This window comes from Hyaena hyaena, unplaced genomic scaffold, assembly GCF_003009895.1.
Source record: "Hyaena hyaena isolate Hyena2069 unplaced genomic scaffold, ASM300989v1 scaffold_157, whole genome shotgun sequence".
In the NCBI taxonomy this organism is placed as follows: domain Eukaryota; kingdom Metazoa; phylum Chordata; class Mammalia; order Carnivora; family Hyaenidae; genus Hyaena; species Hyaena hyaena.
This window is the reverse complement of record NW_024080789.1, coordinates 145115-216547: the sequence shown is the minus strand read 5'-3', so window position 1 is coordinate 216547 and position 71433 is coordinate 145115. Positions and strand designations below refer to the sequence as shown.

The 71433-nt window shown below is 42.8% G+C and overlaps 2 protein-coding genes across 4 annotated transcripts; one reads left to right on the top strand and one right to left on the bottom strand.

Annotated features, from left to right (window-relative positions):
• Window positions 1-10991: 10991 nt before the first annotated feature.
• ATOX1 (antioxidant 1 copper chaperone) lies at window positions 10992-23131 on the bottom strand. The gene is made up of 5 exons (XM_039239491.1): window positions 23101-23131; window positions 22741-22856; window positions 16578-16653; window positions 13471-13639; window positions 10992-11130 (listed from the first exon to the last, which is right to left on the bottom strand). Exons 1-4 carry the CDS (start codon window positions 23114-23116, stop codon window positions 13515-13517), a joined length of 333 nt encoding a protein of 110 aa, XP_039095422.1. The 5' UTR covers window positions 23117-23131; the 3' UTR covers window positions 10992-11130; window positions 13471-13514.
• A 13513-nt stretch (window positions 23132-36644) lies between these two features.
• G3BP1 (G3BP stress granule assembly factor 1) lies at window positions 36645-70996 on the top strand. 3 transcript variants are annotated; one of them, XM_039239501.1, is made up of 13 exons: window positions 36645-36775; window positions 37345-37418; window positions 48274-48386; window positions 52833-52914; window positions 53375-53548; window positions 55340-55430; window positions 56828-56921; window positions 57834-58035; window positions 61745-61846; window positions 62315-62426; window positions 62625-62753; window positions 63204-63313; window positions 66824-70996. In XM_039239501.1, the coding sequence occupies exons 3-13, from the start codon at window positions 48292-48294 to the stop codon at window positions 67028-67030; spliced, it is 1398 nt and encodes a 465-aa protein (XP_039095432.1). In that variant the 5' UTR covers window positions 36645-36775; window positions 37345-37418; window positions 48274-48291; the 3' UTR covers window positions 67031-70996. The 3 variants fall into 3 exon arrangements, with proteins under 3 accessions (XP_039095432.1, XP_039095433.1, XP_039095431.1); XM_039239502.1 differs by having other exon boundaries at window positions 37279-37418; XM_039239500.1 differs by lacking the exon at window positions 37345-37418 and having other exon boundaries at window positions 36647-36775.
• Window positions 70997-71433: the final 437 nt, after the last annotated feature.

Genomic DNA, 71433 nt, shown 5'->3' with positions numbered 1-71433 from the left:
CTTCTGCTGTCTTCCCTCAATTGTTCTGACCAGCATGGGGCTGCCCCTACCTCAATTCCGGGGGGATTTGTCACGCTCCTGAAAGCCAATCACTGTATGTTGTGAAAGATGCCCATCACACTTTTGGGTTGGACATGGCAGCATCTGCTAGCTCTCATCAGCCACATTCCACAGCCCTCTCTGTCTTATATTCTTGGATGGTTTACAGGTAGGCCTATTGGCTTCTGCCTTTTCCGATGGATTAGAATTAGCAGACGCCATTTAGCAAAGATGTTATTCTGTGTTCCCCGGGGTGGGGGGTGGGGGGCAGGGGATGTTCCAGGGACTCAACATTTGGAAAACAATGTATACTTTATCTCCTTTTTGAAGGGTCAGGAAGTACAGTGTTAGCATATTGAAGGCTCTGAGAATTCCCACAGTGAGGAATTCTGCTTGATTTTGACCGACTTTTCCAGAACTTTTTTGACTTTTGGATCTGGTGTTTCACTCACAGCTTTCTGCACAGAACAGTTGGGCGAGTGATGCTACAGCCCCTTTGAAGGATAAAGGATCCGTTAGTACACACGTATCACACATAACACATGGGGAGAAGAATCACCTTTCTGGCCCACATAGCCCGTCTCTCTGGAAAAGTACTGAATTATCCCATGCTCCATAAAGCTCCATTCCTGATAGCCCCAAGAAGCACTTGCGGGACTGCCCTAACCCTGCGCAGTCAGGGGTGGGGTCCCGGGGGACCGCTGGCTGGGCCCCACCACCTGGCACCACGCTTGTTGTACCAAGAGCCCTGGCCAGCCGGCAGCCACCCAGTGTGTGTCTGGGCTAGTTTTCCCTTCCTCTCCCTGCTCTTTTTGGAACACAGCTGAAAGGCTCCAGTCTCTCAACCCTACTCCCGGCCAACACTGGACCCCTCGAAGTCTGGCCAACTCCTCTCCCACTGGCCTTGATAAACACCCCCTCCAAGCTGGGAAGCACAGCACTGGGCTGTTTTTCTCCCTCACGCACCCCAGGAGCCTCTCCTGTGCCTGGGCTTCCTTCCCAGACCTTGGCTGCCAACCCATTTTAAACTCATCCTTAGCCCAGTCAGTCACCTGAAGAAAAAGAGACTCACACAAGGCCCAAGATGAAAGAGTCTTTAATCTTGTGGCGTGATGAGTTTTGTTTTTAGGAGGAAAGCCTTATTTTCAAAACAAATTTCTTGTGCGGAATTTACCAGTTTATAGAACAAATAAGTAAGGACGTTTATGGAAGACTTGTTTATTCCAGCAAAATACTAGAAAGAAACAAAATGTCCGTTAGCAGGAAGCAGGCTTAATAAAATTATAGTGAAGTCATATCCTGAAATACTACACAGCCACCTAAAAGTGGGAGGCAACCCCCAACTCTAGCAAAAGCCCTAGGAAAATCCTTATCCTGTATGGACAATATTTGGTTAACAATTTCATTTTAGGGGGCACCTCGGTGGCTTAGTCGATTAAGCATCCAACTTTTGATTTCAGCTCAGGTCATAATCTCACAGTTCGTGAGTTCGAGCCCCCAAGTCGGGCTCCATGCTGACAGAGGGGATCCTCTCTCCCTCTCTCTCGGCCCCTCCCCTATTTATTCACTCTCTCTCTCTCTCTCTCTCACTCAAAATAAATATAAAATAGGGGCACCTGGATGGCTCGGTCAGTTAAGTGCCCGACTTCAGCTCAGGTCATGATCTCACAGTTCATGGTTTCGAGTCTGGCATCAGGCTCTGTGCTGATAGCTGAGAGCCTGGAGCCTGCTTCAGATTCTTGTGCTGTTACCTCCTATTCAAATTTGTCTACGGTTCCACATGGTACTTCAGCATGGTGACCAAACATTTCACTTTGCCCAGAACTCCAGGACACAGGACTTTAAGTGATAAAACAGAAAACCCCAAGCAAAAAGATGTGTTGGTCACCTTACACTTAACAGAAATTAAGACTTTATTTTAGAAAGAAAAGATTATGAATTTAGTCCCCAGTACATTCACAAATGAAACTGAACTAGTATTTATACTATAAACACAAAGGCAAAACTGTGTGGCCTGATAGGAAACACAAACCCATCTCCAATATAGTGATAAGTAGGTTAAAAAAAAAAAAAAAAAAGGCAGGGTACGGACAGTGTGTCAAATGTGTTCTCATTTTGTAAATTCTCTCTCTCTCTCTCTCTCTCCCCCTAAAAGTCAGAGCAGGGGATTTGTTCACGTGATAAAGGGAAGTTTGTGATCTCTTGTCTATTTATGTACCGTGTCATAAGAAAATGGCTGGACGGATTTTCACCAAATTTTAAGGACACGTTTGGGATGACCTGACTTAAAATATGGGTTGTTTGGCATATGAAAATTTCATTCTAGGGAACCTGAGGAGGATGCTTCAAAGAGATAAGCAGTCATTCTCCAGAGAAGCTGACCCTAGTTAATAAGAGAGACCCATGTTAATCACCAATTGGAAAAGGCACACAAGATGGGTTCAGGTCCACTGACAGAGAAAACAAAGAATGGTTTCGAGTGAGTGTCCAGAATCAAGGGGCACAAGGTAGACTTTCCAAATGGAAGGCTTCAGTGTGCAGGTCTGCTTCCCACGTGGGTGAATAAGATCAGACATCTAGGTGTGTAAGGATGTAGGCGTGTGCGTGTGTATGCTTCCAAGGAGAACAGCTCTTTCAGATGCTAAAGTGTGCATTTGCAGGCTGCTCCGGAAAGATGCACATGAAACTGATAACAGTCAGTCTTTCTGAGGAGGATCACAGATCTGAAATGGACAGGTATTTAGTTCTCCGTTGTACAGCCTTTTGAACTGTTGGCAATATTTTCCACGGTTACACATCAAGTCCTTTTTCTTTTAATTTATGAAATATGTCAAGCATACAAAGAAAATACACAGAATAATAAAGTTAATATCTTTTTATCTACGTGCTAGCTTTGACAAACCTTAACACTTTGCCATAGATGGTTGTACTGGACAGCCAACCAGTTCCCTTCCTGTGTTTTTCTCCTCTGCTTTCACACAGAACACTTTGAACACTTCTGTTCATCAGATGTGTGTGTGTGTGTGTGTGTGTGTGTGTGTGTCTCCCCACAACAAGCAATTCTGTGACACCAGCTGAGTGTCCTCCAATGTAACTCAATTCTGACATTATCCGGAGACAGTATCAGATCCCATAGGTCTAGGACCCAGTCCTACAAGCCACCCCCCCCCCAACTCAAGTGCCAGTCCCCAGGAACAGATCCGTGTCGACTCCCAGGTTTGCCCACAACTTTCATCTGACTTGGCTACAAATTGGGAGGTTGTCGTTACTCCCTCCTCTCCGGATGTGATGATTTATTCACAGCAATAGCTCAACGATCTCAGAGAAACACGTTTTCACGTTTTCCAGTTTATTAAAGGAAATGATAAAGGATGCATTTGCAGAGCCAGATGTAGAGAGACACAGGATGAGAGCTGGGAGCGTCCCAGGTGCAGGGGCTTCTGTCTCTGGGGAGCTGGGGTGCCCGCCTTCCGGGTACCTGGATGTGTTCCCCAACCTGGAGTTCTCTGAACCCCAACTCTTTTGGATTTTCTTTGTTTAATGTTTTTTTTAATTATTATTTATTTTGGGAGAGAGAAGAGAGAGAGAGCAGCCAGGGAAGGGGCAGAGAGAGAAGGATTCAGAGAATCCCAAGCTGGCTCCCCGCCATCAGCTTAGAGCTCCACACAGGGCTCGAACTCACAAACAATGAGATCGTGACCTGAGGTGAAATCAAAGAGTCAGACGCTGAACTGACTGAACCACCCAGGTGCCCCTGTGTACCTTTCATTTCCTTTCCTTGTCTTATAGTATAATCAAGAACTTTCTGTAGAGTGTGGGAAAGCAGTGGTGAGAGGGGACCCCCTTATCCCGTAACTGATCTTAGTGGGAAAGCTTCAAGTTTCTCGCTATTGATTTGCTCTAGGTTTTTTGTGGATATTATTTATCAGGTGAGGTGTTCCCCTCTATTCTAGTTTATTGACAGTTTCTGTGGTCATAAGAAATATTGGTCTAGAATTTTCTTTCCTGGTAATGTCTGTCTGGTTTTGGTGATAGGGTATTGCTAGCTTCAGAGTATGAATTAGAGTATTCCTTCTGTTTTCATCCTCTAAGAGAAATTGTAGAGAAGTGGCATAATTTCTTCCTTAAGTGTTTGGTAAAAAAAAAAAAAAAAACAACTAGTTAATTTTAACAAATAAGGGATTAGTCTCTGTAGAAAGATGCCCCACCATCTGCCACTCCCATTTTCTGGAGGTACCTGCATGGAACCTTAGATATCCATAGAGGACAGCTTGAGTTCAGTGATCTACATCATGAATCAACACATTTTTCTGGAAAGGGCAAGACAGTGAACATTTTAGGCTTTGTGGGTCATACGCTCATTGTTGCAACTCTTCAGCTTGGCCAATACAGTGCAGAAGCAGTCCCAGATAACAGACATTGGAGATGAAGGTGTGGCCGTGACTCTTTAGTGAAAGCACGTCATAAAACATCACTACTAATAAGATGGTTAATGCTTGTTGCATGCTTTCTACACACCAGCCACTGGGGGAAATGATGTACACGCACTATCTTGTTTCATCCTCAGAGCCACCCTGTGATGTAAATGCAACGATCTCTAATTTACTGATGGGGAAACCATTTATTTTTCCTTACATAGACAGTTGACCTGTGAACAGCGTGGGGGCTGGGACACCAACCCCCTGCACAGTTGAAAATCTTCATATAATGGGGCGCCTGGGTGGCTTAGTCGGTTAAGCGTCCGACTTTCGCTTCGGTCATGATCTCGCGGTTCGTGGGTTCGAGCCCCACGTCGGGCTCTGTGCTGACTGCCAGCTCAGGGCCTGGAGCCAATTTCAGAGTCTGTATCTCCCTCTGTCTCTGACCCTCCCCTGCTCACGCTCTCTCTCTCCTAGAAATAAATAAAAAACATACATATTAAAAAAAAAAAAGAAAATCTTCATGTAACTTTTGACCCTCCCAAAACTTTACTAATAGCCCAGCTGTTGACCGGAAGGCTTCACCTCTCCCTCTAGCTCTTCTTACCATCTCAATGGCTTTTCTGGCCTCTCTAATTACCAAGAACATAAAGGAAACCACAGCTTCTGTTTAGAGCAAAAAAGGAGTTAGAGACCCACAAACGACTGCCTGGGTTAAGGCTATTTCCAAATTAGAGCCTGGGAAGGGCAGTGATCCGGCAGAGCTGGGGCCAGGTCTGCTGCTGGGTGACTGGACTGGGCAGGCCCAGCCCTTTTACAGAGTGGTAGGATTCAGGGACACGTCCTCAAAAATGTGAATTTTGAGATGCAGTGGTTGAGGGTCTACCGTGCGCTGGGCACTTTGTGCACACTACCTACGACGTGGGTGCCATCCGGGCCACGTCTCCCAGAGGAGGGGAGACTGAGTAACTTGTCCAGATTCCCTCTATCAGAGGAACGCATGCTCGCCCCTCAGTCCAGCTCTTCCCACGCTGAGCTGGGAGCCAAGCGGGCTGCCATTGGGTCGGCGGGGTCCAGAGCTGTTTGGCCTTTTTCATGTTTCCTCAGCTTCCACTGAGAAAAAGGAAGGCCTCAATGAAGAGGTTAGTGATCGGGTGGTCCGATAACTCCAGCTCTGTCGCTTAGAAGAGGCTGAGGAGGGAATGTGGGAACCTGCTCCTGAAGAAGGACAGGGAAGAGTGGCAGGGATCAGAAAGGAAAAGCATGTTCTGTCTCTGAGGAGCCACCACAGGGGACAGATAGACTGATGTCCCACACGGCAGGACTAACCAAGCTCCAGTCATGAGAAGTGCCAGGGACATAAGGGTGGGTTCAACACCAAAACCTTCCCTCGCAGAGCTGTCCAGAGCCGAGCAAGTGGCTGCTGGTGCTCCCCCACAGGGCTGGTATGAAGGCTTCGGCTCGGGGCCACTCCTCAGAGGGAAGGGATGTGGACTTTGGGTTAGATGATCAACCAGGTCTTCTCCTTCCCTAAGATCCTGCGACGATAACCACAGGCAAGCTGAGCAGCTTTGGGTGTGTGCATTACCTCACTTTAAGAACAAAGGTATTGGGGCTCCTGGGTGGTTCAGTCAGTTAAGCACCTGACTTCGGCTCAGGTCATGATCTCATGGTTCATGAGTTTGAGCCCTGCATCGGGCTCTGTGCTGACTGCCAGCTCAGAGTCTGGAACTTGCTTCAGATTCTGTATCTCCCTCTCTCTCTAGCCCTCCCCTGCTCATGCTGTTTCTCTCTCTCTCTCTCTCAGAAGTAAATAAAAACATTAAAAAAAATTTTTAAATGAAAGAACAAAGGTATTATTGGGGCGCCTGTGTGGCTAAGTCAGCTGAGCATCTGACTTTGGCTCAGGTCATAATCTTGCAGTTCATGAGTTCGAGCCCCGCATCAGGTTCTGTGATGACAGCTCAGAGCCTAGAATCTGCTTCAGATTCTGTGTCTCTCCCTCTCTCTGCTTCTCCACTGCTTGTGCTATCTCTCAAAAATAAAAACATTGAAAAGAAAAAGGTATTGTTATTATTATTCCCGTTTTACAGATGAGAAAACTGAAATCCTGGACAGTTAAGCAGCTTGCCCCAGTTCGCATAGCTAGTAAACAGTCAGGCTGGGACTGAACCTGTTGTCTATAAAGCTTGTGTTCTTATCCAAGTCTGTGGACCATCATTCTAAAAGAATTAGGATGCTGGGAATCCAAGATAAGCAGACCAATGAGATGATAGATCCTTATTTCCAGAGACTTTGAAATCTTATTTCAAGGCAGTCAGATTTGCAGACCCTCCCATCTTAGGTAGCAGATTAGGAAACTCCAGCCACTTAAGCTAAGTAGCCACAGCCCCTAAGGACATGGAAATCTACAATCATCTCTGAAAGACACTCCCCAGAAATTGCAGACTTGAGGTTTTTAAGAGACTGGCACTAATTAAAGAACACAAGAGAGGAAGGACCTTGATCCAAACCAGCCGCGCGTGCACACACAGTGCAATGCTGAGATTTTGTTTTTGCTTTGCGTAATCTGCCATGGTCAAATTTCTGACATTTTTCAAATTTCAGTTTTTAAACTTCCAATTGTATAGTGGTGAAACTTTTTGTTCAAACAAAAAGCTTCATCTGTGGAATGCTGTCGTCAAGCATTTGGTATGTGATAATCTTACTTGAGGCTCACAATAGCCACGTGGGTTAAACACTATTATGGTTTCCATTTTACAGATGAGGAAACAGTTGCACCAAAGAATCAGTAGCTTTCCCAATGTTACATGGTTATTGGGTGGTGGAGGGAGAATTTGAATCCAGATTTGCTGAAGTCCAGAGGATGTAGGAGGAAGTCAAGTTGATAAAACCGTGACTTGGGCTGCCTTGATTTGGGTCTGGGTGTTTTGGGTTGGAAGAGTCCAGCCCACTGAGGCTCTTCCTTGTGCATTATAGAGCCCTTGGGGAACCTTGCCAGCACAAGAGAGCAGTTTAAAAAAATTGGAAACAAGCCAAATGCCCATCAACAGGTGAATGAATAGCCATTCATGGCTTGTGGTACAGCCCTACAATGGAATGCTTACTACTTGGTGATAAAGAGAAATGAGCTATTGATGCCCATAATAACACAGATGAATTTCAAAATAATCATGTTGAGTGGAAGGAGCCAGACAAAAATGAGTATATACCATATGATTGCATTTATATAAAAGTCTAGAAATTTTAAACTACAGTAATTGTGACAGAAAGGAGAATGGTAATTGCTTGGGGTGGGGAGAGGGGTGGGAGGGATCACCAAGGGACCTGAGGGAAACTTCTGAGGTGATACAGTCTCTATCTTGGTTGTGGTGATGGTTTCATGAGTGTGTGAAAAAATCATACACGTAAGGGGCTCCTGGGTAGCTTAGTTAAGCATCCAACTTGAGCATCATAAAAGAAAAGAAAAAAGAAGAAAAGGAAAGGAGAGAGAGAGAGAGAGAGAGAAACCAAGAAACAGATTCTCAACCATAGCGAACAAACTGATGGTTACCAGAGGGGTGGTGGGTTGGGGGGACGGGTGACATAGGGGATGGGAATTAAAGAGTACACTTCCTGTGATGAAATGAAACGAAATGAAATGAAATGTGGAAGAAAAAAAAAAAAAAACAGAGAGAACATCCAAATCTTGATTTGGGCCCAGGTCATGATCTCACGGTTCATGAGATTGAGCCCTGCATTGGTCTCTGCCCTGATAGCACGGAGCTTGCTTGGGATTCTCTCTCCCTCTCTCTGTCCATCCCCCACTCTCTAAATAAATAAATACACTTTTAAAAAAAATCATACACTTAAAATGTGTGCCAATTTATTGAATGGAATTATACCTCAATAAAGCTGTTTTTTCAAAAAACACTCAAAAGTAAATATCTTGTGTTTAACAGGAGGCAGAGACAGGTGACTTGCTTGAGCTCCCTCAGCACATGGAGGGGCTCCCTCCATGGCCCACACCTCCATGGGGGATGCCTCACTCAGGCCCAGCCCCCTGTCTGCCTCCAGCACCTGAGGGGCAGATGGCTTCTCTGTAGCTGTGGGCTCTGTCAGCACTGGACACACCAAGGCTTTGGCCACGGGATGGGCACGTTGACCATGGAGTTGCTGGGAGCTTTACCCCGTTGATACCAGATACAGTGACAATGACGGTCACTGGGAACTCCCAGAGGTCACACTAGCCTGCTGTACTCACAACCTGGGTCCTTGACCAAAATGCAAACCTGCTGAAAAGGACTAGACCAGGCAATCCTCTCCTCTGAAAGATTAACTCAGCATCTCCTACACGCCTAGTGTAGTGCAGGGTCTGAACTAGTCCCCTGTCTCATGTGGATCAGAGAGGACAGAATGACATTAATGTGAGCGCATGGCACACAATAAATATTCCCCCAAGGGCACCTATTCCACAGCCATCAAATATCCCCTGGGTGCCTTTTCTGCACTTGGCCTGATCCTTGAGCGCAGGAAAGACACGTGGACAAAAAGCTTTGTCAAAACACTGAAGCTGGTGGGATAAATGCTGTGAAGGCCAAGAGAAGAAATAAATTACTTCCAGTTGTGGAGAGGTTTTGTGGAGGCTGTGGTATGTAAGGGAGGGAAAGGAATTTGTACATGGAGACAGGGTGGGGGTGAGGCAGCACTGACGCAAGCTGGACCCCTAGGGGACACAGGAGTGTGGTCCAGCTGCACCGAGGGCTGTGGGGGCAGGCGCTGAAGGAAGCGCCCCAGCAGCATGTAGACACATCGGCTCCCCACCCCCATCCCTGCAGAGGCCCGCACCCTGCTGTGTGATCTTACTTGCTCCATGGACGCCAGCTGGGCTGCTGGCGGGCGTGGCCGCTTCCCCAGCTCCTCTGGGGCCTCAGGAACCCGAGGGCCTCAGCTGGAGATTGGGGTGGGGAAGAACTCCCCCAGGGGCCACTCGTCCGGAGCAGCAGTGGTGACTCAATCCTGGGGTGTTCCCAATGGGCCAGCCAGCCTGAACCTGGTCTCCCGGGAGACTGGGAAATGAAAAAACCCTCAGGTTAATCCCCCTAGAACCCACAGGATGGGTATTAAACTTCTGAAGGGCAAACCCAAATAGCACTGCCATCTGGTGGTCAAAGAGCCAGATACCATGAGGGTTGGCAGAGGCCCTGGGCTGAGGGCCACAAAGGCAGAAATGGTGGAGACTTGTTTAATAACTTCATAATGGGACCAACATTTTGCAATCACACAGTCTAGAGTTGCAACAAAGTCTTCTCTCCGGCTACCAAGATCCCTGAGGCATCATGAGTGTGCAGAGGAGGAAACTGCCTCCGAGGAGATCAGGTAACTGATCTAAGGTCACAGCTGGGTCTCATCCAGGAGTGCTCCATGAATGGCTAAAGCCATCCCCAACATGTGTTACCCAAGACGCTTTCCAGAGGTAAAGGGGGAGGGATGCCCTCTTCTCTTTCACTTACAATCATACAGTGAAATTTTCCAGAACCTGAATGAAGTGCAATGGCTTCATCTCATCCCATCCCAAAGGCTAACAGGAGGTGGGCTTTTGTTCTCTTGCATTTCACAAATTTGTTCTAATTTCTAATATTGCACAAACTGCATAGCCAAAAGCTCTTCGAGATACTCAGTAATGCTTAAGAGTTTGAGACATGTACAGAAATGTATTTTTTTAATAAAATCTGCACACACTAAAACATTCCCTCGTTTTGATATAATGGAACGAATTCTGTCAGACACTAATTTTTAGGCTGACTGGAATTCTAACTGCCATTTCTACAGATCTGTGATTAATGAAATATACACAAATGAGTGAATAAAAAAATGTTCACTATTGGGGCACTGGTGTGGCTCCATCGATTAGGCGTCAGACTCTTGATTTTGGCTAAGGTCATGATCCCAGGGTTGTGGGATCGAGTCCCATAACAGGCTCTGCACTGACAGTGCGGAGCCTGCTTGGGATTCTTGCTCTCTCCTCTGTCCTTCCCTTGCTTGTTCTCTCTCTCAAAACAAACAGTTTACTGTCTAACTGGTGAGCGCTACTTGAGGTGATGTACACCTGTCACCCCTTTTAATCCACACACCCACCATTTGTAGCAGATTATTACACTTTATGCCAGAAGTTTAAGTAGTCCAGCTGAGAGGTACTGGAGCTTGGACTCTATCCCAGGCAGTTTGTCTTCGAGCCTCTACCCACTATTCTAACTACTGGTTAATACTTAACATCCCTGAAATGCAATGCACTTGAGGAGAGACACAAGTCTTTCAAAATATTGAAAACAAAGGGTATCACCAAACTGGTCCAACATCTTCATTTTATAGATGAGGAAAAGTGAAGCCCAGAGAGGGGAAGTGACTTGCCAAAGATCACAGAGCAAAGAATCAGCATCTGCCAGGCCTCTTGCTCTCTGTGGGAGTTCTTAGGACTCCAACCCAAGTAAGTACTGTCATTACCTTTTCACAGCACGTGAGGAAGCAACATGCAGACATTGCAAGAAACAACACTTCCAACCAATGCGGCTCGATTTTATTGCAGGGAAGCTAGGGAGGAGCAGGGCAGGTGAGGGTCTCTGTGGGAACTCCCATTGCTGAGAAGGACTGCCAGGCCCCTGGTCTGTCCGCAAGGCAGGAGAGGATCAGACGCCTGGAAGAGATGAGAAATTTGGTGGAGCAAGAGTGCCATCTGCTGTGCATATGGTGGCATTGCAAAAGCAGTAGAGGTTCGCTAAGAGGCAGCTATGGGAGGGGCACACCACGCCCACCAAGCCTGTTATTCCCGGTTGGCTGGAACCCATTAATCTGACTCAGCCAATCACCACCGAGGCCTTCTTCTGGGGAACTTCCCGGGCTGCTGGGATGGACTCTCTGTCCTTTTTCGGTTCACATTGAGAAGGCAATGAACAAAATCACAAGCAAACAAATCTGCCAAAGAACAGATAGTCAAGGTGACTTCATAACCAAAAAATGCTGGGGCGCCTGGGTGACTCTGTCGGTTGAGCATCCAATTTTAGCTCAAGTCATGATCTCACGGTTTGTGGGTTCGACCCCTGCATCTTACTCTGTGCTGACAGCTCAGAGCCTGGAGCCTGCTTCAGATTCTTTCTCTTTCTCGCTCTCTCTGCCCCTCCCCCTACTCTCTCTCTCTCTCAAAAATAAACAGAACAAATTGTTTAAGAAATGCTCTCTCTGATTCCCAAACCTGGCTTCAAATCCCTCACTGGAAAGCCTCTTAAAACGGACAGAGGCAAATGCTGACGGGATGTGTGGGGTAAAGCTCACTTGATGGGTGATTCTCACCAACTGACGTGCATCTGAGTCTGCAGGAGCCTTTCCAAATTACATGTGCTTCCTGATATATGCCCCGATAAAATTAGCCGCTATCTAGAATTTGCTCCAAAGTGGGGGGTGGGGAGGAGAGCATAGATGAGACAATGACTGTAATGACTTATAGTTGGTTCTGGGTGATGGGTACATAGGGATTTATTTTCCTACTCATACATTTAAAACTTCCATAATAAAGCAAGCAAAGATAAATAAATTAATTTAAAACTATGAGAATTATTCAATTATTCAGCCATAGAAAGGAATAAAGTACTGATACATGCTACAGCTCAAATGAATCCTGACAATATTACACTAATTGAAATTCTGATTCCCTTTTATTTTTTTTTTTTAAGTTTATTTATTTATTTTGAGAGAGTGTGCAAACCAGAGGGGCAGGGAAAGGAGAGGATCCCAGGCAGGCTCTGCACTCCCAGTACAGAGCCTGGTGGTGGGCTCGAACTCACCATCCACAAGATCATGATCTGGGGCCGAAACCAAATGACAAACAAACACCCAACTGACTGAGCCACCCAGGCACCCTTCATATTCTATTCCGAATAGGCAAATCCACAGATGCAGAATGCAGATTTGGGGTTCCCAGGGGCTGGGAGAGGGACCATGTAGAGTGACAACTTAATGAGTTTGGGGGGTTTTTCTGGGGTGATAAAGCTTTGAAACCAGAGACTTGCAAACATCCCGAACGCAGTGGATGCCACTAAATGGCACACTTTAGCAGCACCTGGGTGGCTCAGTCCCACTGCACATTTGACTCTTGGTTTCAGCTCAGGTCATGATCTCACAGCTCATGAATTTGAGCCACTCATCATTGGGCTCTGTCCTGAAAGGTGGAGCCTGCTTAAGATTCTCTCTGTCTCTCTCTCTTTCTCTCTGCCCCCAGCCCTGTGCGCTCACATGCTCTCTCGCTCTCTCTCTCTTTCAAATAAAACATAACTTCTATTAAAAAATAACTTCTCTGATTTGGCATGCCTCTCATCCTGCCTCTGCTACTCGCCTGTGTGTGGCTGTGATCACGTCACGTCCCCTCTCCAGGCCTTACGTTTCTCAGTGGCACTGAGAGCACTGACCCACATCAGGGACGTGGCAATCACTGTGACTGAAACATCAAAGGCGCTGCACCTGGGCAGTGACAGCTAGGGAGGGCTGCGCTGCAGAGGATTCTGAGGCCATGGCTGGGCACAAGGAAGCAGCGTCGGCCCATAAGTAAGGTCCGTTTCCTGGTTCCACAGTGAACGGTTCTGGCACAGTGCCACTTACGTGCCCCTCTGGATTGTGTAAAATTAAAGGGGACATCCAGCTTTGACCTGAGGATTGTTTTTGCACTCAGCCAGGCAGAGGGCATGCTCAGGAAGCTGATAGCGGTTCCGAGTGGGAAGAGAAACCACGTTGCATTAACTTACCTGGTCAGCGCACAGGAGCACAAGTGTCCTCTCGGATGGGACAGTTTATCAAAGCATTACTCAGGATATGCCCTCTACTTAAACTCTACCGGTCACGAGATGCACTTCCCAAGTCCTAAAAGGGACCCTGGGAGACACACATAACCCAGTGCTCCGTGTGCTCTAGGGAGGCTGTTAAGGATTCCCAGAACTTATGATTTGCATTAGATAATGAAGTATTTTGTACAAGGGACCTCACCCACCTGCCCCCTTTGGTCCATCTTGGGCCCAGGGGTCCAGGCCCTCACTACTTGGGGCCGAGGTAGGAAACAGCTTTTCCTGTTTTTTGCAAGGTCTCCAGCAGAAGGTCCACAGTGTGCTCAGAGTTGATGCAAACCTTCTTGTTGGGTAGGTCAATGTCAAACTCAACTCCTGCAGGAAGAGGGAATTTGGGTTGTGGGGAGGAAGCAGAGACCATCCCAGTCAGAGCAAGAAAGAGTTCAGGCTACAAAATTCTTATTCACAATCACTGTCGCCTTTCCTCCATAGCAGATGTCGGCAGACTCTTCCGATAAAGGGCCAGAGCACATGTTTTAGGCATTTGGGGGCCACGTAGACTCGGCTGCATATTCTTCTCTGTGTTTACTGCTTTTACAATCCCTTAAAAATGTAAAAGCCAGGGCACATGGGTGGCTCAGTCGGTTAAGTGTCCAACTCTTGATTTTGGCTCAGGTCATAATCTCACGGATCATGAGACCGAGCCCTGTTTCGGGCTCTGAGCTGGCAGAGCAGAACCTGCTTGGGATTCTCGCACCCTCTCTCTCTGCCCCTCCTCACCCTCTCAAAATAAATAAAAATAATAATAATAATAATGCAGATACACCATTTAAAAAAAGGCAAACGTTCCTGAATAAAACTAGAGTGTGAGGCTCCTCACTATCTCCTACCTCTGGAAGTTACTACAGACAGCATGGCATCTACCCAGGCTTTCCTGCAGACAAAGGAAAAAAAGTTCCCCCAAAGGGCATCGTACTGCATAAAGAGGTCTCGCTATATTTCACTTTCCGACGTCTGGTATATCTTGCCCTCTTAGTATATACAGACTGACCTCATTTTTTAACAGCTGCACTGCATTCCATAGTGACGAGGGGCCACACACCCACTCGATCCCCTGCTGAGGGACACTGCCGTTACTGCTTTCAGTTTCCCACTATTATCACTCAATGGCTGCAGTTACAAAGCTTGTCAAAATATTTCTATACCATGAATTTACAGACTGGAATTTACAGTCTGGGGCAACAGACTGGCGCATGTTAAATGTTGGTATCGTAAAACCACCCTCCAAAAGGGCGATGCCAATTTCAAGCCACGCCCCCTCGTCCGCAGAGCACTACACGGGAGGAGGGCCTATAATGTGTTTTGTTGAGACAACACAGTGCAGAGGGAAAGCCCTTGGTAGGTTCTAGGCCTGGCGTCGTTATTGACTTGAATGACCACAGGCAGGTCCTGCCCATCATAGGCCTCAGTCTCCCCATCTGTACATGAAGGAATTGGGGGTGGCCAGCCCCTATGGTCTCTTCAGTTCACATATGCCATTACCCTGTGAATCCTCAGGCCTAGCACTATTCACCTGAGGCCCCAATTCAGAAAAACCCTTCTCACCCGCCTCAGGAGGCCACCCAGGAGGGGACAGTAGTGAAAAATGAGGAGAAACCTGTCCCAGTTCAAAGGGAGATGCTCAGAGAGCCTTAAAAAGCCCATGGCCCTGGATTTTTTTTTTAATGCTTATTTATTTTCGATAGAAAGAGAGAGACAGAGCGTGAGCAGGGGAGGGGCAGAGAGAGAGGGAAACACAGAAACTGAAGCAGGCTCAGGCTCTGAGCTGTCAGCACACAGCCCAATGCGGGGCTCAAACCCACAAACTGTAAGACCATGACCTGAGCCGAGGTTGGGAGCTTAACCAACAGAGCCAACCAGGCACAGGATTTTATCATAATGTCTGCATTTGTAAGTAATGGATACCAAGGGAGGGAAAAAAATTCAATGTGTCCTTGCTACACACTGGATTTTTGTCTTTTGATTCACAAGTGTGTCTCTCCTCCTTGGAATAAATATTTTGATGGGCTCGTAGAGCTAGAAGAATCTCTGTATTCCCCTGCAGCCCAGATTCCAGATCGGGTCTCAAGAGTGAAATGGACCTGCCCTCACTTCATCCAGAGTGGGCCGCCTGGTATCAGAGGGGCTTCCGAGCACAGCTGCATTCTTACAATATCCACGGCGAAAGCTGACACAGACTGGCATGCCCACACCACAGCGAGGGAAACTCAGGGCCCCCGGGGAGAAGAGGCCACAGTCACATGGCAAGTCAGCAGCCAGGTTCCACCACTGCTTCAGACTCATAGATACCAGTTTACGGGACTAGAAACCAGCCACTGACTCACTTTGGGCAAGTTGCTTCCCCTCCTGGGCACTGGTATCCACATCCCCATTCCACAGATGGAAAGGACAGCTCAGAAGAAACGCTCCAAGTGCTCGTGAGAGCACATCCATGTGGAAGCCTTCTGAAAACTGGGCTTTGAAAATGCAAATCTTATATAAAAAAAAAAATTCATTGCCTCATGGGCCTCTCTGGGCCTCAGTTGAGAACTGAGGAGGCTGGATGAGAATAACCATTTTTTTTAATGTTTACTTATTTTTTGAGAGACAGAGCATGAGCAGGGGAAGGGCAGAGAGAGAGACAGGGAGACACAGAATCCGAAGCAGGCTCCAGGCTCTGAGCTCTCAACACAGAGCCTGATGTGGGGCTTGAACTCATGAACCATGAGATCATGACCTGAGCCAGTTGGATGCTTAACTGACTGAGCCACCTAGGCACCCTGAAAATAATCGTTTTCTAAATATGTCCAAAAGGGGTGCTTTAGGAGTTCTGCTCACAATTTGAGTCAAAGTTTATTTTTTTAAATATAACGATTTAAAAAATGTTCATAGAAAATGACACTCAAATGTATCACATCAAAAGTTATCACACTGAAGTTCTGCCAGGACTCTAAGCTAGATTGCGTGGCCAAATCCCAGCCCTGACACTTACTGTGTGATCTCAGGCACATTGCCTAACCTCTCTGAACTTCTGTTCCTCCTATTTATAACGGAGATAGTCCAAGAAGCTAAATGGTTGTGGTGAGGAATAGATGACTCGATTCACAGAAGCCACTAAGCAGAATATTTGACACATGCTAAGTACTTACTCCATTTAGTTTTACTGTTACTATCAGCTTAAACTCAAGCTTCTGCTCCAGGCCTGCATGCACCTGAAAATGATATACATGCATCAGTCCCCCACCTCACTCCTAACAGAGGGCCACTCACTCACCTCCTAGCTTGTTGAGCACCCGACTGACTGCATTGGAGCAGCCTTCACAGGTCATGTCCACAGAGAACTCGTGTTTCTAAAACAAACAAAGGAGACCATGAGCCAAGTCGTGCAGAGTGACCCAGATACCCCAGCAGCACGCAGGCCCACTCAGAGACCAAGACAAAGGGCAGAGAGGGCAAGATCTGGCTGTCATCAGACTCCCCGGTAGCCTGTTTCTGAGCCCCACTCTAGTAAACTGTAAAGTGGAGTAAGGAAGGGTTTCTCCATCTTACAAGTTGTTGTATTAAATGAGATAATCCTTTAGAAGTGTCTAGCACACGATGAGTAGAATCACCTGAGAACCTAGGTTAAAATGCTGGCTTCTAGTCTTTCCTTCAAAATCTTGATTCTTGAGCTATGGGGTCGTTTCAAGGCATCGATAACTCTGATATCGGACCCTGATATGGGTCCACATGCTTGGAGCAGTGCTGATCTGGTGGTCTTATTTATGCATCAGAAGATCACCTACTGCATTAGAATCCCCTGGGAACTAGCAAAGACTACTAGTTCTGTTCAACCAGTTCTGGGCTGGGGCATCTATTATGGTTAATAAGCATCCCTGCTGTTCTGACACTGAGAGATCACTGTTCTCATACACGTGCCTCACTGTCAGAGATGGCGCCTGAGTCCTGGGAAGGGAAGGAATTTGCCTGGGTTCCCAGTGAGTTGGAGGCCAGGCCAGGAAGGGAACCCAGACTCCTGGACTCTTCACATGGGCACAACATCCTATAGTCCCCAGGATATCTAACAAACTAAGTGCATGAAAGCAAGCTTTGTTCAGTTTACTGCGAATCCAATACTTGAAGAGTTCCTGGCACAGAGGAGGTCTTGAGCTGAGTGAATGGATGATTGACACGGTTAGTTGAGGGTCTCTGGGTCCTTCCTTTGCTTCTAGGCAAGGATTACTTATACCAATACATTCTTTATTTTTAAATCTCTGGAAATAAGACAAGTTTTAGTTCTCAGGTCTGGCACTTACAAGCTATATGACTAAGTTACTTAACTCCTCTTGCCTTGGTTTCTACATCTGCAAAATGGGGATAAAAGTCCCTCTCCAGGTTAGCGAATGGGATGAACATTTTAAGTGTTCTGGCCAGCATCCAAGATGGCCCCAGTGATCTCCACGTCCTGAGTATTTATGCCCTTGAGAAGTCCCATTCTACAATGTCTCAGGGTTGGTCTGTGCGTCCAGTAGGATATGGCTGAAGTGATGATATGTGACTTCTGAGGCTAGGTCATAAAAGACATTGTGGCTTCTTCCTTGCGCTCTCTCTGGGATCACTCGCTCTGGAGGAAGATGGCTGTGATATCTTTTTTTTTTTTTTTTTAATTTTGGGTGGGGTGTGTGTGTGTATGTGAAGAGACAGAGAGAAAGAGGGAGAGAGAATCCCAAGCAGGCTCCACACACAGCGCAGAGCCCAACATGGGGTTCAATCTCATTACCTTGAAACCATGAGCTGAGCTAAAATCAAGAGTTGGGAGGCTTACCTCAGGTGCCTCTGGCTGCAAAATCTTAAAGACCCTCAAGCTACCCTATGGAGAGGTGCTCACGCTGAGGAACTGAGTCTCCAGTCAGCAGCCATGTGAGGGAGCCATCTTGGAAGCAGATGCTCCTTCAGACGAGTACAGCCTGGGCTGACATCTTCACTACAGCTTCACCAGAGCCCCTGAGCCAGGAACACCCTACCAAGCTGCTCCCAGTTTCCTGACTCTCAGAAACTATGAATTAACAAACGTTTATTGTTTTAAACTGCCCAGGCTTGAGGTAATTACTCAGGAACAACATATAACTAAAACATGAAGTAAAGAGGTTAGACCCTACTAGTAGTTTCCACTGGGTGAAAAATTAGCCGTTGGATTATTATTATTATTAGTTTGTTCCATGTCTCTCTCTTTTTTTACTTAAAAAAAAAATAATGGCTACATTTTTTATAGAGCATTTAAAAATATTTCGAATTTGTTATCTCAGTTAGAATCCTGGACATAACAGTGTTTCTTGCTGGAAGACCTCAGGCAAAAATCCCTGTGCCTTACTGGTATATAATGCCTTATTTATACCAACAAGGTATTAGCCAACTCAAGTTCTCTCAACCTCTGTGCACACAGGAATCACTTGGAGACTTGAGGACATGCAGCTCTGCAGGCAGCTGCCTCAGTCAGCTCGGAGGCTCTGAGGTGGGCCCTGGGGCTCTCCATTTTTAACCCACTGGGGAGACACCGGGAGGCAAGATCACACCCCTGCAAAAAAAATTAGACTAACGGGGGTGCCTGGGTGGCTCAGTCGGTTGAGTCGCCAACTTCAGTTCAGGTCATGATCTCGTGGTTCATGGGTTTGAGCCCTGTGTTGGGCTCTGTGCTGACAGCTCAGAGCCTGGAGCCTGCTTCAGATTCTGTGTCTCCCTCTCTCTCTCTGTCCCTCGCCTGCTTGTGCTCTCTCTCTCTCTCAAAAATAAATAAATTTTTAAAAATTGGACTAAGGCTTCTCAAGCTCTTTCCAAGTCTCAGAACATCTTTGGGTCTGGCTTATCACCATGGGGTCCAGGGAAAACTAAGACCAAGAGTTAGGAGTTGGATTTTCAACTATTTTATTGAGACCAAATCTGCGAAGTCTGCCTTAAAGAAAATGGTTAGTTTTTCTTTTCTTCTAGTTAAACCCCTCTCATTCCTTCAGCCTGTTGTAGGACTGACTATTCAACAACAACGACAACAAATTCTGGAAATAAAAATTTGAAGCAAGTGTTCCAAAACCATTTCTTTAATGTGTGGTCCTCAGACCAACACTATCAGCACGACCTGGGAGCTTGCAAAGTGCAGGATCTTAGGTCTCACCGCAGGCCTCCTGAATCAGAATCCTCATTTTAACAAGACATCCAGGGGGGCGCCTGGCTGGCTCAGTCGGTAGAGTATGTGACTCTTGATCTCGGGGTGGCGAGTTTGAGCCCCACGTTGGGTTTTACTTAAAAACTAAAAATAAATAAAAATTAAAAAGACACCCAGTTTATTTCTACCCACATCCCAGTTTGAGGTGCTGTTCTGGAATGTGAACTGATGAACTACAGCCTGCCTGTGACCTGGTCTTGGGAAGTTTACTGAAACACAGATAAGCTCATTGGTTCGCTTTCACACTGGAATGGTAGTTATAATGGACCACATGGTTCATGAAGCCTAAAGCACTTGACGTATTTACCTGGCCCTTTAAGAAAATGTGTGCTGACTCCTGCTCTAGAATGACCAACAGACAATCGATTTATCAATTGGGTATTTATCAATACCCATCCAAAGCCTTAAAACGTTTGCAAGACCAACATAATACCTAAATCTATCGAGTGCCCATATGTGCCAAATGCTCTTTATACGGTATCTTAAGTTAGTCCTCACTCAGCTTGGAGAGGAAACTGAAGTTCCCAGGGGTTCACCGAGCTGCCCACGGTGATGGGGCTGAGTCTGCGCTGAGGCTGGGATGTGAACCCATGCCTTCCTGGCTCCAGGAACGTTTTATCTGTGGAGCAGCCAACACACTGCCAGCTGCCACTCCGTGAACATGATTCTCAGCGGGAGCTCTGGGAGTGGGACACCCTGTGAAAAAGCACAAGTTTATGCTGCCCAAGAACCTAAAGTCAACAAACACAGGCAGTTTTCTGCTGCTGACTACAGAGAGGTCCCCTTTCAGCCTCCACAGTACAGAGGTCAGAAGCCAGGAGGCAGCTTCTGCGCGGCAAATGCTACGGATCAGTCAGTGCTCTTCTCCTCTAGTCTGAGTTGCAAAAGTCATTTTGGGGGTGGGAGAAAAATCTACTTGATGAGCAGAATAATCTGCTCTTTACAGAGAAGTCCAAGGCCAGCCACCACCCCCATCCCCCCAACCCCCATTGCCTAAGCCCCTCAGAGCCTCTCTATCACCTCTAAGATGGGTCCTTGAAATCAATGAAAAAGTCTAGTAAACTGTACAACTTCTTAATAGAATCTCAGAACTGGAACGGCAGGAATGCAGTGGGGTCACATTGTCCAGCCCTCCCAGAGAAGGAATTCTTTCTCGAATATCCAGGATATTCAGTCTTTGAGTACAGTGTCGATAAGGAGTTTACTAACATTAATATTTGAGTGCAAACTACATGTCAGGCATTACCTGAAACCCTCTGCGTACATTACCGTGTTAAATCACAACAATGTTCTCAGGAGATGGCCATTATTATCCCTTCTTGACAGAAGAGGGAGCTTAAGTTCAGACATGAGGTCACTCACTCAGATGACACAGCTAGTGAGTAGCAGGGCCTAGACTGAAAACATCCCTCCAAAGCCTAAACTCTCAGCCATGTGGCCCTTGTTAAAATGGGGTTAACACTTGCCTGCCTATAGGTTCTACCTTACTTGTCTGACGTCTACATGAGAGCTATCGTTTCTTGGTAACTAGCTATGTCAGTGGCTATGCTACATATTTTGTAATTTACCTGGTATTTTTCCAGGTAATACTAACTATGGTCCTTTGAGATCACAGTTTTTAATTCCCATTTTACAGATGTGGAAATCAAGGCACAGAAGGTAAAGCAGCTTGCCTGAGGTCACCCAGTTGACAGATGAGGGCACAGATTTTTCAGAGGCTTCTGAGATTCCAAGCTTTTGTTGGAGAAACCTTTCCTGTGATGCACTCTGCCCTTCCCAGTTTTGACCACGATCTCTGGACTAGACCCCTGGACTAATACTGCCTTCCTTCAGCTGCTCATCTCGTGATTCGGTGCCAAGTGCCCTCTTCATTCTGATCATCCGCCCTGGAGGGTCTTTTGCTTGTCAAAATCCCCAGAAGTGAACACAGAATAGAGTGGTTCCCAGGCTGGCCTTTCCTTCACTGCCACTTCCTACAAAAACCAGGACTATCTCAGTTCCAGGGGGATTAATCCTGTGGTCTTGACATTGCCACAGGCAGATCTGCTCAAGTAGAAGGGCTGGATTCTGTCAGGTTCTTTGCTCATACTTTGTGTTGTTTGAGGATTTGTCTCAAGGCACCGGACAAAACCCCAGGGAAGTGACACCTGAGATGTTTGCGACTTGGCCCAGGGAGCTTCTGGCTCACCTGTCAGCTCCCCAAAGCTAGGCTGCTAAGACACAGGGCATCTGTGGGACACCTCTTCGTATTCACTTAAAGCAGAGCCATTAACTAGGCACCCTGGGGGAAACTGCCAAACGTCACATGACCCCAACCAGGATCTACAGGATGTAATTGACATCACAGTTTACTCTCAATCCGGTGTGACCACTTTTGTCTGGCACTTCCCAAGTGATCAGGCCAGGAGAGACAGGAAGACTAAAGATAAGGGGCTTAATCCTGGCTCCACCCAACGCCTCCGAGACCCGACTAAGTTACCCGGCTTTTTCTTTTTTATCTGTGAAAGTCCATAATTTCTTATCTATAAAATGAGGCCTTGAGCAACCACGTATGTGCTTTAAGACTGAGTGAACTTCAAAGGCGGCTAAGACCGGCTCATTCCTTCCCAAACTCTGTCATTGTGCAACTGGCAACTTCGAGCAGGTCTCTTAACCTCTCTGGCGTATAGGGGTTCAGGTTCAGAAAGTGACCCGTGAAAAAGGTTAAAAGCACGGTCTCCACTCAGCGCTGAACTGAAAATCGGCCAGAGTGGGCAGCGGAAGGGGAGAAAACCGCGGACCTCTGAAAACCTGCCCCGTCCCGGAGGCCACAGCTACTTTACCCCTCCTCCCACTATCTTTCTCCCTCCCCCATCCCCCCTTTCAGGCCAGCTCCGAAGACAGGGACAAACAGGGTGAAGACGCAGGGACTTGACGTCCCAGTTCCAGCTCGCCACCCGCTCAGCGACTGTGCCCTTCCCTGGGCCTCAGCTTTCCCATTCATGCAAGGAAGGCTTGTAACCCGTGGAGGCCCTCCTGAAGCTCCGATGTCCTGAAGCCTGACTCCTACAGAAAACCCCTTTCGGATCGGATTTTCTGGAGGGTCGCAGAAGCTGGGAGTAGATAAGAGAGTGAGAAGGGAGACAATAGCTCCGGCTGCGGCCTGAGCCCTTGAAGAGCGACGTGTGGCCGTTCGGCGGTGCAACGGAGGCGCAAGCCGGGGGCCCGGGTCTGCGCGGGGCGGGAGCGAGCAGGAACTTACCGGCATGACGGCGGAGGCGGTGGCAACGACGCCTCCGGCTGGCTCCGAGCTACTGTGCCGCTGTGCTTCCGGGGCTGGGTGCCGAGAAGCACCGCCCCTCACGAGAAGCCACGCCCCTAGCCACGGACGACAGTTAGGCCCCGCCCCCCGGCCGCGCGGACCGGGAGCCCCCGGACGGCCCTTGGCCGCCCCTTCTCTTTTTCGCGGGCGGAGCCCGGGGACTTCGCGTTCGCCTGCCGCCCTCCGGGCCAACCTGCAACGCCTATAGGGCGCGTTTAGACCACCTGCTCAGTGTCAGGCCCGTATTAGGGGCTGGGAATAAAAGGACCCAGCAGTGAACGCGACAAACCCCACACCTACCTAAAAGGACAAACATTTCTTGACTCGGTATTGAGTTGAGTCCCATCCATGAGCCAGCCCTGTGCTAGGTATCCCAGATGCAGTAGTGAAAGAGACGGCCTCATAGGGAGCCAAGGAAGCAGGCGATGAAAACGCAGTATTAAAGGGACAGTATCGTGGGAGCAGAGAAAGGACCTCAGACTGGAGTGCGTTTGGGGCGCGGGAGAGGGGTTCTGGCTCACAGTAGGTTTCAGGGGGAAGTAACCTGAATCAAGGGTGGAGAGAACACGTTCATCTGACGAAGGAAGACGAGCTATTTGGAAAGGAGGGAGGCAGAGAGAACAGCAAGTACAAAAGTTGGAAGACAAGAGTGGGCATGGCTTGAGAGGTAGTTATTCAGACTGAGAGGCAGGCACGAAGAGAGGTGGAGAAATGAAGCCACAAGGATATGAGACCCAGAGCCATGGGGGAAGACAGACGGAGGCAGAGATGCTCTAACACACCAACAGAAAAACAGGCAGGGCAAGACTTGGAACTTCAGTCACATACACCCCTCTGCACACAAGCATCAGGGAGGCCCTCTTCTTGGAATATCCAAGGAATCTGCCAGAAGAGCCCAGTCTGCGTTACTAGTTTCAGTGTTTATTTTGAGAGAGAGAGAGAGAGAGAGAGATCGAGGGCACACAGGTGTATGCAAGCAGAGGAGACGCAGAGATAGAGGGACAGAGAGAATCCCAAGCAGGCTCCATGCTATCAGTGCAGAGCCCAACCCCGGCTCAATCCCCATGAGATCATGACTTGAGCTGAAATCAAGAGCCCCGTGCTTAACCTACTGAGCCGCCCGGCCTCCCCCCAAGTGAGTAGTTTCAAAGCTGTCTCATCAACAGAACTGCTTGTACAGCCTACTAATAACCCAGATTTCTAGGCTTCATCCTAGATTCACTGCCCCTTAATTTCAAGGTTTGCTTTTAGTACCCCTCCCCCTTTTGGTTTGGGGAACCATTGGTTGAGGAAAACTATAGTCTTAATACTATACTTAAAACTATAATACTTAATACATGACATGTTTTTGAGAAGGTGTGCTCATTATTTAGTGTCTTGCCTCCAATTCATCTTGTTTAGCTTGCTCTATGAAAACGGATCTGGACCCTTTAAATATTTTTTTTCCCTTTACTCGCTGGCAGGTTGTTAAACCTTGTCAGTGAAGGTTCTGGAGAGGCACTGGAAGGGGAGAGGTTTTCCTTCCTGGTTCCAGTGTGTTCTCTCGCCAGGTCCTTGCAGCGTGCGTGGTTGCCTCATGCCTGGGTTCTGAGGACGGCTTCCTCAGCACCAGACTCCTGCCTTGTAACAGGAATGGGCAGCACCATGCAGCCAACAGCTTCCCTCAGGATCCATCCCCCTACAGCAAAGTGCCTCTCTGTGAATAGCTTTTTCCAGCACCCCAGAGGGAAGTTTTCCAGCCTAGAGTGTGGATTTCCAGCAAGTTCCACCTGCATGACATCATAACTACTTCTCTGCCATTCAGTGGGCCACAAGGCCTGGATCTCAGCCTAGTGTGGGGGTTGGGGGATTCTCCCTTGGATGCTGTATGTTACTGTCTTGATTCTACTAGCAGTGGCTGCTCCTTGTATCTGCTGTTTCTATATTCTTTAGAGTTCTCTTTCCTTCTTACAAGCCAATGCCTCATTATCACAGACTTGTTATAATCTTTAAACCTCCTTGTTCAAATTATGGTGTGGTTTCTCTCTCCTGATTAGACCCACACTGATACAAGGAGTGACAACAAGCTGCCTATTTCCATTTAGGAAAGGGATAATGGATCTTTCCTCGGTCCAGGTTCAAGGAATATGAAATGGAAGGGATACATCTAGGCCGCAGACTCACAGTGGCCCTAAATGAAGAGGTTCACTTCCAGCACGGTGAGTGGAAGAAGCATGGAAATTGAAGCCTGTGTTAGTCTGCTCAGGCTGCTGTAACAAAATATCGCAGACTGGGTGTGACACTCATTTCTCAGTTCTTATGGTTCTGGAGGCTGGAAAGTTCCAGATCAAAGTGCTAGCTGATTTGGTTCTCGGTGAGATCTCTCTTCCTGGCTCGCAGAAGGCTACATTCTTGCTATGTCCTCACATAGCAGAGTGAGCTAGCTCTGGTATCTCTTCCTCCTTTTATTATTTTTAAAATTTTAAATTTTAAAAATTATTTATTTTTATTTAGAGAGAGCAAAAGGGCAAGGGGCAGAGAGAGAGGGAGCATGCTTCATGCTCAGCACAGAGGTAACACAGGGTTTGATACCACAACAACCATGAGATCATGACCAGAGCCAAAATTAAGAGTTGGGTGCTTGACCACCTGAGTCACCCAGGTGTCCCTCTTCCTCCTTTTATAAGGGTACCAGTCCATTTGGATTAGTGCTCCATGCTTATGACCCCATTTCACTTTTAAATCTTTTTTTTTTAATGTTTTTTATTTATTTCTGAGAGAGAGAGAGAGAGACAGCGTGAGCAGGGGAGGGTCAGAGAGAGAAGGAGATACAGATTCTGAAGTAGGCTCCAGGCTAGCCGTCAACACAGAGCCCGACGCGGGACTCAAACTCATGAACCGTGAGATCATGACCTGAGCCGAAGTCGGACGCTTAACTGATTGAGTCACCCAGGCACCCCTCACCTTTATTACCTTCTCAAAGGCCCATCTCCAAACACAGCCACATTGGGGTTTAGGGCCTCAACATGTGAATTTTGAAGGAACAAATTTCAGTTCATACAGACCATACAGAGACATATAGACCACAGTTTGGATTTAAACCCTATCTTTTGCAGCTGTATAACCTTGGGCAGAATTCTTTACTACTCTAACCCTTAATATCCTCATTTATAAGACAGGGATAGTTAAGGTGACTATACAGTTTTGTTTGTTTATATATTTATTTAGAGAGAAAGCATGTGAGGAGGGGAGGAGCAGAGAGAGAGGGAGAGAGAGAAAATCCCAAGCAGATTCCGCACTGTCAGCGCAGAGCCCCGGGGGCGGTGGGGGGGGGGGGAGGACTTAAACTCACAAACACAAGATCATGACCTGAGCCGAAACCAAGAGTCAGACATTCAACTGACTGAGCCATCCAGGCACCCTGAGTGACTATATAATTTTTTATCTGAACCTTCTGAGAATAAAAGGCGATACCAGGACAATAGGGCATATACTATGACTTCCAGGCAAACTGGGATGTATGATTTCCTCAAAGCAACCTATTCATGGTGTTCTTGGGAAGAATAAGTAGGACTCTGTATGCAAACCCCTAGCACATAACTTGGCACAGGATAGGCATCAACAAATATTAGAATTCTTCTTATAATTGCTGGAATTTCTCCTCTCCTCCCTGACACTGTCTCTTCCCCTATGGGCAAAATGCTCACCCCTTAGTCCTTCATCTCCTTCCCAACCGCCAGGCATTTCCTTAGGTCCACTGAAGGCAAGCCTCAAAATATTTTTGGCACTGGGGATAACTGTGCACTGGGGCTGGAAAAGCAAGATCGCTGGAGAGGGGTAAGGGTAGAGGGCATTAAAGGAAAGGCAGAGGAAGACTGAACATTTTAGAGAATTGAGGATGAGGGAGGTTAAGCAGAGAGAGCACAAGTTAATGACAGGCAACATTATGGAAACTCATTAGAAAGGACAAATGAAGGTCTATTAATGAGGAGAGGAAAATGTACAGGATTATAGTTCTTATATGTAAATATCTGCACAAATTCCATTTATTTACATACAAATAAGCCTGAAATGCAGTACAGCAAATGTTATAGAATTTATCTGGCATGGATGTAGGATTACAGGCAAAACCCCCAAATTTTAAAAATTTCACATAGCACTAAAGGGCTCTACAGGGAAAAGTAAGTTTCCTTTCTACCCTAATTAACCCTTTTTACATTTTTTAACTATTTATTTTTGAGAGTGACAGACAGAGACAGAGACAGAGACAGAGAGAGAGGAGAGAATCCCAAACAGGCTCCGTACATCAGCACAGAGACTGACGTGGGGCTTGAACTCATGAACTGCGAAATCATGACCTGAGCTGAAATCAAGTCAGTCACCTAATGGACTGAGCAACCCAGATGCCCCTGACTACCCCCTTTTAAATAGAAGACATGCTGTACACAATTCTGCATCTTTACAAAATATCAGAGCTTATTCTTGTATATATTCCCTTTGTCCTTTTTAGTGACACATAATGTTATATTATTCAGTTGTACTGTAATTTATTCCACCAGTCCCTATGGTTGGCTAATCCAATACTCATTCCCAGTCTTTTCAATCCTGCTACTGTAGAGGCCAAATCCCTGAAAACCCTAAATATTTGCTTTCCCATCCTCCCTTGCAGCCAAGTGTGCCCTGGCCAATGAGTCAGAAGTGTGCTACAAGGTTTCTAGAAAGCTCTTGCTTTCTTCACAAGGGGAACAGATACCACGCCTTTCCCCTTCCTGCCGAGAATACAGACGTGATATCTAGAGTGTAACCATGAAGAAAATGCCAAGAGAATCACAGAGATGCTGGTTCTGACTTTGTGCTCACTCAATGCCCACTGCAGTTTGCTTCCAGATTTGGTGAGAAATGTAAGCCCTTCTTTATTTCAGCTATTGCTACTCAGACTTCCTGGTACTGCCCCTGACACATTATTATTTTTTTTAATGTTTTACTATTTTTGAGAGACAGAGCCTGAGTGTGGGAGGGGCTGAGGGAAAGGGAGACACAGAATCTGAAACAGGCTTCAGGCTCTGAGCTATCAGCACAGAGCCTGATGCCAGTGGGGCTGAACCTCACCAACCATGAGATCAAGACCCGAACTGAAGTCGGAGGCTCAACCGACGGAGTTACCAAGTCACCCCTGATACATTCTTGATAGAGTCCCCCACTGATAGACCTACAGGTTGTTTCCAATTTTTTTTTCTTGATGTTTATTTTTTGAGAGAGAGAGAGAACATAAGCAGAGGAGGGGCAGAGAGAGAGAGGTAGGGCAATGGGCCCTTTTTCTGGCCAACAGAGTTCTGAAGATAGGAGTATACAGACTGTAGTCAGGAGTAGATGACAGGTTCACAGATGGTGGTTGTCACCTTTGTCCTGGCAGACCTTACGCCTGGACCCCACTACGGGAATGGCCCTAAGGCAGATACTGGGGCTAAGCTTTGCAAAGAAAGGTCTTTGTAGCTGCTGTCTACTGCCTGCGGAATATCAACTGTCTGTATTTTTTGTGTTATAACACAGGTATGTGTTAGCTGTCTCACTGTTTTATCCACCAAGAAACCCTTAGCCTAGGATCAAAGGTTCTGAGATGCAAGGGTCCACAGAGAAGCCCAGGCAAGAGAAGAGAGAGGCCGCAAACACAGGAGGCTTAGGTTGCAGGCTTGGGAGAGGTAGCATGGCATCAAGCAGAAGCTGGCCTATGGACGGATTTCATTTAGTTCCTAAAGTGCTCAAAATATTTTCTGATTAGTTGACATTTACAAACATTGAGTTTGGTTGCACAACCGTGTGAATGAACTTTTAATGCCACTGAATCGTACATTTCAAAATGGTTAAAATGGTAAATTTTGTGTTCTTTAAATTCCATCTGTGGGGCCCCTGGGTGGCTCAGTTTGTTGAGCATCCGAGCATCTGACCTTGGCTCAGGTCATGATCTCATGGTTCATGAGTTCGAGCCCTGCATCGGGTTCTCTGCTGTCAGTGCAGAGCCTGCTTCTGATCCTCTGTCCCTCCTTCTCTCTGCCCCTCCCATGCTCTCGCTCTGTCAAAAAATAAACATTAAAAAAAAATAAAATCCATTTGTAGATTGACATGTAAATGTAGTTACTTCTTTGTTAGAAGACCAAGAAAAGCACTTTAAAAAGTAACAATTCCAAACAAAGTTTCAAAAAAGAATTCAACCATAGTCCTCTTAGAAAGAATATTTTCATTATATTTTTAAAAGTGAGAGCCAAACACTTTCATACTGTTAATAAAATGTTAAAAAATAGAACAGTGGGTGATCCAGATTTTGAATGTCTGCTGAAAAACTGGAAGATCTAGAAACTTATCTGTAATTGGCAAGATAGGCCAGGTTAATGCTATTGCAACAAATAATCACAAAACCTCAATGGCTTAACACAACAGATTTACTTCTTGTTCCTGTCATATGACCATTGTATGTTGGGCAATTTGGAGGAATGGCTCTGTGCAAATATTTTTGCTCAGAGTACCAGGTTCAGCAACCCCAAATGGGATGATATTGAATGTGGGGGGCTCTCGCGGGGAGGGAAGAGCTCAGCAAATAATCAGCTCCAGAGACTTCTCTTCCTGGAAGAGATATATATCACATCTCCTAGCATTGTTTTGGACAAAGCAGGGCATGTGGTCATGCTCGTCTTTAAAGGGGGTAGGAAAGTACAATCCTGCCTGGCACCTGCAAGGAGGGGAAGCAGCTAGGTCAGAAAACAACACAATAAAAAAAAAAAAGAAAACAACACAATAAAATAAGTCATACAAATGAAAACAACATACAACATAGGGAATGAGTCAATAATATTGTAATAGTGTTGTATGGTAAGTACTTACCATGGTGAGCGCTAATGTATAGAATTGTCGAATCACTGGGTGGTATGTCCGAAACGAATATAACATTGCATGTCAACTCTACCTCAATTAAAAAAAAAAAACATATACGTGGGGTATCTGGCTGGCTCAGTCAGTAGAGCATGCAACTCTTGTGAGTTCAAGCCCCACGTTGACTCTAGAAATTACTTTAAAAATAAATAAAATCTTAAAACAAAAACATAATCAAATGACCACTAAGGATTCTTTAGATAAGGCATGAGCTCTTTGGGCCACCACAGTCCTCCACACTCCTTAGTGAACTCCTAGCCCTACAGCCAAAGGTCAGAGGACATTTGTCATGCTGTCCCCTGGTGCCTTTATTCTATGCCAGACTTCTCTAGGGATCAAGGAGTTGAAGCTGTATTTAATGAGAAAATTTAGACAAACATGTGCTCAATTCCTAGCTGTTGTGGATAATAAACCTCTCTGAACCTCATTTTGTTTCCCTGTAAGGTAAAGATAATAATTAGACCGATCTCATAGCAGAGATATAAGACAGTGTTCATAAAACTCTCAGTTCAGTGCCTGGTATATAATAAGCACTCAGAAACTACTCTTAGGATTATGCCAAGTTAGTTTTTAAATTACATAATACATAGAAAGTTTCTTAATGTAAACATTTTTAAACAATCCAGATAAAATGAAAGTTTCCTTCAAATCCTTACATTACTGTCTTCCACAGAGAGAAGACAGTAACTACTGTCTTCCACAGATAGTACCTACTATCAGATTGCTGTACATTCTTTCCAGACCTTGTTCTGTGGTTTCACAAATGCTGATAAACACATATGCATATATAGTTTTTGGTATATTTTTAAGCATATATACTGTACATAATTTGCAAGATGCTCTCTTTTTTTTTTTTTTAATTTATTTCTAGGAGAGAGAGAGAGACAGCATGAGCAAGGGAGGGTTAGAGAGAGGGGGAGATACAGACTCTGAAACAGGCTCCAGGCTCTGAGCTGGCAGTCAGCACAGAGCCCGACACGGGGCTTGAACCCACGAACCGCGAGATCATGACCTAAGCGAAAGTCGGACGCTTAACCAACTAAGCCACCCAGGCGCCCCAGGATGCTCTTTTTTTTTAAACATTTATTTATTGTTGAGAGACAGAGAGGGACAGAGCATGAGCAGAAGAGGGGCAGAGAGAGAAGGAGACACAGAATCTGAAGCAGGCTCCAGGCTCTGAGCTGTCAGCAAGGAGCCTGACGTGGGGCTAGAACTCACAAACTGGGAAATCATGACCTGAGCTGAAGTCAGATGCTTAACTGACTGAGGTGCACCCAGGTGCCCCAAGATGCTCTTTTTTTTTTTTTTTTAACTTTTTAATATTTATTTTTGAGAGAGAGAGAAAGCAGGAGAGGGGCAGAGAGAGAGGGAGACAGAGAATCTAAAGCAGGCCCCACACTGTCAGTGCAGAGCCTGATGCGGGGCTGGAATTTACAAATCATGAACCATGAGATGATGACCTGAGCTGAAGTCAGACGCTCAATGACTAAGCCACCCAGGTGGCCCTGCAAAATGCTCTTCTTAATGAACAACATGTTCTGGAGATTTGTTATATATGTGTACTACTGTAATATATATGTAAACAATTTTATAATCCTGCAGATTACTAGGATTTCCCATGGATCCCAGAAGTCTCAAACCACCTGGAAAGCTGTCTCTGTTGCATTACTTGGTGCCATGCTTGAGGGCATGAAAGCATATTCTAGCCTTTCAGGGGTGTGTGAGGAGGCTAAACCCCTTTTTCTACTCAGGGCTATATTCTTCTTCCCTAGGCAGTATTGACAAGTAGGTAAATGAATGAGGACTTGAAGTCAGAGTCCTAGTTTCCAGCCCTAGCTGTGAGACCTTGGGCTACTTGCTTACCCTCTCTGAACCTGTTTCTGAGAAATGAGAAACATGGTTGTTGTGAATATTAAATGAGATCATCTTTATAGAGAATATTAGTAGGGTTGCCTGGCTCATGGTCAGCATTCCATAGAATGATATGTTTGCAGACAGTCAATGCCAAAAAAGGGAGGAATCCAATTAGGCATTCATTTCTAAGCCAGTAAAGGGTCTCTTTAGACTTTTATATGGTAAGGAGCAAAAGGAAAAGATGTTAGTCTGGGAGGCAGGCCAATTAAAACATTCATTCTGCCTTTTCCTATTCTTTTGTAAATGTTATTTACTTATTTAGAGAAAGAGAGGTGTGCAAGCACGTGGGGGAAGGAGCAGAGAAAGAGGGAAAGGGAGAATCCCAAACTGAACTCATGAACCTTGAAATCATGACGTAGCCAAAATCAAGAGTCAGATGCTTAACCAACTGAGCCACCCAGGTGCCCCAGTACCTTATTTTCAAAAGCCCTCATATACCTGAAGGGATAATGTAGTATTCTATCCTGTTTTATTTTTTCTTATTTATTTTTGTAAAGATTTTACTTATTTATTTCTTTTTTAAGGAGGTATCATTAGTATCCTAGGTTATTTTTAATGTTTATTTTTGAAAGAGACAGATAGAACATGAGTGGGGGAGGGGCAGAGAGAGAAAGAGACAGATCCGAAGCAGGATCCAGGCTCTGAGCTGTCAGCACAGAGCCTGAGTTCAGGGCTCAAACTCAAAAACAGCAAGATCATGACCTGAGTACAAGTCAGACACTTAACCAACTGAGCCACCCAGAAGCCCCTAAAGATTTTATTTTTCAGTAATCTCCACACTCCGTGTGGTGCTCAAACTCACAACTCCAAGATCAAGAGTCGTATGCTAACCCGCTGAGCCAACTGGACACCTCTCTTTTATTTTAATTCCAGTGTAATTAGCAAACAGTGTTATATTAGTTTTGGGTATACAATACAGTGATTCAACAAACTCATATATGACTCAGCGCTCATCAAGAAACATGTACTCTTATTCCCTGGGTTTTCTTTCTTTCTTTTTTAAGTAGTCTTCATACCCAGCATGGGGCCCAACGTGGCATTTGAACTCATGACCCTGAGATCAAGACCTGAACTGAGATCAAGACTTGGACGTTTAACCACCTGAGCCACCCAGGTGCCCCAGTAATCTCTGTTTTAAAGATCAAAGTTTCCATATTTGCATTACGGAGAATGTGTATGTATTAAAATCTATACTTAACATTGAATTTCTTTTGAAGAATAATACATGCACGTGTTTAAAAAATTGTCGGTACCAAAAGGTACTTTGGATGAATGAAAACTAAGCTGTTCTCCTACCCTGGCCCAAGTTCACCTCCCTGTTAACAATCATTAACAGCTTTTTATGACTCCTTCCAGACATAGACATAGACATAACCTGTACATATACAACAAAACCATCCAGATATGTGTGGAGATAACTAGAGCAATAGAGCATACCTTAATAGAAACAATTGCCTCATGGCATCGGTTCCCCTTCTTTACTCTTTCCATTATTCTGCACTTTGCTTTCTCCATCTACGGGTATCTCTTGGAACTTGCTCTGTGACTGTACACATAGATCTGCCTCATTTTCTCTCTGGTTGCACAACAGACCGCTGTAAGAGTGCATTGTACTGCAGTGCTATATCTAACCAGTTCCATAGAGCTCTAGATTTGGGTTGTTTCCTGTACAAGCAGTGCTGCAATCAATATTATTACACTAGTTCTTTGTTCGCAGGTGAGAGCTTAACAGTTAAGGATACAAACAGGCACATGTTTTTAATCACCTTTCACAAGTGATTAGATATGGGATATTAGATATTAGATTTGGGAAAAACTGGTCCAGTTGATAGTCTTAGGATCGGTCCTTATCTAATATTCCCTGCTCCCCAACTTCCTCCTCCACTACCGAACTGTGTTTTCTGGGGTCTTGCCCCTATTTCTTCCTTCCCTGATTCTCACAGCTTTGGGGAGAATTGGCAGAAGGAAAGGGGCAAGGTAGTGTGTCAGAGGGGTATCCAGCGTTTGCTTGGCAGTGGAAAGAAAGAGCAGCAGGAGGCAGGGGACTCTCCCCTAGCTGACTCAGATAGCCAGATCAGGGGCTCTCAGCCTTGGCACTGTTGGCTTTTTGGCCAGAAAGTTCTTTGTCATGGCAGGGGATTGCTGGTGGAGGTGGTGGTGGGATCTCTTTTCTGCATCTGTGAATCCCTGGACTTTACCCACGAGATGCAGTCCCTCTACTCAAGTTGAGACGAAACCTTTTAAGTCTCCCGGGGGAAAATCTCCCAGACTCCCCTGCCTTGACAGTTCACTGGTGGTAAATTGCCCACTGAACATTTACTAAGTAGCCAGCACATGGGGCCTGAGGGTTTTATGTTCTGAGTGGGGAAGCTACCACGGGAAAGTGCCAACTTGCTCTCTCCTTTGGAAGACAATAATGGACACCTGACGGTTCTTGTCTACATTCTCCGTCTGGTAATCCATTTCTTCTTCCTTCCTTTCTTCCTACCTCCTGTTACACAACACAGTACATAAACACAGTCTCATAAAACTTTCACATCATATATTATCCTCATCACTACCAAGCGCAGGGATTCTCTAGAGGGAATATCTATTGTTTGAATTTTAGAACCCTTCTAAAATGTAAGTATGCACTTACATACTAATTTTAACATACAGAAATCAAGAATTTGGTTTTTCGCTCTGTTTGTTGAACTTGTTGAACTTGATTTTCTTTTTTTCCAATTAACAATCCAAATAACAAATGGAGACCTATCCCTACCTGTGTAATTCTAGCTCACTATTTTTTAAACTTCTGCATGGTATTCTATATTATGTGCATTATCACTAGTTAATCACTTTGCCAATTGATGAGCAATTACATTTTCAGTTTTTAAATTTTTTAGCAAAGCTGACAATGCTTCAGTTAAACACCCTGGTATAGGCCTCTTTGTTAAAAATACACACACACAACACCAAAAAACGTGGCTGTTAACCAAGAAGTGCTATTATTGTTTTGGGTGATAAACACAATTTTAATATGACTGCCAAATAGCTTTACACAAAGAGCCGTTTCACTTAAAATTCCCTCCAAACGTGATTAAGAATAGCCTTGGACTGTTATCACAGGCCATCTGGGTTAAATTACCAATCTGTAAATCTAAAGGTTTGCAAATATGCTCTCATTAGCATTTCAATTCGGAGAGTCTTCATGTAAAAGGCAAATATCTCTTAGTCCACACTTTAAGAACTCTTCCAGGGGCTCTTCCTCGTCAACAGAATAAAACTCAGAATTCCTTAACGTAGCTGACGGGATCCAGGCAGGGGGATGCAGGGGTGGGGTAGATGGGTGGGGTGTTGGTATAGGTGGGTGGGTGTCCTTACTATAGAATACTTCAGCAGCTTCTCTCTCTGGGTCGAGTTTCGTCCGAAGCTTTCTTAGTCCCAGACGCCTGGTTGGGGGCTCCGGCTCCAGCAAAGTGCCCCAGTCTGTTGGATGGGTGACGGAGAACAGAGACGGCATCCAGATCATCTCTGATCCCAGCCCTTAACAGGAACCTCATAAATGCTGAGTGCGCTAGGCCGACGCGGCGGTGGGACCTGGCGGGGGTGGGGGTGGGGGGAGTGTAGAGGGACGCTCTCACTTTGCTCCTGGGGCGGCCGCGAGTCTCCAGTCTGGGGGCCGACCCCGCGCAGGGAGCGACAGGGGACGCGCCCGGGTCCCAGCAGGCTGCTGCCGGTCCCCCCAACAGAGACGTTCCAGGTGCTTCTTTACCAAAGTCTTTGCAAAACTTAACGGGAGACCGCATGCCTGGAATGAGAACTGACCGAGGCGTCTGTGTATTTCCTTACAGAATGCTCATGGTGACCAACAGAGGGCCCAATAAGACACCGAGGGACGTGGACAGGACCGGGCTGGAGCACCGCTTGGCCCCTGAAGGGCTTCGGGAAATCTTTGGGGTGTCCGTGTAGGAGTTTGACAATTTCCTGTTAAAGCAATAATGGCACGAAAGAAGCCCCCACTCCCCGGGCAATTGGAACACTGAACGGCAATGGTGGTGACGCACAGGATGTTGCGCTCAGGACCAAGCGGAGCGGAGACTCTGCAGACTACGGTTCCTTGGCCGCGAGAGCGAGGGAAGACCTCAGCGAACTTCCACGAGCGCCCCCCCCCCCCCTCCCATGGGGCCGGCCTGCCGCACTTGGCACTAACAGCAGGGTGGACATCTGTGTTCTCAACCTCGACACGTTTCACGGGCGACCTTTTTACACGATTGAGGTACGCGGCGGCCGCTACCTTCTCCGTTGGTGTTCCCTTCACTGTTGTCCCAACAATAGTGACTAATGGTGAGAGCCAGCAAGTGCCCTTAGGCGGCCGCGTGGAAGTAAAAAAAGTTGCTATAAGAAGAAAAAACCCAAACAACGGGAACTTTACCACTTGGCTTGCCTGGTGCCAAACTGCAGAAAAGGCAGAAGGGCCTGAGGGCCAGACCCAGCAAATGAGGGAGAGAAAGGAAAGAGGTCGGAAGCCGGGGCCAAAAAGAGCCTCAGAGCCTCCCCAAAGGGCACAGAGGCCCTGGGGCTCGGTCTCCTTGGCGCAGTCCAGCCCCCGCGTCAATCAGATCCTTCCCGCTTTGCGATTGGCCAGGGCCTCCCTTGGCCTCCCTGGCGCCCACCTCCCACTTGCTTGGGGTTTACTTCCCCAAAGTACACGGGCCCCACCTTGTGGAGCAACCGCTCCTGCATGGAAAACGGATCTCCGCCCAGGGAAACACACTTTATCGAATGGGAGCGGCCCCACGCATTTATTGGCTACTATGGGCATCGGTCAAGGAACTCCCCACCCTCTTTTTGACGTATCTCTACGTAATTGGTCTCCCTCAATGCCAATCCGTTACTAGGGAAACGAGATCCTCACAGTCTCATAGGCATGAGGCTAAGCCAATCAAGAGCCACGCCTTCATCCTGAGGCAGTACCCAATTGCTGCTCGAAGAGCCCGGAGGACGCAGTCGGGATTGGTCACAAGCCTGCTCGACCTGGCCGCAACAAGTTAGGCTGAGTCGCGGTTATATAGACCGGCGACGGAGCACGCGTGTGTGCGGACGCAGTTGCGTGAGGGGATTTCGCCTTTTCCCTGCTGTGGAGCAAAGCTTGTTCCTCTCCCTCTCAGCCGCGCAGGTACGCCGGGGTGTGGGCGGGGCGGGGCGGCCCAGGGACGAAGACGAGCTGGGACGGTTGTGAGAAGGAGGAGAAGTCCGAGCGGCGGCGGCGGCCGCGCGAGGCGTGCACACCTCCCCCCCACCCCCCCCCAACGGCCACAGGCGGGTGCACGGGCGCGCGGAGTTTCCCCGCCCCCTCCTCGCCGCGCTCCCACCGGCCGGCGCGCGTGGCCGTGTCCGCGGCCGCCGCGTGCGCGTGCCACGCCCAACGGCCGCGCGGGGCGAGAGCGAGCCGCGGCCGCCGCCCGGGCTCCAGAGTGATCTCCGGGGCCTGGGGCCTCGCGCGGCGGCCCCGCCGGCCTCCTCCCTCCCTCGCAGCCCGCAGACCCTCACCTCCCCTGGCGAGGAGCTCCAGTTTGGCCGGGACCTGAGGAGGCTTTTATTTAGGGGCGGGGGCGACTCGAAAGCGTGATGAGGGTCTTGCGACTCGGGAAGCCGAAGTGCTGCTCCTCGGTTTTGCAGGGAGTAAAGGGGGAGCCGTGAATGCATGGATAATGAGCGGAGATAATAACCCCTGTTTTTTCTAAGCCCTCACTGGCGTGCCAGGCAGTGTGCTGAGCAACTTGTGTGGCTCTCATGCACTCCCGCGAGGATCCGATGAGGTAGGTACGGTGACTTGCCCTTTGGCAGTGGGTTCGGAGGCCGGCGGTGGAGGGGCAAGCTCACAGGCACGGAGACGGGAAGGGGCAGGTGTCGCTTTGAACCCACAGGCCGTCCGAGTCCTGGCCCCGCAGCCTCCGTTCGTCCCTGTGCCAGCGCGCTGCGCGGCCCCAGGGCGCCGCCGTCCCCGGAGCCCTAGTCCCTGGGGCCGGCATCGGCCTGGAGAGGCCCGCTGCCGCGAGCGCTGCAGCGGCGTTTGTCCTGGAGCACTTGTGGGCTTCGGGGAGACGCGGGTTGGAAGTGCGATGATGACAAAGGGCGCGGGAGGCTTTGGGCTTCCTTTCTACGTGTCTTGGCCCGGAGGAACGTGCCGCCCTCCACGCTTCCGGCAAAAGTGTAGAATCAGATGAATACGTGCCAGCGAACGTGGACGGTGTTCCTCCCCAGGTTTTGAGACTGGGGATGGGAAAGTCCCGTCAGCAAGCCAGTGAGGCCCCCGACATTAGACCTGGAAACCTTTTTCTTCACCGGGGCCGACTTTGGAGAAGGACCTTCAGGAAGATGGGTTTAACTTCCTCGTTTTGTAGCCGGAGAACATGCGAGGCAGAGCGAGGAGTTTCCCATCTCGGCCGCCTGTGTAGGTTGAAATGTGAAGTCGGGACGGAAAGGATGGTGCCCGGTTGCAATATACATTTAACCACTGGAGCTTTTGCTGGGTGAATCACGGGTGATTGAGAGATGCTGGAAATCTTGCAAGTCGGGATCTTCTTCGGCGGATGAGAGCCTCTCTGCATTCAGTATTCAGTTCGTGTGTTGAGCGTTTCCTGTTAGGTTCCTGTCTATGTGCTGCCAATACAGAAGACACCTTTAAAGACGAGTGTAGGTTTGCGATATTTGAAAGCCAGTATGCTCCTTGACTTAATAGTTGTAGGGCCAGGCGCGCCTGCATGGCTGTTGCTTAAGTGCCCGACTGGACTTGGGCTCAGGTCCTGATCTCTCTGTTGGGGAGTTCGAGTTCCCCCTCCACCTCTGCGCTGACAGTGCTGAGCCTGCTTGGGAGTCTCTCTTCCTCCCCCCCCCCCCCCCCCGTCCCCCGTCCCCCGTCCCCCGTCCCCCTTCCTCCTCCCCTGCTGGAGCTCACTCACTTTCTCTGAATAAACTTAAAAATAGTTGTAGGTCCAGATCATTACTTGATATCACAAATGTCTCTACTTGAGATAAAAAAAAAAAAACTACAGTTCAAGTTTTGGGACTAGCTCTTCTGGAATAATTTTGCTTGGAATGGCTTTCAGCCTTTCTTTAGAGCTTTTAGGATTGGTCTTTTAAGAATTTTTTGCAGTCAGAGGGAATACATAATTTACATCCAGTTAATGAATTAAACTACAAAGAATCAATATTTGTAAGTGTTTAGTAGTTTCCATGTATCTTAACAGAAAGTAGCAATAGGTAAACAATCAAGACACTGTATGGCCAAGATCTTTGTTGATGTTGCCATAAGTAACAGATTGCTTTAGAATATAACATTGTTTTAGTTAGAACTGGCCTTATTCTGTAGCCATTTTAGTTCTTTTATTCAGTTGTGATTACCTATTGAGAGCATTAAGTTTCAAATGTTAAAACATGACGTACATTTTTAATCCAGCTGATGGTATTACTGCTCAGAGTACAATATATCAGAATGAAATTTCCTTACGCATTAATTGCAAGAAAACTTTGGTTTCCCATTCAAGTATTTCTTAACCAGTTTGCCTCAGGCGAATGGTTATCGGTTGGTCAGGAATATGAAAACCATGGTACTTTACAAATTGGTAGCCTGGTTGATCTCTTGTGCATGCATTTATTAAGAATAAATGAAGCAGATTGTGATAATACAAGACTGGTGAGCCTCCTTTCTTTTCATCCAAGTCCGGTTACTTTTGTTATTAAATCCTTTCTGTCTAAGCTCTTGTGCTTCTAACTGATAGGAAAGTAGGCACTTCTTTGTTCTTTATTTAACTCCCATTCAGTTTGCTGTTCTCAGCTGACAGTCTGCTAAGGGCTCATCGGAAGATTTGGTAGTTTGTTAGTTTGTTGCCGACCTACTTGGGGTTGCTTTTTTTTTTTTCTGGTAATTTACATTATTATTTTGTTCTTGTTTTAGTTTTTGCATAGAAAGTAAAAGGTAGAGATTAGTTTTAAATTTTTATAGGTTTATACCTTAAACTTAAATTTTCATAGGTTTATGAATTGTATGTAGTTCTTAGGATAGATGGGGCCATGGTAATAGAGGAAATTTAATATAAAGCCTGAATTGGTGACCAAAACCAATTTTTTCTTTTTTTCAGTTTAATTACCTCCTTGATCTCTCAGCATTTTGTAATTACATTGGTTTTTGAAAATGATATTTCATAGTTCATTTTATATGCATCGTATGTTCATTTGCAAAGAGAAGGAATTGTCAAAGTAAGTAGGTTTGAAACTGCTTCCCCCTCCTCCCTCTCCCCTGGCTAGTCAGTTACAGCTAGTGGGAAAAACCTTTAGTTGCAACACTGCCCTTCCAGCCATGGAGTTAAATTTAGATTCAGCAACTGTAATCTCACTTGTAGTTGGTGATCACACTGGTGGTTAACTAGGATTATTATGTTTTTTAAATCTCAAAAATCAGCTGTTTACTTTTTTTTTTAAGTTTTCTAGGACACCCTGTTTGGCCTAGGTTGGGAAAGCTGCATTGCAAGTTGGGTGATAATGGTGAAGAGCTAGGAATAATAATCTGCACTTGAAGAGTGGGCTTTATAAAACGAAGCAATTTTTTTTTTAATTAATTTTTTAAATTAGTTTATTTTGAGAGAGAGAGAGCGAGCACGCACAGGGGAAGGGGCAGATAGAGAGGGAGACATAGAATCCGAAGCAGGATCCAAGCTGTGAGCTGTCAGCACAGAGCCCGATGCGGGGCTCAAACTCACAAGTGGCAATATCATGACCTGAGCCGAAGTTGGACGCTTAACTGACTGAGCCACCCAGGCACCATTAAAACAAAGTAATTTAAAAAAATTTCTCTCACAGATTGTGGACTTAGTATGTTTAGATGAGTTGAAGTGATTTCTCTTTTCATCCCCTGGCAGTCTGTTGTGTTGTACTATTTAGCTGTTTAGCTTGTTGTAGTTCAGGTATTGGGGAAAAAAAAAAACGCAAATGTTGGAGATAACTAAGAGAAGGTGGCTTCCTAGATTGGACACCCTTCTACTCTGGGGATATTAAGTGACTGCCTAACAGCATCACTGTGTATTGGTATATAGTCCTTTGTATATTCTAAAAGTGCTTTTACATGTCTTCATATTCTTATGTTCTTACTTATAAAGAGAAATGAAGCTCTGAAACTCAAAAAACTGTTTTGTAAAGCTTATATTTCTAGCAGTGATGTAGACTGTAGCCATTTCCTTAATCAAAAAAGTTTGTAGGATTCAGAACCTGGAAGGTGTGAGTATGAAAACTACCTTTCCAAGACTTTTTAGGCTATGACCCAAGAATACTGTATGTTCATGGGCTCTTTGAGCTTGCTCTCTGCTTTGTGAAATCTAAAGGATGGGAAATTAATGATTTTAGGAATTTCGTAGATGCAGTAGTATTATAAGTGTTTTTTCACCTTCGCGAGAAAGAACATAGACTGTTGCCTAATTATAAATTCAGCTGACTACTTTTAACTTTGGAGTGGGGAACAGATGCTAAAAAAAACAAGGAAAGTTAGTAAATTGTTAGGTTTTTCCAATTCTTGTTGAAGTTTTTTTTATTTTGAGTAAACTTGAGTTTGAGATAGCTAAGAAAATGATGTTGAGTAAAATACTATTAACTAAATGATTGCCTTTATTTAGATTTCCTTAGTTTTTCCACTAATGCCCTTTATCTGTTCCAGGATCCAGTGCAAGATACCACATTGCCTTTAGTCTTCATGTCTCTTTAGTCTCTCTCTGATCAGTGACAGCGTCTCTGTCCTTTGTCTTTTATGACCTTGACACTTGATCTAATTTTGGGTACATGTGGTGTTATAGGTAAACTGAAGCTAGGGATTTGGGGGACGAATATCACAGAGGTGATAGCCTTCTTAACACATCAAGGGATACATAACACAATGGTTGAATTTAACCTTGGTGAGCTGATTAAGTGGTGTCTACCAGGTTAGGATTTCCCCCCTTGTTTTCTTTGTTAAAAACCAGTCCCCAAGAAAGCAGAGATTCTGAATTTGTGGACATAAATTAACTGTATATTAAAGATGTTATTGTAATTACTAACTTTTCTTCAGGTGAGAGACACTTCAAAGTTATGCTAATACTGTGTCTTTAAAGGTGCCCTCTTGTAACATTTATCAGCGGATCTCACTTGTGGCTGTTACTGGAGTGTAATGGTGATTCTTTATTTCCTTTGTTCTCTCTGTTTGAAATTCTTTTGTAAGGCAGCTTTGTTTCTTCTCCCCCCTCTCTATTTTTTTATTGACTTTATTTTCTTACTCATTAATTTTTTTATTTAGTCATTTACTTATGCTTCTGTGGATCCATGGATATTTTATTCTTTGGGTTGTATCCAATGTTATCTATAAGTTATTTTTGCCTTTTCACATATTTTATTCAAATTGTGGCAGTTTTGGCTCTTGTGTCCTTTTAACGTTCTCCTGCGGTTTTTTTTTTTTTTTTTTAACGTTTTATTTATTTCTAGGAGAGAGAGAGAGACAGCGTGAGGAGGGGAGGGTCAGAGAGAGAGGGAGTCACAGACTGAAACAGGCTCCAGGCTCTGAGCTGGCAGTCAGCACAGAGCCCGACGCGGGGCTCGAACCCACGAACCGCGAGATCATGACCTAAGCGAAAGTTGGACGCTTAACCGACTAAGCCACCCAGGCGCCCCGACTCCTGCGTTTTTTTTAAAGCATTTTCTTTTATGTTTAAAATGTTGATTTTTGAGAGGAGAGACAGGGAGATACAGAGCGCGAGCATGGGAGGGGCAGAAAGAGGGAGACACAGAATCTGAAGCAGGCTCCAGACTGAGCTGTCGACAATGGGCTCGAACCCATGAACCACAAGATCATGACCTGAGCCGAAGTCGGATGCTTAATTGACTAAGCCCTTAAAGCATTTTCTTTATTTACCAGGTAGTTCAGACTCACCATGTATTTTGCCTTTCCCAGCCCTAAAGTCAACCATTTCTCAAAGGAGCTATATCAAGGAAGAATTGAAGGGAAATGACAGATTGGTAAATGTGAAGAGTTTAGGAAATAGAACAGTAGATCCGGTGATGGTGATACTGCTCTTGCTCTGAGTACAGACAGTGGCTTATGTATTAAGTTTCTCTGGTTTTGGGAAAACATTTTGGTTTCTTTTAATGCCTAAATCACATTTCAAATGTTTGAGTGCATATAGTATAACCTTGCTACAGACTTTATGACAAGTTAATATATATTCATGTTAGTACATACAAACCCTTGGTCTTTATTTTTTTCTTAGTGTTTTTGATGGATTATTAAAATAGGGTGAAAAGAGGACTTAAACGTCATAGCACTTAGAATTGACAGTTAACAGTTTGCATCACTCTTTTAAATAGGACTCCTTGTTTGTTTTTTTTTTTGAGAAAGCTTGGGGGCGGGGGGGGGGGAGGAGGAGAGAAAGGGGGAGAGAGAATCCTAAGCAGGCATAGAGGTTGATACCATGAACTGTAAGATCATGACCTGACCTGAAATCAGGAGATGGAAACTTAACCAACTGGGCCACCCAGGTGCCCCCTACATTTTCTAGAATTTTTATGTAAACTGTATCATACAATATGTGCTTGTTAAAAAAATTGTATTCTGTAAATACACCAGTGTTGTCTATTCACCTGTTGATGGATGTTTGGTTGGTTTCCAGCTTTAAGGTGTTACAAATAAAGCTTTCTAAGAAACTGCCTAACTTTTCTTAAGTGGTTGTACCACTTGACATTCCCACCAGCAGAGTTTTGAGGGTTCCACTTTCTGTATATCCTGGCCAGCCTTGGTCAACATTTAGATTTTGGTGGTTCTGACAGGTGTGGTGGTACCTCACTGTGGTTTTAATTCGCATTTCTTTGATTACTAAGTGTGCTTAGCATTTTTCATGAGCTTATTTGGCATTCAAGTAATTTCTTTGGTGGTGTGTTTCTTCATCTTTTCTATCAGATATATGGTTTGAAGTATTTACTCCCAGTCTAGCTTGTGTTTTCATTCTCTTAAAAGAGTCTTGCAGAGCAGAACGTTTTAATTTAATGTAATCTACAGTATCAATATTCATATAGATTATGTTTTCAGTATATCTAAATCTTTGCTTAACCCAAGGTCATGCAGATTTTATAGTTCTAGATTTTACATACAACCACTTCGAGTTAAATTTAATAAGTGGTGCATGAAGCGAGGTTCATTTTTTTTCCTGTGTGTGGCTATGCAATTCTTCCACCATTTATTGAACAGAGTATCCTTTTCCTACTGAACTGTCTGCATTTATGTTGAAAATCCCACTCGTCTCTTTATGTGTGGGTATATTTCTTAACTATTCTGTTCTATGGATCTATTTGTCTGTTTTTCCTTTCAGACTATTTTAAAAATAAATATACCTATGCTCTATTCTTTCTATGTTCTTGCCAATGGCAAGATTTCATTTTTTGATGGCTGATAATGTTCCTCCTCTGTGTGTGTGTGTGTGTGTGTGTGTGTGTGTACACACCACATCTTTATCCATTCATCAGTCTATGGACATTTGGGCTCTTTCCATTTTTAAAAAAATTTTTTTACTATGTTGAAAATTTTATATATATTTTTTGAGAGAGTGTGTGTGTGCCCACTCAAGCAGGGGAAGGGCAGAGGGAGAGGGAGCGAGAGAATGCTAAGCAGACTCAGTGTTCAGTGCAGAACCTGTGTGGGACTCGATCTCATGACCATGAGACACGCTTAACCAGCTGAGCCACACAGGCACCGCAGCTCGTTGATTATTCTGAGTGAAATAAGTCAGAGACCAATATCTTATGATTTCATTCATATGTGGAATTTGAGAAATAAAACAGATGAACATAGGGGAAGGAAAAATAAGCTGAAAGCAGAGGGAAGCAAACTGTAAGAGACTTTTAACTATAGAGAACAAACAGACAAAACAGGATTGATGGAGGGAGGTGGGTGGGGGGATGGGCTAAATGGGTGATGGGCATTAGGGAGGGGACTTTGTTGGGGTGAGTACTGGGTGTTACGTGATGAGTTACTAAAATATACTTTTTTTAAAAAGTATTTTATTTATTTTTGAGAGAGAGAGACAGCATGCGCAGGGGAGGATCAGAGAGAGAGACACAGACTCTGAAACAGGCTCCAGGCTCTGAGCTAGCGTCAGCACAGAGCCCGACACGGGGCTCGAACCCACGAACTGTGAGATCGTGACCTGAGCCGAAGTCGGACGCTCAACCGACTGAGTAACCCAGGTGCCCCAGGAAAATACACTTCTGAAACTAACACTACTGTATGTTAACTAACTTGAATATAAATTAAATCTTGGAAGAAAAAAAACTGGAAATGACGGCAGAGTACAAATCATGATTAAAAAAAGAAAAACAAGATGAAAGAAACCAAAAGGGTAGATTGGAAAAAGAGGTATCATAGGTGAGGAAGTTATTCCAAAGTATCTCATTTGTAGTCAAACTATAGTTTAAAGCAAAATTAGATAATCCAGTTATGCTTCTGTGGGTTTATTTTTAAAATTAATTCTACCAAGTAAAAGCAGCTGTTTACATAAACTAAATATCACAGAGTTGATGACATAGCTATAGTAAGATTTTTACATACAAGCTGAATAATTTGAATGCTTTTCTTGTCCAAATGGAATTTCTGCTGGGATATATTCCATGCTTGGGGCTAATTTCTAGGCCTTAAATATTAAAAGAAAATCTAATCCACTGGAAGTAACAAATATTTCAAAATTAGGACTAAAGTATTGTGTACTGTATATGACAACAATGTTAATGAGGTTTTTCATAAGTAGAACAGTACCTATGAGCAATATCTAAAGTTGTTTTTGTGTATACTTAAAACACTTTTAAACGTTTAAAAGCTGTTCTACAGTATATATTCAGCAACTGATTTTTCATTTTAACATTGTTTTTGAGATCTATTTCATGCTGACTTTGACAACTATAAATAGGATGACTTTATGTCTTGGTTTCCTAGGGACAGCCCTAATTCACTCCAGTTAACCTGACATAATTATAAATAGTACTGCTTTTCACTCTTGTCAGTGCCCCATGTGGTTATCTTAGATACAGGGTTTGAATGATCAGTATAAAATGCACGCTAATCCATTTCCTGTTTGACAGATACATAGGTTATTTTTTCTTCTGTTTTAGAAATAGGGTGGCAGTTAATTTCTCAGTTTCTCTCTTGTGCCTGGATGTTGATCTTGTATACATATCTAGAAGAGAGTTGCTGAGTTCATTGGAGCATTATTGATTTTACTAGATAACTTCCTCCACTGTGATGGCAGCAGTTCACACTTGTTCAGCTTTGCCGGTTTTCTTTTCCCAACTTCTTGCCAGCTTTGGACATTGGCTGATACTTTAGTATTTCAGGGGATCTTGTGTGAGAGTGATACGTTTTAATTTGTATTTTATTGGTTACCTAGTTTATCATTTTTTGCCCATTAACTTTCCTGAGACTGGACTCTTCCATTTCCTTTGCCTGATTTTCTCTTGGGTTATTTGCATTATTGGGTGATTTGTGTTATTGGGTGATTTGTATGAGAGTTCCATATGCATTCTGGATAGTAATTTTTTAATGTATAGTGCTGCATTTTTTAGTTTAAAACCAGCACTTAAAGATCATAAGATATTCTGCTCTTTTGGCTTTGCCAGAGTAAGCTCTTCCATTAAAAATTCAGGTGGGAGGGCATCTGAGTGGCTGTCAGTTGAGCATCTGATCTCACAGCTCATGAGTTCAGTTCTCATGTCGGGCTCTGTGCTGACAGCTCAGAGCCTGGAACTTGCTTCAGATTCTTTATTTTTATTTATTATTATTTTTAGACTATGAACCAGGGAAAAATACAGCAATTTCTCATTCTGGTTTAGTCTAAGTATATTAATTTAAGCCTTAGGATCTAAATTCTTTACTGATACTCTCATATTGGAGAGTAGCAGGTAAACTACTCTCCCGTATGACTAGGAAGGTATTCTGTTTTGATCTAATGCTTATAATCTGGGGAAAATGGGAACCGGCCTTGAACTAATTTGTTAGGTTTCAGTGAAACAAGTAGTAAATGGGACAGATATTCAAGAATAATGTGGGGGCGCCTGTGTGACTCAGTTGAGTGTCTGACTAGGTTTCACCTCAGTTCATAATCCCACAGTTTTGTGAGTTCCAGCCTCACGTCGGGCTCTGAGCGGACAGCACTGCAGCCCTGCTTAGGATTCTTGTGCCCATCCATGTGTGCATGCTCATTCTCTCTTTCAAAATAACTTTTTAAAATAAAAGAATAGTGTAGATACACCAGATGAGGATAAACATACCTCCACAAATCGTTCAGGAATTGACCAATCAAATTCTGTTTTGGCCATCCTTTGAGAAAACTGAAATAAAATGTCTTGCCTTTTATACTGCAATTGATCTGTACATATCTGTTTGTATGTTTAACTTGAGGATGATTTTGTCTCCTTAAATGAAAAGTTGGATTATCTCATGCCAGGTATTTTCCCCCAAAAAGTTTTATTTTGATAATAACAATAATTCAGGACTTCATGTTTGCCCGTTGCCTTTCTTAATACTCAAAAGATACTAAATTTAAGTCATTGTGCTGATATTGAGGTGTAGAGATGATTTTTTTGAGTAAAAATAACATTTTGTTAACTCACCCTTTTTCAGATTATATTTGGTTTCATTATGAAATGAACTAAGCTTAGCATTTTTAGATTTTGTGGTTTCTCAAAGATACTAGAAATTTCTCTGATATTGACTAAAAATGTGATCAGATGTGCGTCCTTCTGTATGTTAGAGCTATAGTTATCACCCTCAAATCTAGTGTTGCCACAAATAAGAATGTGTTTGTAATCTTAGAAGTGGAATACTCTTAACTGGGTTTAAAAATTTAGAGAGGGGCACCTGGGATGCTCAGTCGGTTAAGCGTCTGACTTCGGCTCAGGTCATGATCTCACAGTTTGTGAGCCCTGGGTTGGACTCTGTGCTGACAGTGCGGAGCCTGGAGCCCTTTAAGTTCTGTGTCTGCCTCTCCCTCTGCCCCTCCCCTGCTCACACTCTTTCTGTCTCTCTCAAAAAAAAAAAAAAAAAATTTAATTCATCAGGCTCTGACAGCTCAGCCTGGAGCCTGCTTTGGATACTGTATCTCCCTCCCTTTCTCTCTGCCTCTACCCCACATGCAATGCACTTTGTCTCTCTCTCAAAAATAAATAAAAATCAAAAATAAACATAAAATTTAGAGAAATTATAGGGTGCATGCTGGAAATATGTACCTCTGAAGTTCTTATAATGTTTTATAACATTTTGACTTTTGGGAATAATAATGAATTCCCACTGTTCATCACATTGCAATAAATTTGAATAAAAATCTAACCTGGTCCGTGTGGGTTTTATTTGTTCTTATGTTTATTTTTAAAAAGCAAGAATTCAATAAACTATTTGTAAAAAAAAAAAATTAAAAAATTATGTGGAAACTAATTTGACAATAAACTATTTGTAAAAAAAATTAAAAATAAAATAAATAAATAAAAAGCAAGAATTGCTGAAGTGTCTTGTCTTACTTTGAATTGGTTTTAGCTAAATAATTCAGTTTTTTTCCCCTGCCATTTTTTTCCCCTGTGTACTTGATCTTTCAAGTTGAACATCTTCAACATTTTTTCCAGGTTGAATTGACCAAAGCAATGGTTATGGAGAAGCCTAGTCCCCTGCTGGTCGGGCGGGAATTTGTGAGGCAGTATTACACACTGCTGAACCAGGCCCCAGACATGCTACACAGGTAAAACTTTTTTTTTTTTTTTTTTTTACCCTGCATCATCTAATGATTTTTAGTATGTAGGTACTTATTCTTGAGAGTCTCTTATTTGTCATGCACCTTGTAGAGTTGTTGCATAATATGTGCTTTGTACATCAGAGCCAATAAAAATTAAAACTTCAAATAGCATATACAAGTAGAAAGAAATTAGATTGTTATCTAAACTTACATATTATCAAAAGTCATGGCTGAAAATGTAAAAATGTAGCATTTATGCTTTTGTTTCTGTTTCTTATGGTGTTTTTGGTGAATCATGAGTATTTTGTAAGAATGTATTGAAGATTCTTTCTGTAATATTTTTGTGTCCACGTGCTTTTAAAAATTAGGGAAACTATTGGAAATACGGTATAGGCTTGTAATACTTTATGAAAGAAACACAAAAAGCTCTAGTAAAACTGTGTTTACGATTTTTCTTCGTAAATGCAAAGATTTTTAACATACTGTCTTAGTTTTTTCACTTGATACTCTGGGATCATCTCATAAGGGTAGTATATGTATCACATTAATTTTAGTATTCACATATTTTTTATTTTATAGAGATAGAGCATCCTCTAATTCCCAGCGGTGAATTTGTTGATTGCGTCCAGTATTTCTTATAAACAGTCCAGCGTTATACACAATTATAAATATACAAGTTAATTTATAGACTTATTAGAGTAACTTCTTAGAGATGCCAAAATGTCTATTTCCCTCTCTCCTTTGACCAGCGTGCATATTGGATATCACATGCTTATATTGGGTGCAGAAAAAAATTTATAAATTTGTTTTGAGTCCTTGCTATGAAAATGGAAAATGTCTCCATTTTTTTTTTTTTTTGAGAATTTACAATTTCCCATTTTCACCAGTTTCCTATTGATCTTCACAAAAACCTTTTAGTAAGGCATTATTAGGATAGTTAACTTTATTTTGCAGGTAAAGATGCTAAGCTGTTAAAAATATGCTGGTGTTGGGGGGCATGGGGGGCTCAGTTGGTTAAGCGACTTCGGTTCAGATCATGATTTTGTGGTTCACGAGTTTGAGGCTGGCATCAGGCTCTGTGCTGACAGCTTGGAGCTTGGAGCCAGCTTCACGGATTGTGTGTCTCTTCTCCCTCTGCCTCTCCCCTTAAATATTTAAAAAAAATTTGCTGGTGCTGACATGACTATTAAGTGATTGAACAGGTTTTCACATAATTCTTTTCCCTTTTTTCTTCTTTTTGTGTTTTATGTCAAAATTTGTTTCTGTGTCCTCAGAGATTAGGTAACTTTGGAAATTGAAAAGGAGCAGGGAGTGCGAGGGTGGCTCAGTCATTTAAGCATCCAAGTCTTGATTTCAGCTCCCGTCATGATCTCACAGTTCATCTGCATCAGGGTGGAGCCTGTTTGGGATTTCTTCTCTCCCTATCTCTCTGCCTCTCCCCTACTCTTGCTTGCTCTCACTCTCATTCTCTCAAGTTAATGAATAAAACTTAAAACAGGAGTTGAAAGAGAACTAAATGAATTAATATATTTCTTGTCAATATTGATATTTACTGACTCAAAGACCTTTTTTTCACATTTTACCTCTAAAGTACACCATAGGCATACAAGCGTATCTCATTTTATTGTGTTTCACTTTATGGTGCTTTTCAGATACTGTGTTTTTTGGCAGTTATAAGTTTGTGGCAATCTTATATCTAGCAAGTTTATTGGTGTCATTTTTCCAATAATACTTGCTTATTTTGTGTCTTTGTCACATTTTGGTAATTCACAAATTTCAGACTTTTTCATTATTATATTTGTTACTGGTTGGTAATCTGTGATCAGTGATCTTTTTTGTTACTATTATAATTGTTTTGTGGCACATGCCCAGGCATAGAAGACCGTGAACTTAATATTCAATAAATGCTGTATGTCTTCTGACTCCTCCACTGACTGGTTGTTGTTCCCCATCTCTCTCCCTCTCTTTGGGCTTTCTATTTCCTAAGATATCACAGTATTCAAATTAGGCCAGCTACTTAACCCTATAATGGCTTTAAGTGTTAAGTTAAAGGAAGAGTCACATGTCTTTCCCTTCACATCAAAAGCTAGAAGTAGTCTCCTCAGGAGGGAATGTTGAAAGCTCAGATAGGCCAAAAGTTAGGCAGTTAGGCCGCTTGGGCCAGTCAGCTAAGTTGTGAATGTAAAGGAAAAGTTTTTGAAATTACAAGTGCTGCTCCATTGAACACATGACTTCTAAGAAAGCAGAGCAGCCTTATGGATATGAGAGAGTTTGAGTAGTAGGATGGAAGATGAGATAAGCCACAGCATTCCTTTATTCCAAAGCCAGATTCAGAGCAAGGCCCTAACTCTTGAACTCTCTGAAGGCTAAGAGAGGTGAGGAAGCCACAGAAGATGAGTTTGAAGCTAGCAGAGGTGAGTTGATGAGGTTTCAGGAAAGAAGCTGTCTCTGTAACATCGAAGTGCAAGGTGAAGTAGCAAGTGCTGATGTAGAATCTGCAGCAAGTCATCCAGAAGATCTAAGTAAGGTAGTTAATGAAGGTGGCTGCACTAACCATAGATTTTCAGTAAAGATGAAACAGTCTTTATAGGAAGCAATTCATGGGAAGATGTCAAAATGCCAAGATGAATAGGAGTTGAGAAGTTGATTGCAGCCTTCATGTATGACTTTGAGAGGTTCAGGACTTTAGTGGAGGAGGTCACTGCACGTGTGGTAGAAATAGCAAGAGAACTAGAAGTAGAGCCTGAAGATGTGACTGAATTGCTACAATCTCATGATAAAACGTTAACAGATGAGGAGTTCTTAAGGATGAGCAAAGAAAGTGGTTTTTTTAAGATGGAATCTACTGGTGAAGATGTGTGAAGATTGTTCTGATGACAAAAAAGAATATACGTAGACTGAGTTGATAAAGTAGTGGCTCTCAGGATTTAAAAGGATTGACTCTAGTTTCCAAAGAAGTTCAACTGTGGGCAAAATGTTATCAAACAGTATCATACACTACAGAGAAATCCTTAGTGAAAGGAAGAGCTAATTGGTGGAAGAAACTGAATTGTTGTCTTAACTTGAGGAAATTGGCACAGCCATCCCAGACTTCTGCAACCATCACTTTGGTCAGCAGCCAGCCACATCGAGGCCAGACCGTCCTCCAATGAACAGATTAGGACTCCCTGCAAGTACAGATGACGGTTAACATATCTTTTTTAGCAATGAAGTGTTTTTAATTAAAATATATGTGTTTTTATAGAATACTGTTACACACTTAACAGACTAAGGTGTAGTGTAGACGTAATTTTTATATGCACTGGAAAACCAAAAAATCTATTTCATTCCATTTATTGCAATTTTTTTTAAGTTTATTTATTTTGAGAGAGAAGATGTGAGTGAGCAGGAGAGGGGAGAAGAAAGAATCCCAAGGAAGCTCTTGACTGTCATTGTGGATGTGGGGCTCAAACCCATGAACCGTGAGATCATGATCTGAGCTGAAATCAAGATGCTCAACTGACTGAGCGCCATCCAGGTGTCCCAGTTATCAAGAAATTCTAATAGTTATTTCTGGGTTGGGGCATTTTTGGTGTATCTTTGTGTCTGTGTCTGGCTTTCCTGATCCAGTATTTTTTTTCCCCCTGATCCAGTATTATAATGAAAAAACAAAGCAATTGAGGATATAGATGAATTACAGCTATGGGGAATTAAAGTCTAAAGATCTTAATGCATCAGCAAAAATTCTTAAAAGTTACTCTTAAAGCTTACCTGCATGAGTTACTGGTTTTGTTTTTGTTGTTGTTGTTTTTAAATTATGGAGTGTTTTTTTTTTTTTTATTTTTTTTATTTTTGAGAGAGACCACATGAGCAGGGGAGGGTCAGAGAGAGAGGGAGACACAGAATCTGAAGCAGGCTCCAGGCTCTGAGCTGGCTCTCAGCACGGAGCTAGACACCGTGCTCCAACCCATGGACCGTGAGATCATGACCTGAGCTGAAGTCGGATGCTTAACTCATTGAGCCAACCAAGCACCCCTAAATTACGGAGTTTTTCATGGAAACCCCTCATGCATTCCCAGATATAAAAGGATTAGATATTCTAAGGTATAGAAGAGTATAGAAGTCCTCATCTGTATTAAAACTGCCTGTTTTCCTATTGAGTAAAAACAGGAACTTGCTTTATTCTAAGTAGCCTTCCTGACATGAACTACAAGATCTTTCCCAACATAATCATCCTATTCTGAAATCTGGAGCTTATGACTTGTAAAGTGTTCTGCCTCATTGACCAAATCTATTTCGGTTCGGCAAATGTTGAGTGAAATGGAGGGAGTGGATCTATGATTGCATACAAAAATGAAAAACACATTCTTGTTTCCAAGAGTCTGCCAGTGAGGCAAATAGATACCAAACATGAAAAGTAAATATGAATTCTTAAGATACTTGTAACTGACAAGTAAATTATCTGTTTTACAGATTTTATGGAAAGAACTCTTCTTATGTCCATGGGGGATTGGATTCAAATGGAAAGCCAGCAGATGCTGTCTACGGACAAAAAGTAAGCATCCCAAACTTTATGTAGGCTGTCACACAGCTAGAAAATAACCCATATTGAGGCAGATACATATTTAATAGGTTTGCTGATATTTAAAGATAAAGTTTTTCAATGTCTTTTTAGAAATTTTGATTTCAGTAGCTATTTGGTAAATAAAACCATTGAAAAGCTTAGAGGGTCAAATTTGCTTATTTTGAATGATGTATTCTGAAAGTTTTCTGTTAGGAGGGAATTGGTTTTAGCATGGGGATCATCTCACTTTAAATATGTTTTAGGTACGTCAGTTCAGGACAGTTTTAAGAAGCTCAATGCGGTCAGTGGGAACATACTATTCTAAGGCAAATTAGGGTCTGTGTAGTTTGGAATTTAAACGTGCAAATTCTCTCTACTTGTGTTGTATTAAGTTTATTGTTGTTGGAGATTGTGTAAATGTCATTAACTCTGTCTTCCGTTGATTCCTTAGGAAATCCATAGGAAAGTCATGTCACAAAACTTTACCAATTGCCACACTAAGATCCGCCATGTTGATGCTCATGCCACTCTGAACGATGGTGTGGTGGTCCAGGTGATGGGGTTACTCTCCAATAACAACCAGGCTTTGAGGAGATTCATGCAGACATTTGTCCTTGCTCCTGAGGTATGAAGAAACAAGCAGTGAAAGGTTGTACAAATCTTTTTAGAAACTATTCATTTTGAAATTTCAAACTTACAGAAAAGTTGTAATAATAGTATAATACCTCACACATACTTCTCACCTAAGCCACTGCCAAAACTTGTCAATCCATTTGTATTCTTTTTCTGTTTACGTATCATTTTAATTCAGAACATTTCAACGTAGGTTGGAGACATCATGCCTAGTCATTCTCATAGACTTCAGTGAGCACTTCCTAAGCGTAAGGAATATTCTTTCATAACTACAGTACAGTATCTATTGTGTTTTCGGTGGGGGGAGCACTTTATAACTTTTGTGGTACAAGATGTATCAGGCTCATCTTGCACTCTCCCTGCTCCAGCCCCAGTCCTAGCTCTAGCCCCAGCCCGGGTTCTAGAATCTGCTGTTTATTCAAGGAGCCCTGGTTCTTTTCCTGCTTATCATGAAAGGGCCACAGGTTTATGTTGAAGAATTGCACTTGTCCTGCCTTCCTGATTGGCGCACACTGAACAAAGTCAGGAAGCCTATCTGCATAAGCATGTGGAAGTGGCTCAATAGGGACTTGCTGATTAGATGTTTTCTTCAGCATTACCCTGAAGATAATTTTCTGTTCAGGGGGCCTGGGTAGCTCAGTTGGTTAAGTGTCTGACTCTTAATTTCAGCCTAGTTCATGATTTCATGGTTCATGGGTTCGAGCCCCATGTTGGGCTTGGGATATTACTCCCCCTCCTTCGTCTCTCCTCTTCCCCATTTTTCTCTCTCTTCCTTCTCTTTTCGCTCTCTCCTCTCTCTCCACTCTCTCCTCTCCTCCTCCTCTCTGTCCTCTCTTGAATAAATAAATAAATAAATATTAAGATAATTTTGTCAGAATAATGAATCTAAAACCCCTATCATTTTACTATTTGAATAACTTAGTTGTCTTTTTCAGAAATTACATGTTTCATTTTAGTCATGAGTTTTAGAGGATGGCCTAGATTATCTGTAGTATAAAACTTGATGAAATTCTAACTATACAAAGTCAAGGGATATGATTACCAATTACTTTTAAGTTTGTTTAAAGTTCCTTTTCCAATTAAAGAGGAAGAATCTAATATTACCATAACATAATGCATTGCTACATGAACTGTCTGATTTAATATCCAAAGCTCTTAGGTAGATGGAGATGTGATATCCCCTAGCCCCCCTTTTTAAAATACAGATGAAGAGACAGTGTTGGAAACTGAATAACTAGTTAATGACAGTTGGATTTATACTCTGGTGTGTCTTCTACCTACTGTAGGCAGACCTTTTTAGCTGTAGCACTGTTGAGTGTTTATATCAATATTGGATACAGATTTAGGGAATTTTAAATACCTGCGGCAGTTGGTAATATGTAGTTATTGTTCAGAAAACGTTTTGAGACGTGTGGCATGTTACACACTTTACTAGTGTTTGGCTATCCATCTAGTGGTATTTTAAGGAAGCAGTGTATTGGGGTGTAGTTTTTAATGGCTATAATGTAGAGCAAGGGTTTTCATTCTTGGTGTTGGTAACATTTTGGGCCAGGTAATTCTTTGTTGCAGCTGGCAGTTCTGTGCTTTGTAGGGTGTTCAGCATCATCCCCGCCCTCAAAGCAGTAGTTTCAGTTGCATCCTCCTATGTGAAAACTGAAGTATCCTCAGACATTGCCAGATGTGTCTGGGTGGTGCGATATTGCTCTTAGTAGAGAACCATTGGTGTAGGGGATTTGACTTTTGGTGAAAATCTGAATAAATGAAGTTTTTGTTGGCATTGCAGGGCTCTGTTGCAAACAAGTTTTACGTTCACAATGACATCTTCAGATACCAAGATGAGGTCTTCGGTGGCTTTGTCACTGAGCCTCAGGAGGGTAAGTTACTTGTCTAAATTTTTTTTGATGGCATCAGGTTGACCTGAAGAGAGTATGGGTTTCTTGAATGTTTTTGTTATACTCTATATTCTTTATTAATAACTTCTAATTGTCAGGGCAGGGGAATGCTGAAGTTTTTAACCTACTCAAATCTAACAGGTCAACTGGCTTTATGGAAGACCTAAACTGAAGTCAGTAGTAGGTATTTACTCATTGCAACAGTAGTAGACCCCATGAACTACACGATACCTGCATTGTAGCCATGGTCATTCCAGGAGTTAGAACCCTAAGTTCAAGGAATCGAAATCTTTCTTAACGGGCAGTAAATGTGCCTACCCTTTGTTCTGGAGGGAGACACTTCTGAGGCTGCTGTATAAATATTTCTAAAAGACAGTCTGGAACAAAAAAGGTGGCCGTTGCCTTAGTTGTAAGATGTCTAGAAACACGAGAGACCCCTGAAGAATGGTCTCTAAACACTAATAATGATTAGTATATTAGTACTTCCGCTGTGTCTGAAATGATTTGTACTTTATATTTATTGTGTAATACAACAGCCTATAGATGACTATTTTAAGTACTGTTCTCATTTTATAGATTAGGGCACTGAGACAAGAGAAGTAATTTGCCTGATGTTGTATATAGCTCATTAGGTGGTAGAGCCTGCATTGGATTATGGGCCTCAAAATAACCTCAGATTCCATGTTCTTATTCTTACCCCAACCGTTACATTAGCCTTAATTCTGTACTTACAGCCTTTCCCATGATTTTACCAAACTGCCATGTTTTATTTACTTTCTGTATATATGTTGTTATTTCATTATGTTTTGTCTTAAAGTTTTTATTTAAATTCCAGTTAACATCAGTGTAATATTTATTTTACGTGTCTAGTATAGTGATTCCACACTTCCATACAACATTCGATGCTCATTACAGTGCACCCCTAATCCCCATCACCTATTTAACTCATCCCCCCACTCACCTCGTTACTTTTTTGATCATGATGAACACTGTAAAAATGAATATAATGTTGACTTTTGAACAACTTGGGGGTTGGGATGCTGACCCCTCCACACCCAATCAAAAAGCTGCATAGAACTTTTAACTCTATAAACTTTTTAACTATTACTAGTCTACCGTTGACTGGAAACTACTTACAAATATATCGATTAACATGTATCTTGTATGTTAAATATATTATTGTTTGTGTTCTTAAAGTAAGCTAGAGAAAAGAAAATGTTATTGAAATCATAAGAAAATTTATTTATAGTACTGTACTGTATTTATTGAGGGAAGATGTATGTATGAGTGGACCCGCACAGTTGAAACTCGTCCTAAGGGTTAGTTGTATTCGAGAATGAAATAAGCACAAATTGCTTTAAATTTCTTGTCTCATTTAGAATCTGAGGAAGAGGTAGAGGAACCCGAAGAAAGACAGCAGACACCCGAGGTGGTACCTGATGATTCTGGAACTTTCTATGATCAGACTGTCAGGTACGAAAACCTTTGTTGATCTGTCCAGAGCTGCATGAGAATTTGGGTTGTCTAGTCTTTCCCTTTGTTGGAAGGCAGTTGTGTATTCTCAGAATTATCTCTAAAAGTAACTGATTTCCTAGAAAAAGGTTTTTGCTTTTGGTATCTCTGAGCTAACAAAAATGTTATAACTTGTTTAATATCTATTGCACAATGAGAACTACTTAAATAGTATCCATCAGTTGCTTTTTGGTTTCATTTTTTCGTGGCCATAAGTGAAAAATAGATTTGGGGATTTTTTTTCCTCAAAGATTTTATTATTTTTAAATGTTTATTCTTTTGAGAGTGAGAGCGAGAGCTCAGGGGTCAGGGTGAAAGGGAAGGAGCTCAGAGAGAAAGGGAGAGAAAATCCCAAGCAGGCTCCACACTGTGAGCATGGAGCCCCATGCAGGGCTCAAACCCACAAAGCCATGAGATCATGACCTGAGCCGAAATCAAGAGTGGGATGCTTAACTGACTGAGCCACCTAGGCGCCGCCCTAGTATAGTAATGTTAACTATATGCAAATATTTGTGCAACAGATCTCTAGAACTTTTCATCTCTCAAAACTAAAACTATAACCTTCGAACAACTCTTTTCCCCTTCCATACAGTCTCTTAGTATGTGTGTAGGTGAATTGTGATAGTTTCGGGGTTGTAACAGAAACCACGATTTGATTCATTTTGATCTGTTTTTGATGTGTTTGCTTATGAGAATTTAGCTAATCTGATTTGCTCATTGAATGCTTTTCTAAGAAGTTGTCTTGTTTTAATACTCAGATCTTTTCTTGGAGAGAGGGAACTATTTCTTCCTTCCGGTCTCTGTAGTTAATAAAGACTTGGGTTTCTTGCTAAATCAGTAGAGGCAGAATGATGTTTCTCAAATTTCCCAAAGCAATGATTTGGAAGAACATTTAGAGGAACCTGTTGCTGAACCAGAGCCTGATCCTGAGCCAGAACCAGAGCAAGAACCTGTGTCTGAAATCCAAGAGGAAAAGTCTGAACCAGTGTTGGAAGAAAGTACTCCTGAGGATGCTCAGAAGAGTTCTTCCCCTGCACCTGCAGACATGGCGCAGACAGTCCAGGAGGACCTGAGGGTATGCAGATATCTTTGTTCTTCTCTGTTTCTAGGTGGCTTTTAAAAACCTCCTCCTTCCTTTATTATTGTTTATAGGTACATATTGTTATTATTGGTACATATTGTTATTATTGACTTTTATAGGTACGTTTTCATTGTTCAGGGAAACTTACTACATATTGATCCATACCTCAGATAAGAAGACACTTTCTTTTTTTTTTTTAATTTTTATTTCTGATAGAGTCAGTGTGAGCAGGGGAAGGTCAGAGAGAGAGGGAGACACAGAATTTGAGGCAAGCTCCAGGCTCTAGCTTGGACAGCTAGCTGTCAGCACAGAGCCTGACATGGGGCTCGAACCCACGAACTGTGAGTCATGACCTGAGCTGAAGTTGATGCTTAACCAACTGAGCCACCCAGGCGTCCCGACACTTACTGTTTTATAAAAGTAATTCTCTTTCCCGCCTAAGGAAACTTGAATACTTTTTAGACCAGAAATGTCAGGTTCTCTTTTATCACCATGTCAACAACCTCTCACTTTTTAAATATTTTGTTTCAAAATATGACATGCTTTCCCTTTGTAATAAAGACCCTTGAGAAAGTCGGGATAGAAGGAACTTACTTAAACATCATAAAAGCCATTTTTGAGAAGCCCTCTGCTAACATCATCCTCTACAGGGAAAAACCGAGAAGCTTTCCCCCTGAGATCAGGAACACGACAGGGATGTCCACTCTCACCACTGTTTAACATAGTGCTGAAGTCCTAGCATCAGCCATCAGACAACAAAAGGAAACAAAAGGCATCAGAATTGGCAAAGAAGTCAAACCCTCACTTTTCGCAGACAACATGATACTCTACATAGAAAACCCGACAGACTCCACCAGAAGCCTACTAGAGCTGATCCATGAATTCAGCAACGTTGCAGGATACAAAATCAACGTACAGAAATCGGTTGCATTTTTATACTCCAATAATGAAGCAACAGAAAGAGAAATCAAGAAACTGATCCCATTCACAATTGCACAAAAAAACATAAAATGCCTAGGAATAAACCTAACCAAAGATATAAGAGATCTATAGGTTGAAAACTATAGAAAACTTATGAAGGAAATTGAAGAAGACACAAAGATATGGAAAAACATTCCATGCTCATGGATCAGTAAGAATAAATATAGTTAAAATGTCATTACTACCGAAAGCAATCTACACATTCAATGCAATCCCAATCAAAATTGCACCAGCATTCTTCTCAAAACTGGAACAAACTATCCTAAAATTTGTATGGAACCACAAAAGACCCAGAATAGCTAAAGTAATATTGAAGAATAAAACCAAAACGGGAGGCATCATCATCCCAGACTTTAGCCTCTACTGCAAAGCTGTAAGCATCAAGACAGTATGGTATTGGCATAAAAACAGACACATAGACCAATGGAATAGAGTAGAGAACTCAGATTTGGACCCACAAATGTATGGCCAACTATCTTTGACTAAGCAGGAAAGAGTATCCAATGGAAAAAAGACAGTCTCTTTAACAGATGGTGCTGGGAGAACTGGACAGCAACATGCAGAAGAATGAAACTAGATCATTTTCTCACACCATACACAAAAGTAAACTCAAATGGATAAAGGACCTGAATGTGAGACAGGAAACCATCAAAACCCTAGAGGAGAAAGCAGGAAACAACCTCTTTGACCCTCAACCATAGCAATTTCTTACGTGACAGATCGCCAAAGGCAAGGGAATCAAGAGCAAAAATGAACTATTGGGACCTCATCAAGATTAAAAGCTTCTGCACGGCAAAGGAAACAATCCATAAAACTAATAGATAACCGACCGAATGGGAAAAGATAGTTGCAAATGACATATCAGATAAAGGGCTAGTATCCAAAATCTATAAGGAACTCGCCAAGCTCCACACCCGAAAAACAATCCAGTGAAGAAATGGGGAGAAGACAGGAACAGACACTTCTCCAAAGAGGACATCCAGATGGCCAACAGACACATGAAACGATGCTCAGCATCCCTCCTCATCAGGGAAATACAAATTAAAACCACACTGAGATACCTCATGCGGGTCAGAATGGCTAAAATGAGCAAATCAGAGGACTCTAGATGCTGGCGAGGATGTGGAGAAACGGGCACCCTCCTACACTGTTGGTGGGAATGTAAACTGGTGCAGCCCCTCTGGAAAACAGTGTGGAAGTTCCTTAAAAAAATGAACACTAGAACTCCCCTATGACCCAGCAATAGCACTGCTAGGAATTTACCCAAGGGATACAGGAGTGCTGATGCATAGGGGCACGTGTACCCCAATGTTCATAGCAGCACTCTCAACAATAGCCAAAACATGGAAAGAGCCTAAGTGTCCATCAACGGACGAATGGATAAAGAAGATGTGGGTTATCTGTACAATGGGATACTACATGGCATTGAGAAGGAATGAAATCTGGCCATGTGTAGCAACATGGATGGACCTTGAGGGTGTTAAGCTGAGCGAAATAAGTCAGGCAGAAAAGGACAGATACCATATGTTTGCACGTATAGGAAGATTAGGAGGAACTTAATGGAGAACCATAGGGGAGAAGGGGAAAAATAGTTGGGGAGAGGGAGGGAGGCAAACCATGAGAGACTCTTGAATGCGGAGAACAAACTGAGGGCAGATGGGGTGGGCGGGGAAGGGCGTGATGGGCATGGAGGAGGGCACTCTTGGGGATGAGCACTGGGTGTTATATGGAAACCAACTTGATAATAAACTAATTAAAAAAATATGACATGCTTGTTAAAAACAGATGGTAATGTGCCGTTTAAAAACATATCAGCACAACAGACTTTTTCCTGCTTTTTTTCTGAAATGTAACTGAGAGTAAGTTTATAGTAGAGGTAGAAACAAATTGCTGAACTACAGCTGCTTTTCTAATTAGAATACTTGATTTTCACAGTTTTGAAGCTTTTCAGTTACTCCTGAATTATTTCAGGATGATGTTAGCTGGAATCACAGAACATTATATTTGATGTTCTGTGAAGGAATGTGTTTTGTGCTGTATTTACAGGGCCAGGGTTCCTAAGGTTCCTTCTTAGATCATTTGTCTAACAGTTCAAGTGCCTCTGCTAGGCATTGTTTTGGGTGTGGAAGGTATTGGTAAAACAGGGTTCTTGGTCTCTCTCTAGAGGGCAGTCAGTGATGAGTTGAGTAGGAAAGTTGAGCTTGCAGGGAGAAAAATTGGCTGGATTGAGAAGGAATGAATAGGGAGGTGACTGCTATTGTAGCCCTGGAGAGAAATCCTGACACCTGGGATTAAGGTTGTGGCAGTGAAGGTAGTTAAGCTGTAAATAGCAAGGTTTGGGAAATTTGATATGGATTGAAAAGGTGTTAAAGGGAATTCTAAAGTTGATGTAATAGGGTTGATGTTTGTACCATTAATTGGGAGAATCCTAAAAGGAAACTGGTTTTGAAGGAAAGAGAATTTTCTTTGATTCTCAAACCTGAAATTGAGTGAAGGTAGTTTCTTAGACCTTAAACTTTTATTTTGTTGATACTTGATGACTAATCCTGGGGGATTTTAAAACTAAATTTGTAAGTAGAGGAAGAAAGGGAATCTCAAGATACTTAGAAACAACATTCTGCTTACGAAAATGTGATACATATATTATATACAAGATATTAAGAACTAATATCTTTTATATTATTTTGATAGGGTTAATCAACTAATGTTGTTGTTCCCTTAGACATTTTCTTGGGCATCTGTGACCAGTAAAAATCTTCCACCCAGTGGAGCTGTCCCTGTTACTGGGATACCACCTCATGTTGTTAAAGTACCAGCTTCACAGGTGAGTTTTTAAGCTTGTATTTCATGTAAAGTGGTTCACATTGGTTTGGACACTGTGGGAACTGGTACATAGAGCAAAGAAGAATACAGGGTGGTTTTTAATAATTTCCTTTTTGAGAGAGTTGTCATTTTTTTCTCTTATTTTTTATTATTAAAAAATTTTTAATGTTTATTTTCAAGAGAGAGAGCGAGCAAGCAAGGGAGGGGCAGAGAGAGAGGGGGAGACACAGACTCTCAAGTAGGTTCCAGGCTCTGAACTCTTAGCACAGAGCCTGATTTGGGGCTCAAACCCACAAACCCATGTGATTATGACCTGAGCTGAAACCTAAGAGTCAGATGCTTAACCGACTGAGCCACCCAGGCATCCCTGTCATTTTCTTTTAAACTTTATTGTTAGCTAAGAAACTTGACAAGATAAAAGGTGAGCTTGCTTTGTTTTTATACAGAAGTTAACTTACAAATTTTTCAGCCTCGTCCAGAGTCTAAGCCTGAATCTCAGATTCCGCCGCAGAGGCCTCAGAGGGATCAAAGAGTGCGAGAGCAACGAATAAATATTCCTCCCCAGAGGGGACCTAGACCAAGTAAGAGCTCAGAAGGGTGACTTCTAGTTTGGGGGATTTTGAGGTGAGAGCTTGTTCTTTAGGGGTGGTTGATATTTTCTGCTTTAAAAACAGTTATGGAGCTGATGGAATTTCCTGTGTTTGGGGGCAGAGAAGAAAATTATTGAATGAAATAGTCACAGAAAATGTCTTTCTCTTTCATTGCTCTTGTTTCTTAAGTCCGTGAGGCTGGTGAGCAAGGTGATGTGGAACCCCGAAGAATTGTGCGACACCCTGATAGTCACCAACTTTTCATTGGCAATCTGCCACATGAAGTGGATAAATCGGAACTTAAAGATTTCTTTCAAAGTAGGTTACTGAGTTTTAAATGCTAGATTTAACTAATACATCTGTCTGTTGAGATTTAAACACTAGATTCATCTAATACATCTATTTCCAGTAGAAATAGATGAGCCACATAAGTAATTTTAAATTTTCTAGTGGTTATTTTATTTAATTATGTCTTTTTTACATTTTAAAAGGTAAAAAGAAACTGGAGAATTTAATATTAATCATTAACCCAGTGTATCAAAGACATTATTTCAACATGTAAAAATAAGAGCTATTTTATATTTTTCCATATTAAGTCTTTGAAGTCCGTATGTGATAACACTTGTGGCACTTCTTATTTTGGACTAGCCACATTACAGGTGGTCTGTAGCCACATGTTGACCAGTGGCTGTCATTGGTTAGTGTGTATATAATATTTAAAGGATATGTTCTAAGAAGCTAACTTGAGAATCTTTGTTTCACTTTCAGGTTATGGGAATGTGGTGGAGCTACGCATTAACAGCGGCGGGAAATTACCCAATTTTGGTTTCGTTGTGTTTGATGATTCTGAGCCTGTTCAGAAGGTCCTTAGCAACAGGGTAAGCAGTTTTTCATCTTGATTTTTTTTTTTTTAATAAGAATAACTTGGATCTTTGAATATAGTCATTTTACAACTATGTCTTACTTACATGGAAAGTGCAATTTATTCCAACATGTTTTGGTAATATATTCCATTGTGATGGGCCATTATTGTTAAGAGTTTAGAGTAATAAAACTTCTGTCTAAATAACTTTATTTTTGAGTCGTATGATGAGAATGAGTTAACTAATAGTTACCAATGCACTGAAACTTAATGCAGATTTCTTTCCTTGGTCATTTCTGGTTTAGGAGATGAAATAGTGTTACTTTTAACTAAGATAAGAGCCCATTTCCCCAGGGCAGTTGTCTAGGTTTAGAGTCCTGCTCTCTGGAACCAATGTCATTAACAGTACTCTTCCCACTGGTGCTTTCTAATAATAGAGGGATTTTGTAGATCTGGAGACTTACTACTGTGTGGTTCTTAAGAAACCTTCCCTTTCTCCACATCTTTCATTAGCACAAAACACTTTCTGTACTAGTAGTAGAGAACAAAAGTTACTAAAAAAACACTGTTTGTTGTGATGGGTGTGGGATTTTTTAAAAAACTCAAAAAATTGAGGTGAAATTCATATAACATAAAGTTAATCATTTTATTTTGAGAGAATGCTGGGGGAGGGGGTGGTACAGAGAGAGGTGGAGAGAATCTCAAGCAGGCCTTGAGATTCTCTCAGCGCAGAGCTCGATGAGATGAACCCCGTGAGATCACGACCTGAGCCTAAATCAAGAGTCAGATGTTTAACCGATTGAGCCACCCAGGCCTCCCAGTCATTTTAAAGTGTAAAACTTAATTGCTTGTAATCCATGTTGTGCCACCATCACCTGTCCAGCTACAAAGCATTTTCATCAAAAGTTGCCAACAACGAGTCAGTTTCAGATTAAAACTAGACATTTTCTTAACCATGCAATAAAAATCTTGTACGTCATCACTTCCCAGAGGTTCTATAGAACTCTACATACTTCTTCAGAATGTTGATTGCTAAACTGCCAAGTTTACTGTTGTCATAACATTAAGCTGTAATCTGCAAATGTGTATTTAATCTTTCAAACTATTTGACCACTATTTTTATGATGCATCGGCTGCAGAAACACTTAGAAGTAAGGAGAGGACAGTGGCTTTTCCTAGCATAGGCACCGAATACTGAACCTAGAAATGTCCCATAAGTTTCTTGGATAAATCCATCATTCAGCATACGGGGTATGATATTCATCGTTAGAGGGTTTGATATTCTTAGTGGGCCAAAAGAGGTCAGACCCGATAACTGGCTTTTTAGTTACAAGTTGGCAGTTTAGTTAAAATAGGCTCTTTTAGGGGCCACCTGAGTGGCTCAGTCGGTTGAACGTTGAGCATCAGAGTTCAGCTCAGGTCATTATCTCGCGGTTCATGTGTTTGATCCCCACGCTGGACTCTGTGCTGACAGCTCGGAGCCTGGATCCTGCTTCGGATTCTGTGTCTCCCTCTCTCTCTGACCGTCCGCTGCTCATGCTGTCTCTCTCTCTCAGGAATAAGTGGAGAAAAAAACATTAAAAAAAAACCAAAACGACTAGCTCTTTAATTAGTTCCAGGTAAGGGGTTTGTTTCCTTTAATGAACATGGAGAAGCCATGGCAGAAGAACTTTCTGCAATAAATTTTCTCAGAAAGGGGCTGTGTGTCTGAGACATTTTTCTCATGCAAATTATTTCTACCCTGCCCTTTAAAACATCCCTAGCTCCAATCTCTCTCACCTTATTAGAGTTTAATACGGTTTTATTTTTCCTGTTGTATGTAGAATATTGTCTGGAACAGTGCATCAGATTAATGTGTGTGAAGTGGTTTAATACAGTGTGAATCTTAAAACATTACATAAATATTTATATTATTTTAGTGTTATGAGTGTACAAATACATATTTAATCAGAAATTTAAATATAAATCAGGTCAAAAGAGCCCTCCCACCCCCTTTCCGCAGGCTTCCTCACGTGTACTTTTATATCACCTCTTTGTACTTGGGAGCTTCAAATGTAGCTTGTCTTTTCCCCCCCTTCTTCCCGTATTGGCAGACCTCTGCCATACTATCTTCAGTAATTTTTTAGGGGTACAGAAATACTTTATGTAAGACTGATGACCATGGTGTTGGACATGCTGTAGTGTAGTCTAGTGGTTTTAATTGCTGGTTAGGATGCCTTCATTTCCTTCTTCCATTGTTCATTATGTTGTGACCGATGGGTAAGTTCCTGAACATTCCTGGCCCTTAGTTTGCTGGCCTCTAAAGTAGTGTAATGACAGCTCTTGAAGGGTGGTTGTAAGCATTAAATGAGAAAATAAGTGTGAAACATATAGAACACTTCTTATCATAGTACTTTTAGGCATTTATTTAAAAATATATATATAGGGGCGCCTGGGTGGCTTAGTCGGTTAAGCGTCCGACTTTCGCTTAGGTCATGATCTCGCGGTTCTTGGGTTCGAGCCCCGCTTCGGGCTCTGTGCTTACTGCCAGCTCAGAGCCTGGAGCCTGTTTCAGTCTGCGTCTCCCTCTCTCTCTGACCCTCCTCTGCTCACGCTCTCTCTCTCTCTCTCTCCTAGAAATAAATAAAAAAAAATATTAAAAAAAGTAAAAATAAAAATAAAAAAATATATATGTATATCACGGGGTGCCTGGGTGGCTCAGTCAGTTAAACGTCCAACTCTTGATTTGATTACGGCTCAGGTCATAGTCTCATGGTTGGAGAGTTCAAGCCCCATGTTGGGCTCTGTGCTGACAGCTTGGAAGCCTACTTGGGATTCTCCCTCTCTCCCTTTGCCCGTTCCCCAACCCTCCCTCCCGCTCCCCCTTCCCTCTTCCTTTCCTCTCTCTCAAAAAAATGTCACTTAGAAAAGTGTCAGGAGCATAAATTAGATTTGTTGAAATCTCTAGTAACCCTTTATTTTCTACTTTGGATTGGGCTAAAAGCAAGGCCTAAGACTTGGTGTGGATGTATCTTTTTTCCTTCACTAAGGTCCTCTTTATTGTCTTCAGTATTGTCCAAAATTTTGTTAAGGTAAATAGCATTTTATTACAGTTTTATTTAGATGAAATTAATGATGTTTTTGAGATGTATACATACTTTGCCTAAGTACATGCAAGCATAATCTTTCCACATTAGGTGATGGGAGTTTATATAAGCCTTCAAATCCATGGGGAAGGTGGCAATTCTTATATTGTTCTATTTATATAATTCTATGGGAAAATAACATTTTGCTTATGGAAGTATAGTGAGAGTTATTTGTGCTGCTGTGTTGGTCAAATTGTCCTTTTTTTGAACCAGTTTGCATACCTAGCTCCACTTCTCCATGTGTTTAATGATGTGTTCTGAGTTTGAAAAAAAAAAACTGAGCTGAGAATGTAGCCGATTTGTAAATTGCTGGTTAACCTTATGATAGCTTTGTTGGTTTTATCTTTGGGAGTTGGTAGCCCATACGCACTCTTGAAGTATGCTCACCTTTATTTCTGCAGCCCATCATGTTCAGAGGTGAGGTCCGTCTGAATGTGGAAGAGAAGAAGACTAGAGCTGCCCGGGAAGGAGACCGTCGAGATAACCGCCTGCGGGGACCCGGAGGTCCTCGAGGTGGGCTAGGTGGTGGAATGAGAGGCCCGCCCCGTGGAGGGATGGTGCAGAAACCCGGATTTGGAGTGGGAAGGGGAATTGCTCCAAGGCAGTGAATTGCTCTTCATTGATCTTCACGCAGCAGTACAAATCTAGCTCCTGCAGAATGGTGAATTTCTTATACCAGCATTTGGTATCCTGGAGTATGACCCTAGTCTATTATAAACTGCTTAAGTTTGTACAATTTTACTTTTTGTGTTAATGATGTGTGCTCCCTCTCCCTTCCCTCTCCTCACCTTTTTAGTCCTTCACTTCCAATTTTGTGGAATGATATTTTAGGAAAAACAGATTTTTAAAGAAGAGAAAAAGACTGAATTTCCTTGCTTTACTTTTGAATATACAGACTGGATTTTTTTTTTAACAGCTGTTTCCCCAAAGGAATGTATCTTACCTATTACTGACATTTGGTATGTTTCATTCATTGGACTATTTCTTATTTTCTATGTGTTTCAAAAGCCTATGAGAAACACAGGATTTGATAAACATTTTGAAGGCAGGAAAAATCTAAATTGTTTCTTCTTTGAGAGTCATGGCTACCTTCTGGTGTGTAGAAATTGCCATTGGAAAAATTGACAGTTTTGATTCTTGCTGGTATGGTTAAAAACTGAATAAAAGGTGTTAGTAGAGTTTTTTTTTTCTTTTGATACGTGATCACAAAACAATTAAAAACCTTCTGTTTTTACCATTTAAATTTAAATTGTGAGATAGGTTTTAAATGTTTAGGATTCAATTGATTAGATTTCTTTTGAAGTAGGGTTCTTTTCTGTTTATTTTTAAAACAAACAAAACAAAAACAAGCCCAAAATACAACAAAAAAAGAAACTCCAAAATCCGAAGAACACAAAACCCAGAGCAAAACTGTTGTGCCTTCTATTTATCTTTGATTCCAGCCTTGGCAATTGTTGAAAGAAAAAAAAAAGTCTAGATTTGTTTTTACCAGGTATAGAGTATGTTGGGAATCGAAGAAATCCCTCTTTCACCTTGTATGTATTCTGTTCATTTGTTTTATGCCTTATACTTAAATTGAGTCTCAAACTGGAATGCCTTTGAGGACAGACATGCTTCTTTCTATAGAGGTCCTTTGATCTAAATAGTCCAGCATTTGTATTAAGTTTTATTTCGGTATCTGTTCATCACAGCCCATAAGAAGGAATACGACTTTAATATTGGACTTTGTGCTCGAGTGTCTGCCGGTTTTTTCTTTAAATCATAGGCACATGGTAAATTTTCTGTTTTGTTATGGTTCTCTTTTATTGATGGGCATACAGTGGGTTTTTCTTGGAAATGGCCAATTTTTATTAAAATATTTCTGGAAGAAAAATTAATCTGGCAATATAGACTAATATTCGTTTTACATAGTATGTTAATTTCTTGCGGGGAGTGAGGTGGGTAAAGGTTTTGTTCACACACTTGTGAAGCAAGCCTTTGTGTGATAACTTGTCCTACTAATTTGAAGGGCAGTGAGGTTGTCAAATTTAACTTATTTATTAACAGTGTTCATCTTTAGGACTGTTTGAGGAGAGTATATGAGTAGGATTAGGAATGTTTGTTTTGCTATTACTGGGAAACTCTAGGTTTGCTGAAGGGTGTAGTCTTAAACTAAAATGAAGTTTGATATTATCGGTCCTCAGTACCTCAGATATTTGAAAATTGGGAACATCACCTTCACATAAAGAAAATTACATAACTGAGTCACATGGCTGTTTTTTGGGTCGGTTTAAGTAACTATTTGGTAACAACTTCATTTGGACCAGGCCAATGATAATTGGAAGACATTCAGCTTGTACGTTTGTAGCTTATATTAAGCCGGTGGTGGAAAGAAAAAACTTAGCTGGAGATATTTTTGAAAAAAACTTTTTAAGTTGTAGTAACTAAAGTCATAAATTATGGATAATCTAGAAATCATTTTTCACAAATAAATGCTAAACCACACATTTCACAATAGGTGTTTTTCCTGCTCCATGGTTTAAGGGCACTTAAGTGGATGCAGTGATTCTCAACTGGGGCTGTTCATACTTCCTAGAGGACATTTGGAAATGGGTGAGATTTGGGGAGGAGGGAAGAGGAGTCACCACACACATCTGGCATTTAGTGGGCGGGGCTGACAGTGCTACCATAAAAAGGAAGCACACCCCGTTGAGATCATGGCTATTCCCCATTCCCTATAATGTGTGGAACATGGAAGGGGTGGATGAGGACAACTTGAAGACTGTTTGGTTTGAAAAATAGCCTCAGATAAATTAAATGAATTATCAAATAGAAATCTCTTTCAGGAATTACTGTAACATCTGCAGGTAATTAATAATCTCACTTTTCCTGTACCCATGTGTGGGTTTAAATATGCTAGGTGCTTTTTGTAACTTGTTGCATAAGCTTAGAAAAGTAAGGTTGCTTTAGTAATTTCAAGTCCTCAGAATTGGGATGATTGTGGAGTTTTAAGTAGCAACGGACTTTATGTATCAGATTTAGCATTGTGGTTAACACTATGAAGAATCCTAATATCATTGTTTACATTATTGCTGATAGAATAAACATGATACCCTCGATACACATATACTCCCACAGATAGAAAGTGAAAATAGGTTAGGACAAGATTTTCTCTAGGCAGTACTAACTTATCACATTTAAACTTTTTGAATTTTAAAATACTATTTTTCATCTGTAAGAATGCCCCAATGTACAGTTTTTTTCTGTTAAGCTTTAAACCCTTTACCCATAAGTATTTTAGCTAAGTAAGATTAGTTTGGTTCAGTGGGTCTTAGTCTTGTAAGACCTTTTGAAAGCAAGCAGATCTTAGGCCTTAACAAAAATACATGGATTGGGCTTTACTCTTGTATTCCTATGTTTTCAACTTTGTGAGCTTTTGTTTGCTGGAAGCAGTAAAATGGATAATCCAAAAATCATTCTTTGGCTTTGGATGGGTAGGTTACTTACCACAGGATTAGTTGAACTGCACTTTAGTTTTAGATTAGAGAACTAATTTTCACAATTACCCTGTGGATTAGGTGCTATTTTTCCCAAAGTAATAGATGAAGAAGAAATCTCAGCAGTTAAATGACTAGGCTTCTAAGTCATCCATGTAGCAAGGAGCAGATTGGCCTCCAAAATTGATGCTTTTTCCCTGGAACCCTGATGCCTACCCATTTTACATTTGAGTGACATATTAAAGAACAAGGCGTGACCATAATAAGTTATCACAGTACAGAGACCTGAGTCTCATTCAGAGAAAGGTTAGAATTACTCTTCTCCATTTCCTTTAAGGTAAACTAGATAGGGAAACCTTAATTTTGTAGGGCTCCTTTGATTTATAGATTGTGGTAACAGTAATGATTTGTTTTTAGGGTTTTTTTCTCACCTGAATTTTAAATACACGTATAACCTTGAACCTAGATGTGGAAGGTAACATTAATTTTATAATCCCTTAATCCAGGTGGGTTTATAGCAGTTGTGTTTTGTGCTCATAACTGCCATTCTCAGATACTTCTCTTCATCCCTTTATTTGAAAATCCTTGTAGAGTTTAATAATTTAGTGGGGAACGTGGCACTTTATAGGAAGCAATTTGTTAGAACCAGTATGGTTGCATTTGTCAAATCTACTGATCTAAAGATAAGTTTATATTGAAGTTTTATTTTTGTGCTACTTAAAAGAATCTCTGAAGGAACTGCATACAGATAAGACCTTTGGTTCAGCAGTTAGGAACCTTTTAAGAAAAGCAACTTCAACTTTTATTTGAATATGGGGTTTTAGCTAACTGTCTAATATACCGCAAATGGGCAGTGGACAGTTATTCTTCCACAAATGTGTTAGAAACCTTGAAGAATGTGTTAGAAACTTAGCAACATTTTGTGTGGGAAGTTGCTGATGAGTAAGGATTTCTGGTTTTAAGGTAGTAATGCCTTTTGGAATTTTTGTTTACTGTGATTGAGGTTCTGGGGACCACACGTTGGCTTGTGAACTCCTATGAAACTATATTAAAGGAGAAATGGTAGCACATGTGACCTAAATAAAACTTTTTTTACTTCTTAGTGGATATGTAGCTATTTCAGGATAATGCTGAAATTCATCTGCTTTGCTCTTGCTTTCATGAAACAGTCTCATAATGGCCTGAGTGAAAAGTAAAAAGTTGATTAGCAGAGATCTAAAAACTCTTATGTATGATTATACTTATGTATTGGCTTAGAATTAAGGTTGCTCACTTTTTGATCATATGACTTGTTTTGAAAACCTTGGACAGTCTCTGCTTCTCCAGTTTCCACTTGAACCTGGTAGCGTTTCTTAGCTCTCTATGAGAGGAAAATAGTATTGGAAATCAATTTCACGGTTACTTCCATAGACCATGTGACCTGGCCAGTTACAGAAATCCATAGGAGTACCTTGGAATGTGGCCAGTGTCACAGATTCATAAGGGACTTGCAGTCATCCAGTGTGTCTTCGTCTTTTAAAAAAACAAATGTTTAC

Bases quoted from the DNA above. Each gene is read 5' to 3' on its own strand.
- ATOX1 (XM_039239491.1), bottom strand. The intron at 16,654-22,740 runs GTAAGTTCCTGC...TGTTTGTTTTAG, and splicing joins CCGCCTCCGCCGTCATGCCG to AAACACGAGTTCTCTGTGGA. The intron at 13,640-16,577 runs GTGAGTGAGTGG...CTCTTCCTGCAG, and splicing joins GGTGCTCAACAAGCTAGGAG to GAGTTGAGTTTGACATTGAC.
- G3BP1 (XM_039239501.1), top strand. From the start codon at position 48,292: ATGGTTATGGAGAAGCCTAGTCCCCTGCTGGTCGGGCGGGAATTTGTG. The intron at 48,387-52,832 runs GTAAAACTTTTT...TCTGTTTTACAG, and splicing joins GCCCCAGACATGCTACACAG to ATTTTATGGAAAGAACTCTT. The intron at 53,549-55,339 runs GTATGAAGAAAC...TTGGCATTGCAG, and splicing joins CATTTGTCCTTGCTCCTGAG to GGCTCTGTTGCAAACAAGTT.